This window comes from Budorcas taxicolor, chromosome 12 (genome assembly GCF_023091745.1).
Source record: "Budorcas taxicolor isolate Tak-1 chromosome 12, Takin1.1, whole genome shotgun sequence".
Taxonomy (NCBI): domain Eukaryota; kingdom Metazoa; phylum Chordata; class Mammalia; order Artiodactyla; family Bovidae; genus Budorcas; species Budorcas taxicolor.
In genome coordinates this window covers 20,390,414-20,451,361 of record NC_068921.1, presented here as the reverse complement: position 1 = coordinate 20,451,361, position 60,948 = coordinate 20,390,414, and the positions used below count along the sequence as shown (strand labels likewise).

At 41.4% G+C, this 60,948-nt stretch overlaps 1 protein-coding gene across 1 annotated transcript; it reads left to right on the top strand.

The window, feature by feature from the left end:
- The first annotated feature begins 12,831 nt into the window (after window positions 1-12,831).
- Window positions 12,832-29,646, top strand: DLEU7 (deleted in lymphocytic leukemia 7). The gene is given in 4 exon segments (XM_052650366.1): window positions 12,832-13,026; window positions 13,028-13,155; window positions 13,157-13,235; window positions 29,440-29,646. Coding segments are annotated over 4 exon segments (609 nt in total).
- Window positions 29,647-60,948: the final 31,302 nt, after the last annotated feature.

Below are 60,948 nucleotides of genomic sequence, written 5' to 3'. Positions count from 1 at the left end.
TAAAGGAAATCAATCCTGAGTATTCATTGGAAGGACTGATGATAAAGCTGAAGCTCCAATACTTTGACCACCAATGTGAAGAGCCAACTCGTTGGAAAAGATCCTGATGCTGGAAAACAGTGAGGGCAGGAGGAGAAGGGGACGACAGAGGATGAGATGGTTGGATGGCATCACTGACTCGATGGACATGAGTTTGAGCAAGCTCTGAGAGATGGTGAAGGACAGGGGAGCCTGGTGTGCTGCAGTCCACAGGGTCACAAACAGTTGGACATGACTTAAGGACTGAACTGAATGATTAAAATGAATGGAATCATATAGTGTATTATCTATTTCTGTGTAAAACATTGCCACAAACTTAGCAGCCTAAATGACACATCTTTATTATCTCAAAGTTTCTATAGATCAGAAATCTGGCATGGCATGGCTTAATTCTCTGCCCATGATCTCACAAGGCCAAAATCAAGCGTTGGCTGAGGGGAGGGTCTCACGTGGGGTTCAAGGTCATCTTCTAAGCACTGATTGTTGGCAGAATCCATTTCTTTCTCACACTTTCCACATGGCCTTCTCCATCCTCAAGCTAATGTGAGTTCTTCTCAAGCTTCAGTAACTCTCACTTCCCCTTCAGCCTCTGCTTTCAAGGATTCATGATTAAGTGGAGCCCCCACCCCCTAGAATAATCCTGAATAATCTATTTTAACTGATAAGTAACCTCCATCACATCTTCAAAGTCTCTTTTGCTATGTCATGTAACATATTTACAGGAATAACAGCATGACCAAAGTCGTGAGGCCAAAATTTTGCTACCTGCAGTAAAGATTCTTTTTCTTTTTTAATCCACTTAATGAAATTAAAAGACGCTTACTCCTTGGAAGAAAAGTTATGACCAACCTAGATAGCATATTCAAAAGCAGAGACATTACTTTGCCGACTAAGGTCCGTCTAGTCAAGCCTATGGTTTTTCCAGTGGTCATGTATGGATGTGAGATTTGGACTGTGAAGAAGGCTGAGCGCTGAAGAATTGATGCTTTTGAACTGTGGTGTTGGAGAAGACTCTTGAGAGTCCCTTGGACTGCAAGGAGATCCAACCAGTCCATTCTGAAGGAGATCAGCCCTGGGATTTCTTTGGAAGGAATGATGCTAAAGCTGAAACTCCAATACTTTGGCCACCTTATGAGAAGAGTTGACTCACTGGAAAAGACTCTGATTCTGGGAGGGATTGGGGGCAGGAGGAGAAGGGGATGACCGAGGATGAGATGGCTGGATGGCATCACGGACTCGATGGATGTGAGTCTGAGTGAACTCCGGGAGTTGGTGATGGACAGGGAGGCCTGGTGTGCTGCGACTCATAGGGTCGCAAAGAGTCGAACACGACTGAGCGACTGAACTGAACTGAATGCAATAAATTTAGTATCTGTAAGTTCCAGGCATGTTTTGCTATTATCAATCATTTTAAGTTTTTTTCTTGGAAAATATTCTACTCTGTGAATATATGATCATTTGTTTATCTACTTTCCTATTTGACTGACATGTGTGTTTTTCCAGTTTTTGGCTATTCCGAGTAAGAATCTTATGAATATTGTTTTACAAGTCCTTTAGTTAACATATGTTTGAACGTCTCTTGCTAAGTACCTAGGAATGTAATTGCTGAGTCACAGGGGACATGTGTGTTTAATTTTATAAGAAGCTGCCAAATAGTTCTCCACGTTGTTTGTGCCATGTTTTTACACTCCCACCAGCGATGTATGAGTTTCAATTGCTCCACATCCTCCCTACATTTGTTGTCATCAGTCTTCTTATTTTAAAGCCACTCTATTGACTGAAATTGCAGCACATGGTGGTTTTAATGGGGCTTCCCTGGTGACTGAGAGGATAAAGTGTCTGCCTGCAATGCAGGAGATCTGGGTTCGATCCCTGGGTTGGGAAGATGGCCTGGAGAAGGAAATGGCAACCCACTCCAGTATTTGTCTCTTCAGATAACTAATGATGTGCAGCTACTTTTCCTGTTTGTTGACTATTCATATGCCTTCTTTTGTGAAATGTCTTTACAAATTTTGTGCTCATTAAAAACAAGATTTTTTTTTAAATTGTCAATTTGTGTATATTAAGATATAGTCTTTTGTCAGATGTTAATATTTATTGTAAATATTTTCTCCAGTTTGTGATTTGGCAAATCATTTTCTCAATAAAATTACATTTATTAAAAAGATTTCCATTTCCCCCATTCATTGATTTTTGGCAAAAATTATCTGGATAGATCAGTTCAGTTCAGTTTAGTCACTCAGTCGTGTCCGACTCTTTGCAACCCCATGGACTGCAGCATGCCAGGCCTCCCTGTCCATCACCAACTCCCAGAGTTTACTCAAACTCATGTCCATTGAGTTGGTGATGCCATCCAGCCATCTCATCCTCTGTTGTCCCCTTCTCCTCCTGCCTTCAGTCTTTCCCAGCATCGGGGTCTTTTCAAATGAGTCAGCTCTTCACATCAGGTGGCCAAAGTATTGGAGTTTCAGCTTCAGCATCAGTCCTTCCAATGAATATTTAGGACTGATTTCCTTTAGGATGGACTGATTGGATCTCCTTGCATCCAAGGGACTCTCAAGAGTCTTCTCCAACATCACAGTTCAAAAGCATCAGTTCTTCGGCACTCAGCTTTCTTTATAGTCCAACTCTCACATCCATACATGACCACTGGAAAAACCATAGCCTTGACTAGATGGACCTTATCTGGATAGATAGATAGATAAATAAAGTTCTCTAGCTCCATTCTTCTTTTTCAGAATATTTCTCACTATTCTAAATCTTTTACAAGTATTCTAGCACCATTTGTTGAAATGATTTTCTTTTCCTATTAAATTGCCTTATCAGTTTCATCAAAAATTGATTGACATTTCTGGACTCTATTCTGTTTCATTGATCTATTTGTTTTGCTTATTCCAGCAACAGACTATCTTGATTACTATGGTTTATAATAAGTCTTGAAATCAACTCTGTTCTTCTAAGCTGTTTTGACTATTTTAGGCCTTTGCATTTCCATATGAATTTTATTGTCAGTTTGTCATCTTATACCAAAAAGTCTTCTGAAATTCGGAATGAGATAGTGTTGAATCTGTATATCCATTTAGGAAGAATCGACACCTTAATATTGAATGTGTCTGATCAATGAGCATGGAATATCTCTCTATTTATTTTGATCTTTAATTTCTCTCAGAAATTTCTTATTATTTTCAGCATACAAGTATTGTGCATATTTTGTCATATGTATCCCTGTTTCTTACTTTTTGATGTGTTATAAATGGAACTTCTTTAAAGTTTCAATTTCGAATTTTTTGCTAATACATAGAAATACAATTCATTTTTTAATATTGAGGTCCTGCAAACATGCTATGTTTGTTAGTTCCAGTGATTTTTAAAAATAAATTCTCATTGGATTTTCTACATAAATAACCATGTTGAATGCAGAAAAAAGGTAGTTTTTCTTTTCTTCTTTTCCATCTGGATGCCTAATTTATTTTTCTTTTCTTTTTTCCACTGGCTAGAATTTGTTAGAACACAGTTGAATAAAAATGGTGATGGTGAATATTCTTTCCTTGTCCTAAATCTCAGGAGAAAAGCATTCAATCTTTTACCGTTTGTATGGTATAGCTGTATGTTTTCCAAGGATATGCTTTTCCAGATCGGGGAAGTTTCTTTCCATTTCTAGTTTGCAACAAGTTTTTACGAGGAAGAGATGCTGTATTTTCTCAAACGCCTTTCTGTATCTATAGATATGATGATATAGTTTCTCTTTTTCAATGTGTTTCACTGAATAATTTTCAAATATTAAATCAATCTTGTATTCCTGAACAAATCTTAATTGACCATGATGTATTAGATTTTTATATATTGTTGGATTCAATTTGCTAAAATTTTATCAGCATTTTGGGGGCTTGTGTTTGAAGGACACAGGTCTATCAGTTCAGTTCAGTTCAGTCGCTCAGTCGTGTCCGACTCTTTGCGACCCCATGAATCACAGCAAGCCAGGCCTCCCTGTCCATCACCAACGCTGGATCAAACTATTTTTAGTTTTTTAAGGAAGTCCCATTCTGTTCTTCATAGTCGTTGTACCCTGGATGCTGATTCCATCTGCATTTTCCTGATAACCAATGAGGTTGATTATCTTTTCATATATCCATTGGACCATTGATTTTCTGTATATCCTTTGCCTATATTTAATTAAAATCTCTCTCATAAAAAAGTTTATAATTATTCTTTACATATTCATATATTAATCCTTTGCCTGTATCTTATGTTTCAGAATATTTTTTGCACTTGTTTTTAAATGTTATTTATGATGTCTTTCCTCAAATTTATATTTAATAAATTTAAATATTTAAAATTTTAATATTTCAATATTTTATGTAATAAAATCTATCAGTTTTTCCTTTATGATGTATATGTATCATATTGTGTTTAGAAATGCCTTTCCCACTCAATAATTATAAACATTCAAATAGTATTTTCTAACTAAAGTATTTAGCACTTTACTATTTATGCTTGCATATGAAGTTGCAACAGATCTAACTTTGTTTTTATCCAAATGGATGATAGCCAGATGTCATACCACTACCTTCACTGAGATGCCATAAATGAAATTATACTTATATATAGATTATGCTTCTACTGTGTGTATACACACACACACTGTTTTGACTATTGATCTATATGTCCATTTTCAGTACCATTACCACACTTTTAAAATTAGTATAGCTTATGGCACATTTTGATATGTGGCAGAGAAAGTTCCTCCTAATTGTTGACATTTGAAAAATTTCTTGACTATCTTGATGCTTCCTCTTCTAGATCAACTTGAGAAGATCAATCTGGGAATGAGCTTGCTTAGTTTCATAAAGATTATGTTGAGGTTTTACTGGAATTGCATTGGGTTTCTAGATTAACTTAGAGAAAATTGATAGTTTACAAATATGGACTGTTTAATCAGAAATAGAATATTTTTCTCCATTTATTTACATCATCTTTTATAGTTCGAGGTAATTTTGTTTTACATGGGGTTTTCATCATAAGTCTTAAAAACGTCTGCTGCTTCTGCTAAGTCGCTTCAGTCGTGTCCGATTCTGTGCGACCCCATAGATGGGAGCCCACCAGGCTCCCTCGTCCCTGGGATTCTTCAGGCAAGAACACTGGAGTGGGTTGCCATTTCCTTCGTGAAAGTGAAGTTGCTCGTTTGTGTCTGACTCTTTGCGACCCCATGGACTGCAGCCTACCAGGCTCCTCTGTACATGGGATTTTCCAGGCAAGAGTACTGGAGTGGGGTTGCCATTGCCTTCTGTTTAGTATATTTCCAGCTATTTTATACGCTTGTTGTTATTAAGAATTGGGCCATTTCCCCCCTGACATTTCTAATCGGCCATTGTGGTGCATAGGAAAGTGAATCAGGTTTTATATGTTTACTATATATGTATCTAAAGTCAATTCTTCTTTCTTCGCATAGTTTTTCTGTTAATTTTTAAAAATTCTCTAGGCAGATGTTTTTTACCATCTATTAGAGCCCAATCTGTTAGCTTCCATACTACATTACCTTCCCTTCCCCTGTGAGTGCTAAATTTGGGAATTTAAAATATTAGCATGGACATTTATGGGAGCTAAAAACTTTAAATTTAAAACATAGTGTAAATTTCAGTAAATAAGATATTTTGCCCTGCTGCTGGGAAAGATTGAGGGCAGGAGGAGAATGGAGTCACAGAGTATGAAATGTTTGGGTGGCGTCATCAACTCAATGGACATGAGTTTGAGCAAACTCGGGCAGACAGTGAAGGACAGGGGAGCCTGGCGTGCTGCAGTGCACGGGGCCGCAAAGAGTCAGACACGACTAAGCGACTGAGCAACAAGAACAAAGAGATTTCACGGTATACTTCTTGCCCGTTATATGTATTTTATATTTTACCCTGGCTTTGGAATAACAGTCATTAAACTTAAAAAAAAAAAAATAAGGCATTGTTAAACAGAATTGTGTATTAAAATAATATTCACCTAACATTTTAGATTTTATTCTTAGGTAAAAAGAGTAGGACATTAAGAATTCCTTTAATGCTTCTTTAACAAATTATCTACCATTAACTAAGAGTGAGGCATCAAAGGCTACAATTTAAGCTTCTGAGGAAGCTTAGATATATGAACAGGGCTTTAAGGATCCTATTGAATGTGGTTTCAATTTTTAAATGGGAAGCAAAGACCAAATAAAATTTACATATAGTTTTTTTTGAACAAATACTTGGAAATTTGATCACTTCTATGGAATATTTGAACTTTATGTTCAGATTAGCATCTATAAGAGCCCACTTGCTAATTAACAGGGAACAGTCAGAGAACCATATGATAAGAACTGAAAAATAGTCTTTACACTAAAAGATGTCATTTCATGTTTTTATGTAAACATACATCTTAAAGTATTTTATCTTTTTCCTCCAAGGAATAATATGGGTCATTCCAACCATGGTCAGCAGGTCTTCATTTTTAAGTGATTTTTACCTGATTTCAACTTTTCGGACCACTCTCAATAATACTTTGAAACAAAATGATTTAGATTAAAATAACCAAACAAAGCAAGCAGCTCTGTTGGCCTCTCTCATTTTCCTAGCACAGACAGCCAGTGTGGGAAGGCACTAATCCAGCTCTCTAAACTGGATTTAGTTCTCCCTTGCTGCATCCAGGGTTTAAGAGCTGGAGACTGCAAAAAAAAGAGTTGGAGACCAAACTGAATCTCCCAGTATGAAGTTTTGACTTCATGGAAACTCAGGCATAGTGATCTTGTAGAGAACACTAACAAAAAACCATGGGGCTCTGAATTCCCTCTCTCCATCCCCCTTTTTATTACAATTACTATAGGAAAGGGATCACTGGAAAAATAGAAGAGAGGAGAAAATGAGAGGGTGGAGAAAACCCCCATGTCTGTTCAACCATGAAGCCTGACAGAAAAGACATTGGAGTAGATAATTTCTTAGAGAAAAAATGCATAAGGGTCTGAGGATGAACATAAGGAAAGGGATAGGAAAGATTAATTTTTTAAAAATATATCAATTCAAGTCAAGCATTTTTCCCCGCATTGCATTAAAAGGGTACCTACCAGAGTTTGAAAAGAGGGTGATCACGAAGAATAATGAGGGTGGTGACATTTTTTTTCCATTAAGATTAAAGAATCTGGAATTAAAAAGAGAACCTGGACTTTAGTCTGATTTAAGCACTCCCCATGTTTATCCCTTTTCAGTTGTTATTACCATTTCTCTCCCAGTTTCAGTATTACAAATCATATCTACACATAAAATTGAAATATTGGGTTGGCCAAAAAGTCTGTCTGAGTTTTTCCATTACATCTTACAGAAAAACCCAAACGAAATTTTTGGCCAAGGCAATAGTTCAGGAACTAAAGCATGTTTTAAATTCTTCCCGCAAAGAGAAAGGATATTTTCAGGGGTGACATCTTATAATCAGAAACACAGAGGAAACACAGCAGGGCGGTCTTGTTGGAATCATGTGCAAGCAGCAAGAAAATCCATGGCTGTCCTCTTACCCTTAAGCAGGAAACCATCTACTGAGTGCACAAGAATTAAGAAAAGTTAGATCGACTCTTTTAAAATCCACTTTTGAATTTATTTTTTGCCAACATCAAGAATTCTTCCTGGACATAAACTTATTAAGACAGAACCAAGTAAAACGATGTATGTGTCCAGGAGGAATGGCATTCTGTGTTTTCTATGTTGAGGAGGTGAATTTCGTATCAGATTATGTCAGCACAAGCAGGTGGGGTTCAACATTTTTGACTTCTCTTTTCCCTCCTTTTGCTAGACTTCCCTATTTTTCTACACTTAGTTTTACTACGCTTCACTTAGTTTCACCAGCTTAACAGGGCCTGGGCAGGCAGCACATATAAGACGTCCCGAAAACACACTGCCCTGTGTAAACAATTGTTTTTGGCAACTCAGAGGTTTCGTGGCAGGACTGCATTTTTTTTTTTTTTTAAATCAAATGTTTAGGCCAAAGTTAGAATCGCATGCGCATTTTTATGACTTGGCATATTCAAACATTACAATTGTGTGTTTAAAAAGGGAATTTGATCTTTTTTGCTCTTTCTTCTTTGGGCTCCCATTTTTTTCCTAGTTCCATTGTTTTCTCTTTTATAGTACATTTTCATATCTTGGTATATCGCTAAAGCATCTGTTTCTCCTCAATCATGATTTTCATTCAAGAATAATAACTCTTTGGTCTCTTTTGGACACGTTTTGTTTTGCCCCCACATATGAACTCCACTGAAGTGTGTTGAAGGTTAACGGCCCCATTTCTGGAATTTTCTTGGATCCCTTTTGGAGAAAACTGCCAAAGTATATAAGGAGGGCTCAGATGTATCTGGGCTCTGCCAAGGCCTTTGAGAAAGGCTCCACATAGCAGCACCTTCTTCCAGCTCCCTTCTGTTCTCACTGTGCCTGGCTTCCTCATGGTTCCACATAAGGGATCATATCTGTTGTTCATGTGGAAAAAGAACCTTTGTAATAAAAGAAGCATCAGAATACTCATTTACCTAACAACCCTCAACCTTGTCTATTAATGGGTAGAAAAATGCTTATTACTTCACTGAGTTTTTCTATTCTGTTCCCTTTTCCATCCCACATCATCATGAGTCATGAATGTCTCCACTAGTCATTTTCCAATGCTCTTGTCTGTCTTTAGGAATGACCAGAGTTGTTCAGATTATCTTTCCCCACAACTGTTGAGGTAGTATAGAGATGAGGTAAATGAATCAGCATTGCTGGAAATGGCTGGAGGGACCTTTTAGCAGGGTTTTGCCCAAGAAACACTGGATCCTAGGATCACTCCATTAACTTATCTACCCTATAATATAGTTCAAGCAGTTTGCTTCAGTTGTGACTTTCTGCGGCAAGAGGCAGTAAACTAACCTAAAGCAAATTCAAGCAAAAAGAGATTTCAGTGGTTTGTATAACTGAAAAAAAAGAGCTGGGGCCATATAGCTGCAATCTAATTAAACATTGCTTCTTCCTATCTCCCCCTTGCTGCTAAGTCGTTTCAGTCATGTCGGACTCTGTGCCACCCCATGGACTATAGCCCTCCAGGCTCCTCTGTCCTTGGGATTTTCCAGGCAAGAATACTGGAGTGGGTTGCCATGCCCTTCTCCAGGGGATCTTCCCAACCCAGGGATCGAACCCAAGTCTCTTATGTCTCCTGCATTGGCAGATGGGTTGTTGTTGTTGTTGTTGTTGTTTTTTACCACTAGTGCCACATGGGAAGCCTCCCATGAAATTAAAAGACACTTGCTCCTTGGAAGAAAAGCTATGACAAGTCTAGACAGCACAGATATTAAAAAGCAGAGACCTTACTTTGCTGACAAAGGTCCCTATAGTCAAAGCCAAGGTTTTTCCAGTAACCATATATGGATGTGTGAGTTGGACCATAAAGAAGGCTGAGTGCCGAAGATTAATGCTTTTAAAGTGGCATTGGAGAAGACTCTTGAGAGTTCTTTGGACTGCAAGGAGATCCAACCAGTCCATCCTAAAGGACTGGATATTCACTCAAAGGACTGAGGCTGAAGCTGAAGCTCCAATACTTTGGCCACCTGATGTGGAGAAACAACTCATTAAAAAAGACCTTGATGCTGGGCAAGATTGAAGGCAGGAGGAGAAGGGGATGACAGTGGATGAGATGGTTGGATGGCATCACCAGCTCAATGGACAAGAGTCTGAGAAAGTTCCAGTAGATGTCAAAGGACAGGGAAGTCTGGTGTGTTGCAGTCCATGGGTTTGCAAAGAGTTGGACATGACTGAGCAACGCAACAAATCACTGAAAAGCTCAGAGATGGGGCTCTCTTCTTATGCAGCACAATATGGGGCTCAGATGGTGTTATAAGACCACAAGTCTCTCTCTCCAGATCTCTTGGCTTTGCTGTCTTTAGTGTTGCTCATTCACAGGCAGACTCTGTCCTCAGACTTACAAGACGGCTGCAGAAGCTCCAGAAATTACGTCTTGGCTTCACATCCACAAGGATGTGATGTAGTCAGTCATTTGATATTAGGAGTGCCAGCCTCAGAAAGTTGGAGTTCCAGTATTTCGGGAAAGAGGAGGACCCCTGGATATCTGACACTCCTGAAGACTACTTGATCTGAGACAGTAACTTATTGATTAAACTATTTTATATGGAGCTTTCTTGTTACAGGGGAATTCATCTTTTTTGCGGTTTCATCTTTTGGCCTGGACTTTATTCCAGTTCCATTATTCTCTCTTATATGGTACTTTCAGCTGAAAGCGTTCTAAATGATACTGTCTTTGGCTCCTGTTATGTCATGTGCCCATTCCTGACCATTCAGAGTGGGAACTCGGATTGATGTGTGGTTGGCCTCAGCCTAGATGCTCCAGCCCACTTGTATGGAATGGGTTCATCCCACCTGATGAGATGGACTGAGCCCAGAGGAGAAAGACTAGCTGCTGGGAAATTAGAGTATGGTTTATATAAAATAGTGAAATAGATACTGTGAAGCAAAAACACCAAGTGTCCAGTCCTTCATCCTTTTGGATGTGACTTTTATTGTCCAGTGGCCTTAAATTGTTTTTACAGTGAGTAGGAACTGTGTAATTAGTTACCTGGTCTGGTAGCCCAGCATATATAACTTTGGAAGTGTTTTAGATCAAAAGTAGATCTGCTCTGCTATGGACTCACCTCAATAGTTTATGGATCCTTTTCCTCAGTTGGGGCCTCATATCATCAGCCATTTTAAGGTCATGGCAAAGGAAAAGGTGTCATGGCCAAGACAGACAAAGCTTTGAATTTCTAGATAATCCAGTGCTCTCTAATGGATACCAGAAAACATTGGCAGCTAAGGAAGCCTCATGTATCACCCTATGCCAGGCCCCATGGTTTTCTGGTCCCATCTCTCTTACCTCCGGCGATTCAGTTGGTGTTATGGCTCTCAGAGTCAGCCTGGTATCTTGAACACTGGGGCCTCAGGTCAGTCTGCATTGGGTGATTTCAATTCTGCAGTTGGCTGGAATTCTATCTGTCAAGAAGCTTTCACAGTCAGTCATTTGATAGTGGAACAGTGGGTCCACTAGGATTTCCAGCGTATCTGGAAAGAGGAGCACCCCTGGAGACCTGACATGCTCTGTGAAAATTAGGGGTTAGTTTTTGTTATTCCCAGTTAAGTCTCTGGGAACTAATGTAGTTCAATGTTTGAGGATTAAAAAAAAAAAAAACGTAAAGAAGAATTTCTCTCTTTTTCATTATGAACTTAAGTAACTTCAAGAGAATCTAATCAACTTTAAACTATTTACTTCCCTCCAAAGTAATTTCCTCTCTGTCAATGCACAGACATGCATTTTCACTGAGTTATAATTAGTGTGAACACACTTTTCTTTTTTTGAAAGGTTTTCTTTACCTTGGCATTCAGATTTGTTTTCATAGGCAAAGAAAATACTGAGAATGAGAAGGAACCTTCACTGGAGAGTTGGGAGGATTATATGGGGTCATATTATCCCAGAGTTAAAGAGACCTTCAAGGACCCCCAATCCCTCCCTGTATCTCTGATGACCACACTTCTAGATTAATGGACTCCCTGGAGAAACTTTCCCATGCAAGGGCCTCCCCGGATCTTACTTCACAGCCTCAAAGATGGACTTTTCCTTCTAAAGGAAGAATGAAACCCCATCCTCTGGGTCTGCTAGGGTCTACTTGTCTGCCATGAGCCTGCACCCTTGTCCCATTTTACTTGGTTGTGGGGTCATTTAAAATTTAGATTCTAAACTGTTTCCCATGCAAGAAAAGAGTGGAAACCACTCTGCTCTGAGACAGTCCTCCCTACCAGTTCCCTCAAATGTCTTTTTTTTTTTTAAAGTGTAATCACACACCAATAGTTTCCAATTTATCAAAGCATAAATTTGCCAGTCCTTTTTCCTAAGTTAAGGAAGTAGCTGAAGTTAGGTTTAATTAAAACCAGCAACTATTTGTACAGCTGTCCTGGGTTCATGGCTGGTAAAAGGATTTAGCTTCAAACTCTGCTGCCTAAGTCCTTCGGGAGTTTCACAGAAAAACACTGAGGCTCTTCATCTAGGCAGTGCCAAGCCCTTGCTTCCCCAGTTGCTATGCGAGCAGGCCTGGCTGCGCCCTGAGGCAACTTTGCCCTCGGCAGTCAGGCCCTTCCAGCACAAGGGGCCTGAGAAGATACACAGTCCTTCTTCTGTGTTGGGGGATAGAGGCCTTGAAGGCTACTTCACGAAGTCCCTGAAAATTCCTCTAGGGTTGTGAAAGGGTGGGAGGGGGATCAAGCACCGTCTTGGTTTCATGAGTTTTTCTCTGGTCCTGCACACTTTTCGTTTCCTGGTGGGTCTTTAACTCGTGCACCCCCATCACAGCCCCCAAAGGGTCTCAGGTAGGCCTTCTTCAAAGGAGACGGGGGCAGAGTATCCCTGGATAGATGCCTCCGCACAAAACGGCAGGAGAGGGGGCGAACCAGCGCGCAGCATCTGGCCGGTTTTCAAGCGCACGGGGGGGGGGGGGGGAGCAGGACTTCAGGCAGTCTCGTCGGAACAAGCCCATTCGGACTCGAACCGAATGCTGGGGCCAGCGCGGGTCGCTGACCTCGGGCGCGAGGCGGGGCGGGCCCCACATGCCGAGAGGCCGGGAGGCGGAGGAGCGGCGGGCTGGGAAAATGACCCCAGCGACCCCACGCGCCCCCGCCTCCATCGCTCGCGGCTGCACCTGCCCGGGTGGAGCGCAACGAGCCGGCGGCGGAGGCGAGGGCCAGCCCCGTGCCCTCAGAGGTCTCCACCGGCCCTCAGATGGTGGCTCTGCACACCCTTTAGCTGCTGCAGCAGGAGGGGGGCTCAGGGGACCGTCCGGGCGCCCCAGGGAGCCCGCATGACCTAGACCACGTGCCCACCACCCCGGCGTGTCGCTCAGGCCCAGGGCTGGCAGGGCCCAGGAGAGGGCGGGAAGAGGAGGGCGGGAGCCGGGGGATCAGGAATCTGGGGTCCGAGGGCGCAGGCGAGCTCCGCCGAGGTGGAAGCTGTGCGAGGTGCCAAAGGGGGCGCGGAACTGCTGCCCTTCCCCGGGGGCCGCGGGCCCTGCATCCTGGCTCGGATGGCGACACGCAGCTCGCTGGCCCTCGGAGCTGGTCAGAGTGGAGCAGACAGATGCTCCTGGGCCCCCTCCGCAGGAGCGGTCCTTCCCCATCCGCCTGAAGGTGAGCCTGGCTTGCGGCGGCGCAAGGTGGAGAGGGGATTGGCGGACACGAAGCTGGGCCACAGGATCCAGAGTGGAGCCTCCCCCAGAGTGATCCAGCCTTCGGAGTGGGAAGGAGGAAGGTGGTGCTCGGGGGAGTGGGCAATCGGGGCCCACCTGACTGCAGCACGGAGACACGGAAAGGCTTTGCCAAAACTTTCCTCCGGGACCCCTCCCTCGCTCACATGAATCAGCTTCCAGCTCCAGTGCGAGGCTCTTTTCACACGTGCAGCTTCTGGGCGTGGAGGAAGGCTCTGCCTGCTCTCCTTCCAAATTAATAACCGCTCTCCTACAGCCTCAAATACACGTGTTCCGTTCGCTCTGCCGTTTGTATGACGAAATCACCTACATGTATTTTAAGTTCCTTCACACTTATGAATCGCAGTTATTTTTGCATAAATCCAATTCCCCACGGAGCTCAGGGGGCCTTACAGAGTCAACCTAAATTCTCATAAAGTAGCACCAGAGTGGCGTGGGTGCTGGGTGTTGAAGCGTGAGTACTCAGGCTAAACTCCTGCTAAGTCGTGCTGCTCATATTTGAAGGGCACAGGTTTCCTCTTAAGGTACCAAACTGTTAGCCAACTTAGGCAGAGAGCAGAGCGGCCTGCCTCCCAGGTTGTGTGGCAGCAGGGAAATCTGGGGGTCTGGGATCCAGTCTTGGCCTTGCTATTAACTCTCCTAATTTGTTTAAGGTCACAGATCTCTTTTAGACCCTCTGGCCTTCCAGTTTTGATCCCTAATATTGCTTCATTCATTCTCTGGGGAGTCTAGTGGAGGGACATGGGGGAGGGGTGATGAAGAAAGGGTATTTTTCAAGAGTTGCTGTTCTTGCTCTACAAGCCAACGTTTGGAAAACATTGATATATATTAGAAGATTGATTTAAAATCAAATATAATAAAGCATAGCATATACCCGAATAAATATTGTCACCCTAAACTAGGGTTTCTCAACTTTCACACTGCTGATGTTTTGGGCAGGATGATTCTTTGTGTGTGTGTGTGGGGGGGGGGGGGGTTGGGGGGCAGGGTCTGGGCATCCTCTGCCTCTACCCAGTAGCTGCCAGCAGCATACCCTCCCCACTAGTGGACAGAACCAAATATTGCTGAAGTGTGTGTGCTGGGAGGGAAAACGAGATCACCTCCAGATGCGAATCACTGCTTCATTCTAAAACGTTTTTAAAAACGAAGCTGCATTTTACCAGTGCTCTTGAGGTAAGATGCACTTTTTGGTACCACTGAGAAATAATAATAATAATAATAATCCTACCAATTAAACTGTGACACACTATCAAATATAAGACATAGCCTCACTTCAGAGATTTTTGAAATGTGAAAAAACATGCACCTTAGAATTAACGAAACATGAAGTACTCTGTCATGCCAGGAACCTATACAGGGCACAGGTGGGTTGACAAAAGGAAAAGCTGAGTGATCAGTTTTACATTAGGTGATCTAGAAAGGCTTCTTGGAGGAGGTTTTTTTTTTTTTTTTTTTTTTTTTTTTTTTAAAAAAGAATGTTTACTCTCCAAGCATTAAAGGAAAAAAACAGTTCTGAGGAGCTGTGGGATTTCAGGCCCAGAAGCAATGAAAGCACCTAGGGCTTTGGGGGAACTAAAATTAGTTCAGTATGGCAGAAGGCAAAAAAAAAAAAAAAATGCTGGAGAGTTAGGTGGGGTCAGATGCAAAAAGCCTCTGGGTCATGCTAAGGACCTTGGATTATCTTGCAGGCAAAAAGGCAGCTGTTGAAATGACTGAAGAGAGGACCCTGATAAATCACAGAGGCAAGGTCAGGCCAGAAAACCATTGTCGGAGGACCTGACCCAGCTTAATAGCAAGGCCGCCCTCTGTTCTGGACTACAGCTCATGACATGAGGTTAACACAGCTGTCACTTCTACTTGGTAATCCTTTTAACCCTCTCTACTTGACTTTTTGTCCTAAACATTTTCTACTCTCTGCAAACTTTCTTCATCCAAACCCCAGCCCTCTCACTCCTTTTCTAGAAAATTGAGGCCATCTGACACAAATATCTTTCATTTTACCTAAAAGATTTCATTTCCAATTATCTTCTTTCTTGCCTCTAATAAAGATACACTGTGTGGTTCCCACCCTTGCCCACCCCCCAGATAAATTCTTTCTCTTAAGTGCTGGAGCAAATCTTTCCTCTAGACTTTCCCCTGGACTTTTTTCTTTCAATTCTCTCCTCTCACCTTGTATTTTCCAGTGTGTTCCCTCTGCCAGTTCCCTTAATTCATAAATATGCTCAAATCATCCCTCACTCCCCCAACCCCTGGAGTCCTGGTCCCTTTCTTCTCCATTGCAAGCAAACATGCAGACTTCTGGGTGCATGTTTGCCAGTGTTTTTAGAGGCATCCAGAGTCCTCATTAGGAACAAGGGATCTCAACTTGCTTGCAAACTGGACTCTGCTGTTCACTTTCAGGGGAATAATGAGTTTCAGGGCTCCTGAGAACAGCCAGAGCTTTCAGAAGAGAGAGAAGTGGTTTTTCTGGATGATTTGTCTCCTGGCTAGCATCTTGAAATTTTGCTTGGTTTATTGTCAGGAGAGAAGGCAGTATCTCAGTTTGGATTGTAGGGTAATGATTACAAAGCACTTAGACTCAAGGACATAGCAGTTTGTCTTTGGGGGAGGGGGGTGCTGGTTATACAGACTTGACATCATTATTATTAGTGTTGACTCAAGTGATTTGGATGCGTGTCTTCTATATTTTTAAATTAAGACCATGAAGGTTGATTTTATAGACCAGAATGGCTTCAGGAGGATTTGTGCGAAAGGAAACAACACTTGTGTGTCACTTAAAAGTGTGTGGAAATTTCCCCAACATCAGATCCCTCCCACAGTGTTACTTGCCACAGAAAGGAGGAAGAGGAACAACACAGCGACCTGGTCCCACGGAGCATTTCAAACCTGCTCTGCTGCTTCCTGCTGCAGACTCTTGGCCAAGTCATTTAGCCTTCTTGTGCTTCAGTCTCCTCACCTGTAAAGTGGGAACAGTGGTATTTGACCTATCAAGGTTATTGAGATAATGCATACAAAGTCTTAGCTACTGGCTGTTCATGGTAAACTGCAATACTTTTGAACTTTTATTAGTATTATTATTAAGAGACCGATGCCTCAATCTTCTTCAGGAGTCTTTATTGACTATTTATTATTGTATTTCATTTTTGATATTGATGGATCTGACTCATAAACTCTGTCTTTACTTTTCTGAGGTTGTTGACAAAAACAGAATGACCCAAAGGCATTTCCAGGAAGTGACTTTTCAGAGGTCAGCATTAGTCCATGGCCGATGACTGACTGAGAGATGTGACCACGGGTGACTCGCCTATCAAACCACCACAATTAAGGGACTGAAATTTCTGGGCATGAATGGAGAGAAACCCTCACCACAGTAATAATACATATCCTTATAGTAGTTTACTCTTTTCTTTAAGAAGCCAACACTTCATATTCCTTTTGAGTATGTTGTTGTTATTTAGTCACTAAGTCATGTCCAACTCTTTGCAACCCCAGGGACTGTATAGTCCACCAGGCTCCTTTGTCCATGGGATTCTCCAGGCAAGAATACTGGAGTGGGTTGCTATTTCCTTCTCTGGGGGGATTTTCCCGATTCAGGGAGTGAACCCGCATCTCCTGCATTGGCAGGTGGATTCTTTACTGCTGAGCCACCAGGGAAGAAATCATCAAATTCATGCGAAAAACAAAACAAAACAAAACGTGAAGCGAGTCTTTTCATGGTGGATGAAAAATGCTTAACAAAACTGAGTCTTGTTAAATTTGGTGGAGAAGATGGAGTTAACCAGTTTGATAAAAATTTAGCATGGGAGGAAACTGAGGCTCAGAGGAATTTAGAGCTTTGCTCAAGAAGTAGTAGCCCATTATTCAAACGTGGCTTTGTCTGACTCTTTCCATTGATACCAGTCACAGTGCTGGACTTCCCTGGTGGCTCAGATGATAAAGTGTGTGCCTCCAATGCGAGAGACCCGGGTTCAATCCCTGGGTCAGGAAGATCTCCTGAAGAAGGCAATGGCAACCCACTCCAGCATTCTTGCCTGGAAAATCCCATGGATGGAGGAGCCTGGTAGGCAGTCCATGGGGTTGCAAAGAGTCGGACACAACTGAGCGACTTCACTTTCACTTTCTTTTCACAGTGCTAGCTCATGGGCGTGTGGTGACCATCACACTGAAATCAAATACATAAGCATGCACAGTTGAGAGGGCACGGCCATACCTGCCATGTGTCTGCACACTGCTTGGGTCACAATAGTCAAGCTGTAACCTGAGTATCTTAGCTTGGGTTGCCATAACAAAATGCCACAGACTGGGTGGCTTAAACTATAGCCATTTATTTTCTCACTGTTCTGGAGGTTGGGAAGTCTAAGAGCAAGATTGGTTTCTGGGATGTTTCTCTTCCTGGCTTGTAGACGGCCACCTTCTCACTGTGTCGTCCTGTGGTCTTTCCTCTGTGCATAGAGCAAGATATCTCGTAGGTCTCTTACTACTATTGTAGGGACACTAATCCTACTGGATTAGGGGTGTGGCCTAGTTTAACTTTAATTATCTTCCTAAAGATCTTATCTCTGAATCGAGTCAAATTGCAAGTTAGCTTTTGAACATATGCATTTTGGTGAGAGGCAATTCAGTCCGTAACATGGAATGACTTGTGTCTCCTTAAATCATGGTCACCTTTGCTGTTTTTTACTCACTAAGTCGTGTCTGACTTTTTGCAACCCCATGGACTGTAGCCCACCAGGCTCCTCTGTCTGTAGGATTCTCCAGGTGAGAATACTAGAGTGGGCTGCCGTTTCCTTCTCCAGGGTATCTTCCCAGACCAGGGATCGAACCTGTGTTTCCTGCATTGCCGAAGGATTCTTTACCACGGAGCCACTAAGGAAGTTCTCATGGTTACCTTACATAGTGACAAAAAGCCCAGATAAATGTGGGAAATCATTGTCAAACTAGTAATACTAGCACAGAGGCTTTAATACTGTCCATCCAAAGGGAGCCTAGAAATGTGTGGAGTACCAGAAGGAAGCCAGTCCAGGATTTTTAAAACTGCTAAAAGTGACCAACCCATAGAGACTGTTAACTCAGCCAATCATGAAATCACTCTGATTGAGTTTTGTCTATCTTCCTTTGATAGCTGAAGACATTTATGGTTTCCAAGAGTTCCGTTCTGAAGCAAGTTTCATGGAAACTATGGCTGATGCCAGCTTTTGGAGGCAGAAAAACTTCCCTGCCTGCCTTTGCTCACTTGCCTATGAGCTCAACTTGCCTATGAATTCAACTAACTAATTCTGGTACCAATAATTTCGTCACATTCAGTGGTCTGAGCTGGTTTTCTCATTCCACAGAGCAAGGGTAGTGGTTGTAAAACCGTTGGCTTTGGCTTCACAGTCATTGCTAAGGCTCTTTGCAAATTCCATGTGAATATTGAGTTACCCAGAGGAAGACATTGATGATGAATGCTTTTTTCCCCCATAAATATTGGTTAATAAAGCCAGTTTCTGCAAATTTGAGAATGGCATCTTTACAAATTTCTAATATTCCTATTGAATAATTAAGTTCTCATGGTTATATTATTAGTAGCCATGGCCAGGGGAGTGCTCTTTATTTGGGACAAAATTGCATGTCTATGTCAGGAAAAGGCTCAGTAACAACCCTAGAAGTAGCTTCGTTGTGGCTTTGTCTTTCCTTATAAGGTAAATGATATGAAAACCAGGACGTAAAATCTTTCCGAAATCAACATTTGGGGAAAGATATTGCAAGATGGCCCTAAAACAAAACTAAATACTTAAATGTGTAATGTCTTGTGGAAATGCTGCTGTGCTTTATTTTACAATTTTGGGGTCTGCCTTGTGAATGCACTTGAATCGAGTGCTTGTATGCATCACAAAGTGCTTTTCACTGGACTTTCCTAATGAAAATGGTACCGTACCCAAAGCAAATGCATAAGGCACCATAGTTACTTGTGAGCGTTTACACTGGGTACACCACAAGTAAAAATGTTTAATTTCCTGTGGACGATAGGCTTTTTATGGTGACTGGCAGATACCGTGGTTCTTCATTGGGTGTTTTATTAATACGCAGTTGCATATCTACTTGAGATTGACCTTGAGTTTAGGCAACTGATGACTGTTCTGGGCCCTGTGAATTTGTGGTTTAAAGCCAGATACCAATGAACGAAGAGCAGCTGGGGCAATTTGTAGTATACTGTTCCTGATAGTGTGGTTTTCATAACATCCCTCTAAAATAGAGAAACGACAGTCCCACTTTACGTGCGTATCCAGCATGGAGTACTCTGATGGGTCCAGGGGAGGATCTGTGTTCCCCTGAAGGGCCAGCCCCTGGGCAGCTTTAGTGGAGAGTGGTCTGCTGTCCAGGCCAAAGTTCACTAAGGTCAGGCCTTATCACAGAGAGCTGGGGAAAAGCTCTTTCATTAATACTCTTGGCAGAAGATGCTAGGCATTGGGGAGAGTGGGAGGGAAAATGTGAGAAGAAACAAGCTTGTGGAGACCATTGTAAGAGCAAGTAGCTCAAGACAGGACTGTTTTGAAAAGAACCAACTTATCTTAAAGCCAGAGGTGAAGGGAATATGAATTGATTTATAGTTTGTGAAGATCTAGACATGATTTTGAAGGTGATGTGGTGGAGGGGGGTAAAAAAAAAACCTTCTTTGTGTATTGTTTAAAAGTTATCTGTATTATAGAACCTATAAAGTCATTTTTTATTTTTGACTTTATTATCCATTGGTGTTGGTTTCAGAAAACAAGCTTTGAAACTGACTCCTGTTGCCAGATTCTTTCTGCTTTCAAGCCTTTGGTTTCGATGGGAGTGTTTATTTTCAGTCAAAAGCTAAAAAGGAGCTTAGCTTTTCTTCCCTTTTTGAACTTTGCAGGTGCATTTTCAGTTGTCAAAGGTTCCAGACGTGTGCATTCCTAATAAACACAGTGTATGATGCAGAAAAGCACATGTGGGGTGGATTTTGTAAGAGACCTCCCTGACACTGGGTGGGAGAGAATAGAGTGGAGGAAGGGAGAGCTCTGGCTAGGAGGTCTCTGATTAGCTAGGAGCTGGCTTTACATGGGCCGTGGAAGCTTCCATGCCTTGATTCCTTTCCAGATAACCAAGCCGTCTCAAATATGTTGCAGAGAAGAGGGCAGGACCAATGGGACAGTCTTCAGTTTGGATATGATCACCGCCAGTTTGAGCTTCGTAACGCTTAGTTAACCTTAAGAAAAACAGCATGAATATAGCCGGAAAAGAAACATGTAACAGTTCACAAGGAGACATTTTTGTTCCTCCCTTAAAGCTAGTTGGGTGCTCCTAGCTGGCTTCCATGGTGTCCCTGTTCACCCCAGGGTGGCATCTGCAGCTCTCTCCCTCCTGTTCACTGGTCCATCTCCCGCACTGGATGGTGAGCTCTGCTGTCTGTCACCCTGGCATCTGGCCCAGTCTCTGATGTGGGGTGAGTCTTTGATGAACACTTGAGTTTTGAGAGAGAGGTAGATTTCAGCTCTGCCACTTATTTGCTGTGCTATTTAGGGATGTCATTTAATTTCTCCAAACAGCATTTCTTTTCATCTCTAATTCCTGGATGATTGTGAGGGCTGAGTGAAATATGGTATATAAGGAGCCTCGCTTGGAGCCTGGCACCTAATAGGTGCTCAGGCTCATAGGCTTGACAAGTGTTCTTCAAATGCTGGTGTGCCATGCTCAGAAGTTCCAGGGACTTGACTGGCATTCAAGGCTTTCTGCACCAGCTTATTCTGAATAGGTAACATGATGCTCTGTTGGTTTTTCAGACTGATCTCCCAGTCCCAGGCCCAACTTGGCTCCAGGTTTTTGCTGGTATTGAAATTGAGCAGGACTCTACGGTCCTTGCCTCCACCCCCCCCGCACTGGCCCCCGACCTTTGCTTGCCTTTTGTCTATGGAAAATTTTAGTCAAAGAATAAATTTAATCAGAGAAAAGAGAAACATGGAAACAAATAAAAAACAGTCAAAGGAGACTAAATAATAATAATGTAGTTAGTAACAATATTCAAGGACCTTTAGTTCTTTCTCAAGGGCTATAGATAATATTCTGAGCCATATCCTGTGAGCTGTCTCATAAATACTAAACACGAGGTGGATAAGTTAACTACGTGATGACCAGATTGTACTCAGGACATGAGCTGCCACAGTTCCGAGAACTGACTGCAAAGAAATGGGAACAAGTGGACCCTGGAACTGAAGAATAACTGTACCTAGATAACCAACATAATGCTGGTCAGACCACTGATGACCAATTTGAAGATGACTGTCAGAGCTGATGGTGCTGTTCCTGCATGTAGCCCCCTCCCCACTACTATCTATAAAAGCTCCTGCACACTGGTTGCCAATGCGGAGGGGTGCAGTGGGGGGAGTTGGCCTTTGGACAGATGTCTGCCACCCTCCCCACCCCAGTTGCCGGCGTCTGAAATAAAGCAGACTTTCCTTCCCACCAGTCTGGCCTGTTTATTGGCTTTTGAGCAGTGAGCAGCCAGACCTTTCAGTAACAGTATCATTCATTCTAATTCTGGGCCATCTCTTTCCTCTAAGAGTCAAATATTGCTTCCCCCAACACCATCCCTCTTATAGCAACTGTACAGTCCTTCTCACCTACCATTTCGCTGATGCCTCATCCAAATTTCCACTCCCTTCTACAAAGGCTGGCAGTAACCTGATAGTCTCAACCACTATTTTTTTTTTTAATTGTAGTAGAAAAAAAAAAACCCCAAAGTGAAATTTACTGTTTTAAGGGTAGTGTTAAGTACATTCACATTTTTGTTCAGACTATCTCCACAACTTTCTCATCTTGTGCATCTTGCAACTTTTGGGCAACCACACATCAGTATGCTATTGAAAGCATTCCCCCACAGAATGAACTGTGTACAATGTTTAGATCATGAGTCTATAAATGTCTGTTCTTCTGTAGGACTGGGTTTTTATGTTTTTGGTTTTTTTTTTTTATACCATATCCCTCCCTCATCACATTTCATTGGACATTGGGAGATATGCTGTATGTGTGTGATTCCTTCTACTAAGTTATAAGCTCTTTAGAGGTCAAGTGCCATGTCTTATTGCCTTTTATCCAGTGTAGTAATAAGTCATGTATTAGAGGCTAGGTACACATTTGAAATAAATTTAACAGATTTATTAACAGGCAAACAGACTGAGGCCATTTTCCCAGTAGATTAGTTGAGTCATGAGAGATTATCTCAACTCATTTTAAAATGGAAGTGCTGGCCATCGATTTGGACCACTGTAGCAATCAATACATTTCATATCCAAAATCTGAGATTACACAAGGCTTTAGATGTTCCAAAACCTGCTTTTAGATTGCTCAGCCACCATCGTGTTCTAATTCTGGCAAAGCGCTCAAAGCACCGTGTAGGATATTACATCATTTCTGGAAGCATCTGGAACTTGCTAAATAAAAGCTGCTGGGAGGATGCCTTCTGTCGTTGAGTGGAAAGCACCATAAGTGAAATCATCACCAGTATTGATCATGTGAATTTCTACTGAAAACCCATGTGCCATTTTATATGCTGTTGCTTTAAGGCTGTCACTGGCGGCCCCTACCTTCTGCAGGAGAGGTTGGGTTGGAGGTCACGGTTGTTGGATCCATAGTTGGCCTTCAGACCTTCCAGAAAGGAAGGGAAGCAACCACCTGTTTTATTTTTCCCTTCCTTGGCTTAAGAGTCCCATGGAAAGCCTATTCCTATTAATTTGTTTTCTTTGACTGTTAATATATTTGAAAAAGGATTAAATGGAAATACTGTACTAAAATAGTAAAATAAAGAGACTTTGCAAAGCTCGCCAGAGATCTGAAGTTTACCTAGGGCCTCAGGGACCAGTATAGCTCAGCAGTGGAATTTTATTGTATGTATAATTTTCCCTAAAGATGCCTTCTTTGATTCTTTACAGTAAATGTGAAATTGGCTTCAGATTTTCAGCCTACAAATATGTTTTTAAAGGCATTTTAATCTTCTCTGGGTGATGAATGCCTTTGCAGACTGGCTAATAGGCACACGTCAGCACACATTTTGGTGGTTCCTTCTATTTTAAATTTCTTTTTGCATGTTGTCTTTGATCCTTCCACTTTGTACTCAGAGTTGGATTACTTCTATAAAGCAAGTGGACAATTTGCCTTGATGTGGATCTTGGGAAAGCAGTCCAGAGTCATTTTTTCCCTCTGGTTTCTCATTTCCAAGCAACATGCTCCAGCAATATACGTTACTCCAAAACCTGCGGGACAGGTTATCTACAGGGCCCCTTAATACCTTCGGAGCAGAAATAAATAAGCAACACACAAAGGCAGGGAAACAAGAATGCTTTAAGGAGAAAAGCACTCTAGAAGGGTGGTAACCTGTGAATACTCCCAGAAGGCGACTGTGGTGTGTTAGCTCACATGGAGTCCTGCTGCTGTTGTCTGCTGAATTGAATGAATGGACATTTGTTTTGTTTCTTGGAGAATGTTTTCTAGTAAACACTTTGCCAGAAACCCAGGTTCTTCTCACCCAACCGAGAGAGTTTTTATTAGGGAGAAGAATAGCTTCCCTTTTTACACAGAATTAGAAAAAAAAAAAACTAGCTCCTTGTCAAACTCTGTTCAACTTTTAGGATTTTTTTTAAAATTATTATCTGTTTCTCTTAAGTTATTGCCTTGAATCCATAGCTCATGGATTTTCATTGGTTAAGTGGTTATTCTTTACTTCTGTAAACATTTAAGTCTATGCTTTTATCATCAGAGCTACATCCCACAAATTGTAATATGGTATTTCCATAATTGTTCAGTACGGAAAGGAGTAAATCAAGGCTATATATTATCACCCTGCTTATTTAACTTTTATGCAGAATACATCACGCTAATTGCTGGGCTAGATGACTCACAAGCTGATATCAAGATTGCCAGAAGAAATATCAACAACCTCAGATATGCAGATGATACCACTATAATGGCAGGAAGCAATGAGGAACTAAACTGCCTCTTGAAGGTGAAAGAGCAGAGTGAAAAAGTTGGCTTAAAACTCAGCATTCAAGAAACTAAGATCATGGCATCCAGTCCCATCATCACTTCATGACAAATAGATGGGGAAACAATGGAAACAGTTGACAGACTATTTTCTTTGGCTCCAAAATCACTGCGGATGGTGACTGCAGCCATGAAATTAGAAGACACTTGCTTGGAGGAAAAGCTATGCCCAACCTAGATAGCATATTAAGAAACAGAGAGATCACTTTGCCAACAAAGGCCCATCTAGTCAGAACTATGGTTTTTCCAGTAATCATGTGCAGATGTGAGAGCTGAACTATAAAGGAGGCTGAGCGCCCAAGAATTGATGTTTCGAACTGTGGTGCTGGAGAAGACTCTTGAGAGTCCCTTGGACAGCAAGGACATCAGACCAATCAATCCTAAAGGAAATCAACCCTGAATATTCATTGGAAAGATTGATGCTGAAGCTTCAATATTTTGGCCATCGATGTGAAGAGCCAGTTCAATGGAAAAGACCCTGATGCTGGGAAAGATTCAGGGCAAGAGGAGAAGTGGGCAACAGAGGATGAGATGGTTGGATGGCATCACCAACTCAATGCATGTGAGTTTGTGCAAGACTCTGGAAGACAGTGAAGGACAGGAAAGCCTGGCATGCTGAAGTTCATGGGGTTGCAAAGAGTTGGTCAGGACTTAGCAACTGAAGAACAACAACAAATAGAGCATTTTAAAGTTTCAATTATTTTTTTCACTGACCCATGAGTTATTTAGAAGTGGATTTTTAAGTCATACTTGTTTGGGGAAGATTATCTATATTATTGGTTTCTCATTTTTTCCTTTCTGATTTGAATGATATAACCTTTGATATCGAGATTTGTTTTGTGGCATTACTATAATGTCATAGGGCTTCTCTCATAGCTCAGTTGGTAAAGAATCTGCCTGCAATGCAGGAAACCCTGGTTCAATTCCTGGATTGGGAAGATCCCTTGGAGAAGGGAAAGGCTACCCACTCCAGTATTCTGGCCTGGAGAATTCCATGGACTGTCCATGGGGTGGCAAAGAGTCGGACACAACTGAGCGACTTTCACTTTCATCTTTCATAAGTAATCCATAGATGTTTGAGAATAAAGTATATTTGCTTGTCTCCATTAGACCAAGCTTATGATTAGAAAAGATTTTCAGTCTTTACTCTCTAGGCTGAATGTCCTGTTGTCTGATCAGTTTCTGAGAAAGATGAGTTAAAATTAGTCTTTATGTCTGTGGATTGAGTGTAAGTTGAGGTTATCATATTAGACACACACAAGTAACTGTCTTCTTGGGCAATAGTCCATGTTGCAGTTTATTTTCTCTCTAAAAATGATTTTTCTGGATTTACTTTAACTTTGCTTGATATATATTTAGTATCCATTTACTTTCAGTCTTGGATGTTTTTAGTTTTAAATGTTTTGCTTTTAGCATTCAGATAAAATTTGAATATCCAACCTGGGAATCACTGTATTTCAAAAAGTGACTTATTTGGTACTTTTTCATTTGGAGTATAGCTGATTTGCAATGATGGGCTGCCATCTCTGGGGTTGCACAGAGTCGGACACAACTGAAGCGACTTAGCAGCAGCAGCAGCAGCCAATCTCTGCTGTACAGCAAAATGACTCAATTTTACACATAGATACATTCTTTTCTATATTCTTTTCCATTATGGTTTATCACAGGATATAGGATTCAGTTCCCTGTGCTCTACAGTAGGACCTTGTTGTTTATCCATCCTATATATAATGGTTTGCATCTACCAACTCCAAACTCCCAGACCATCATTCTACCCTGCCTCCCACCACCCTGGCAACCACAAGTCTCTTCCCTATGGCTGAGTCTGTTTCTGTTTTGTAGATAGGTTTATTTGTGCCACATTTTAGATTTCTATTCATCTTGCTTTATGTTTGAATCCTTTATTTCTCCGTTTTTACCTTCTATCAGCAGGATCAATTAAGTTTTGATATATCTTTTTCCTCTGCTGATTCTGAAATATTAGGTACTATTTCTATACCTGAAAAAAATTTGTATACCACAGAAGGTTTCCCATGGACAGAAACTCCAGCACTGTTATCTTCTGGACATGGTCGAAGTCTGCTGCAGCCACAGGAAAGGGGCCTCAAAGCCTGAGGTACTTTACTCGGTCTGGGAAGGGGCAGCTGAACACTTTTGCCATGTCCTGTGTGGCACCACTTTTCTGGCCTCGTATTTCTCTCCTTTTAACAATGATCCTTACATTTTTCACAGGCATACTTAACAAGCCTAAAATTGATCCCCTCTGCCACTTTTGTCTTCAATGATGCAATGCCTTAGAACGCCACTGTATTCTACGTGTGACTGTACCTCAGTGTTTTACAACCATCTTGCTTTTGTGAAACCCAAGTTAGTTGTTAAAATTTTTGTCTTGATTAACCAAATCTTTAGATTTATGCTGTTTTTAAGTTTCTTTGTTCACTGTTGCGTCTTACATCTCTTTGAATTTCCTCGTTCTGAATTATATCTTTAAGAAGATCTGACAGTGAATGTCTACTGTGATAACTCCTTTTGTGCTTTATTTTGCCTTGATATTTAAATGGTAGTTCAGTGGAATTAAAAAAAAATCTTGGTCGACAGTTATTTGAGGATATTATTCTATTCTGTTATCTTCAATTCTTGTGGCTTAGAAGTTGGCTGGAACTTAGCTGTTTGGTTATCCAGACTGAGTGCCATCTTTTTCCTATATGGTTGCTTTTAAGAGCAGTTTTACCTTAATGAGTTTAGATTTGGATCTCATTTAACTTTTTCTACTCAAAGCTTGTTTTGTTTCCTGAATCTTAGGATTCACATTTTGAATCAATTTGGGATAATTTTTATCCATTATTCTCTTTGACCACTACTTCTCTCTTGTTCTTTCTTATCTCGCCTGAAAATGTATTTGTCATACTTTGTCATTCTGTCGTCCATGTCAGTCAACTTCTCATATTTTCCAAGTCTTTATTTTGCATTCTGGATAATTTTCTCAAACTTATCATCCACTTTACTAATCTTCTCCTCAGCTGTGTTTATTAATGTGTTTCCCATTGAGTATTTTAATTTGCTGTGATAATTGTCACACATTTCTAGAAGTGGGATTAGGTTCTTTTTCAAGCTTGTTTTTTCTTGGGAGTTTTTTTCTGACTTTTTTCTTTTATATGTTTAACCATGATACATATATTTTGTAATTTATGCCTGAAATTCTTGGAGTCTAATTCTGCCCTGCATTATATATACTATATCAGGGTGGACTGTACTTTAAATTTCATATTCTAAGTTTGTCTTCAATGGACTTGCTGGCAGTACTATTGTGGGGCATGGGTTGTGAACAGGTTTCTGTGGAATAGGCTTTTGTTTGCTTTTGCCATGTGTCCATGGATATTTCAGACCAGTTCCAATTTTTAAATTAACTTCTTGGCATGAGTGCTCTAAGAACATGTATATGGTATAGAGGGCAACTCCAAACTGGAACTACTGTATCGTACAGGTCTGCCGTCGCACATTCATAAGGACAACTGTACCTTCTACCCCAAACCCAGCTCAAGAGAGACCAGCTTTCTCTTCTTGATAGGTATTGGCACACAGCTAAAGTAATTTGCCTTTCTTTTATACTTGGCCCTTGGAAATTTCCATTACTCCCTTGCAAGCTCAGAAAGGATGTTTGTTCTACTGCTTAGAATTTAGTAGCAAGACCTTATAGGGAAACTGTATGTGCCAAGTGACAGAACCAGAAGTCTGGGGGAAGTCGTTTTCATGTACATTTGAATCTTGAAGGATAGGGTTAGAAGTGCTGGCCCTCCAAGCAGTCAGAAATCTGTGTATGATTTTATAGCTGGCCCTCCAGCTCCAGGGTTCCAAATCCATGGGTTCAACTAACTATGGATAGTGTGAAAGTGTTAGTTGCTCAGCCATGGCAACCCCATGGACTGTGGCCTGCCAGGCTTCTCTGTCCATGGAATTCTCCAGGCAAGAATACTAGAGTCGGTAGCCATTCCCTTCTCCAGAGGCCCTTTCTGACCCAGGGTCGAATCCAGGTCTCCTGCATTGCAGGCAGACTTTTACCATCTGAGCCTCTAGTACTGTAGTTCACATTTATTGGAAAAAATCTGTATATAAATGTACCTGTGCAGTTCAATCTTGTGCTGTTTGAGTCAACTGTATTTAAAATAAAACATATAGCAAACATTATCTCTGATGTGGAATAATTTCAGTGTACCATTTACATGCAATGGATTTTAGAATGTGAAATATTTGAAAATTAAAGATCTATTTAATTAGTTCATTCTTTAAAACTACTTGTGAACTCTTTCTAGATTTGCATCAAATATTTCTTGGGACCATTTTCATTAAATACCAAATCCTGTTTTTGGAATCTTGAAGATAGTAATTGTGGAATAAAAGGAACAGAGTCTATCTGTGTATTCATCAAAGCTCTTTTAAGAACAAATACGAGAAATTCACTCCAGTATTCTTGCCTGGAGAATCCCATGGACAGAGGAGCCTGGCAGGCTATAGTCCAGAGAGTTGCAAAGAGTTGAACATGACTAAAGCAACTTAGCACGCATGAGAAATTCAACTCCAAATGGCTTAAGTAGAAAGAAATATTTATTGATTCAGATAGCTAAAAAATCCTGGGATTTATTGTCCAAGCACAGCTAGACTGACATGCTCAGAAAATGTAATTGAAGTCAGTCTCTTTTAATCTCGTTTCTACTTTTTTTTTTTTTTTTTAATGTGTTGGCTTTACTTTCATTTGAATTCTCTCCTTATGGTGGCAAGATGTTTTCCAACAGCTCCAGTTAAATAGAACTTCTCTTTCCCAGTTGAGCAATCTCCTGGGACTGTGGCTTACTGACCCATCTTAGGTCATCTGCCCATCCCTGGTCAGTTGAAGTGGCTGAGGGATGATGTGCTCTGATTGACCTTGCCCCTGGAGTTGAGGAATAGGGTTAGCGTTGGTCAAACTATGTGGGCTGAGAATGGAGGAGAATGATGCTCTGAGAGGAAAATTGAGATTCTGTCATCAGAGAAGATGGGAGTGAAGACTGTCCTCCATACCCTAATTGCTTGTTTGCATTTGCTCTTCCTTTCAGGACAGTGTTGAGTTTAGAAACATCTGCAGTCATTTGGCTCTACAAACTGAAGGACAGCAGTTTGACAGAGATTTGAATGCTGCCCACCAGTGTTTGAAAACGATAGTCAAGAAGCTGATTCAGTCACTTGCTAATCTTCCTTCTGATGCCCACATGGTAGCCTGTGCTTCCTGGAGACAGATCTTACAGAATCTCCCTGACATATGAGTATTCAAGATGCTGGAATTGAAACAACGGTGAGCACTGCTTAGAGAACTGGAGAATACCTTAGTTCCCGAATAAATCAGCAGACAGTGGATGCTTTTATTCCAGTGAGGAGACACTTGATAGCATACATAGCAGTCTGACCAGTGGCATTTGTGCCCTTTGGAATTACAGCATGTTGGCGAAAATTTTTCAGAGCAGTAGTTCACATTTTTAAGTGTGCTAACATGTTTGCTGACTTTTTGACTGAAATATATTCCACTTTGTGGAGCTAATTAGATTATATATGTATATACATTTATGAATTTATATTAAATATTAATTTTAATTGAATGACACCTTTAGTCCATATTCATATTAATGTTGGCCTATGAGGTTTAATGGGGCTTCCCTGATGGCTCAGTGATAAAGAATTCGCCTGCAGTGCAGGAGGCGCAGGAGACACGGGTTTGATCCCTGGGTCAGGAAGATCCCTGGAGAAGGAAATGGCAACCCACTCCAGCATTCTTGCCTGAAGAATCCCAAGGACAGAGGAGCCTGGCAGGCTATAGTCCATGGGGTCCCAAAGAGTTGGACATGACTGAAGTGACTGAGCACACGTGGGGTTTAATATAGTTATTTGTATGATTAAAGCTCCATGGTTCTTAACATTATTTTGAATAAACAGAATGTTTGATAATTGATATGTCCTACATACTGAACACTTCATTTTATGTTATGAAAATGATCTTTGAAGGTTGAAGGGCTACAAACACATGTGTCAGTAATTGAGTTCCAATCCTGGCATTAATAACTTGCTGTCGGGCAGGGGAGAGCTGCTTCTAAACTTTGTGCTTTCATATACTGGTTTCTAAATTTGAAATGATAATAAGCTATGAAGTACCAAGACTATATAATATGTAAATACAAAGTACAGTATTATTAAAGTCGCATGTGAAAACATCTAGCTCCTCGTGCTCTTTCTAAACATTCCCCTTGAAGTAGGAAATTCTGGTGAAAAAAAGGAGGGAGTGGATATACTAGCAAATTTCCCTAAACATTTAGACCTAGGAAAAGAGAGTGACTTTTTGCAACAACAATAATCTGTACATGCTTTGTTGTTGCTGTTTAAGTCGCTAAGTGGTGTCCAACTCTTTGTGACCCCATGGACTGTAGCCCGCTAGGCTCCTCTGTCTGTGGGATTCCCCAGGCAAGAATACTGGAGTGGGTTGCCATTTCGTTCTCCAGGGATCTTCTCAACCCAGGGATCGAACCAGCATCTCCTGCTTGGCAGGTGGATTCTTTACCATTGAGTCATCTGGGAAGCCCCCTGCATGTGCTTAGGGAAAACTAAGTTTCCTGTTGTTTAATGATGACTGTGTTGAGAACAAAAGTAAATTGAAATTCTGCTTTTCTCTTCAAGTTTTAGCAGAAATGGCTTTAGATTTGTTTTTTTTTTTTTTTAAAGAGTATAATGTATACATGTAACTTATTTTCTGAGGAATTGTAAACTGGGTTTGTATGGTAAGACTATATCTAGCTCCTCTGCCCGTGGCATTTCTCAGGCAAGAATACTGGAGTGGGTTGTCATTTCCTTTTCCAGGGGATCTTCCCAACCCAGGGATCAAACTTGGGTCTCCAGCATTGCTGGCAGATTCTTTACCGTCTGAGCCACTAGGGAAGTCCCGTTTAAAAAATTAGGTGATAATAATAATCAGAGCCTTCACAGGGTGAGCTGCCTGTTGACATCTGGATTTTGGACTCCTCATCCCCAGAACTGTGAGAATAAAGTTTTGCTGTTTTAAAGCACCAGGTTTGTAATAACTTGTTGCTGCAGTGATAAGAAATGAATACACCTGTCTTTCCTCACTGGCATTAATAACTTGCAAATAAGCACTGGCAAATAAGCACCAGGATGTTGTGCACGGCAATATTTCCAGTGCTGCACAAGCCTGGTATAGAGCAGCAGCCCCATACATGTCTGATGAATGAAGACATACAAGTCATGTGGTTAGTCCTTTTAGCTGCTTTGCTTGTTTTTTCATTTGTTTGTTTTTTATGGAGGAATTTGATTTCTCCAGAAATCCCCCAAGTCTTATGTATCTTTTGGTAAATATCTAAATTCAAAGAAAAAAGTTAAAATGAGGTGAAAGTTGCTCAGTCGTGTCCAACTCTTGGTGACCCCATAGACTGTAGCCCGCCACACTCCTCTGTCCATAGAATTCTCCAGGCAAGAATACTGGAGTGGGAAGCCATTCCCTTCTCCAGGGGATTTTCCCGACCCAGGGATTGAACCCAGGCAGACTCCTTACTATCTGAGAAAAAAGTTAAAAGGACAGTATTAAGGGTTAAAACAATCAGCACATTTTGATCAGGTGTTGAGTTTTAAAGTTATGCAGCTATGATTCAATAAATGGTTAATAACTATGATGATCATCATTAATAACTATGGTGGCATCACTGATTCAATGGACATGAACTTGGGCAAACTCTGGGAGACAGTGAAGGACAGGGAAGCCTGGCGTGCTGCAGTCCATGGGGTCGTGAAGAGTCAGACTTGACGTGGTGACTGAACAACAAAAGGACAGCTAGGATGATCGTCTTAATGGTGACTGGGCCAGCCTAGGACACTCAGAAGAGTAGGGTCTTTTTTCTTTTCTCCTTTACCCTAAAGCTGCATAAATGTGCCTTTAAAGGTACATTTTAAAACTTTATTACTGTGGACTATTTTCTTCCGCAGCCATGGCACCATCATCATGCTTAATAGAAGTTTCTACATTTTTGTGGTTCCAGCAAAGTTTGGGGGACATTTGGTCATCTTGGAGCCAGGCTCTGTGTGTGTGTGTGTGTGTGTGTGTGTGTGTGTGTGTGTTTCATTTCATACCATATAGCACCTTGAACAAGGGTAACACTTGCATCAGGATAGTTTGAGGGTATCTTCATAACGCTGAGAAAAATTTGAGTCATCTGATAATTTCTCTGTTAGATTTCCTTAGATACTGAACCCTCCCATTCCCCTGGACTCTTATGTGTGTGTGCTCTATAACAATAGATTTCTGGAAGCATATTTGCCTGTGGAATAAAAATAGGGGCCATGTTGAGGACTTTAAGCAGAGCTGGGCAGACAAGTGACAAGGTCATACCTACAACCCTTTCTCTTGTCCCTAGATACTCTCCTCACTCTTTGCTTTTCTGGAAGCTCCACCAGGTCCCAGCTTGGCCTGATCCTACAGCCTTTGACCGCACGCCTTCTGCTCATACAGAAGCCATCTTCGTGTTCCTCTGGCTGTGTTCCATTTTCTTTGGCCTCCTCAGGATCAGTTCTCTTCTCTCATTTAACTGCTCTTACTCTTCTTACAGCTTCTCCCCAAAGTGGGTTAATTTCCTTGGTTTAAATGAAGGCCACTAAAGGGTAGGAAATCATTCAGTTACTAGTTCTGTGCAGAACGCAAGACTATAAGAATCATATCGTTCACGTCTAAAGAGTCTCTGAAAGAGTTGGCCCCATTCTCCATTGTTCCTTATGCTCTGATTCCAGATACTTATGCAGTAAATCTATCTCAGAGGAGTGTCAGTTCTGTGGATTCACAAGTTCCAAGACATTAAATTCAGCAGAACTTTGAATAAGAGGTATTCTGCATAATCTGGGTATCTGCATCAAGGATCCCAGTGTTCCTTTCTACAGCCAAAAAATTACCACCATCCTGGTTTCACTTAGCTCACATCAGAACCGAAAGCCGAGGCTGTTGTAGTCCTGGTGTATGTTACCAGAGAGCTTGCTTCTATCTGATGCCTTCTGTGCTGCTGCACTCAATGGAAGTGATATTTAAAGCTGAGCCCTGGTTTATAAATTTCTATTCTTATAGACAAGTTGATATTTACTCCACACTTACAGTCATAAGTCAGGAGACACTTTCAAGGTTGACAGGAATCTTTCCCAGGACAGAAGTAACACTAATTTGTTCCTCTTGCCTTGATAAAGACTTTGTTATCATCATGGCTTCATTTTCTTTTTCCTTAAGGAAGCGTTATGAAATATCTGTGGAGTGTAGAGGGTATCTGATGGAAAAATAAATTCACAGGGATCTGAGAAACATGTTGCCAAAGACAGTGTTGGCTTAAGTTGTTACAGAGAGGAGAGATGAGGTTACATAAATGTCCTTCCCTTTCCTGCCTGTGTAATCTAGTTCTAAATGTGATGGAGGCATATAGGGGCACAGCACATGCTTAGAACATGTGTGTGTGTGTCTGTGTGTCTGGGCTAGAGGAAGGGAGGTCAGGGGAGGAAGAATACCTGAGCCTGGTGTTATAAGCCTAAACACAAAGAAAGCAGTGGGATAACTTGGAAGATGAAGAAGTCATCAAATGAATTTGATTGGTTTATTGATTTGATCTAATGAAAAACATAGTGCTCCTCACACTAGAAACCTTTCAAGCCGTTTGATTATCTGCATATAGTTGATGTGACAGCTATTTTATGCACAATCTCACTGTCCTCAAAATCTGTCTCCATCTCCTCTCATCTCTCAGCCTCTCACTCTGTCTTGGGCCATCATGCATAAAGTTATTAACTGCATAATGTTTTGTATCTAAACATCCTCATATATAACTAAAGTTAAGAGCTATTGGTCTTTGATTCTTTTCTCTCGATTTTTCTTGGGTTTCCTTGCCTCTCTTAGAGTCTCAGTTAAATAATTGTTAGACATCTATTTCCTGTGTAACTCAAAATTGAACTAAATGTGTATATAGTAGGAATACTGTTTACACTCACATAGGGTGAAGAGTCATACTTAGGATGTGAATAAAGCTCCTCTATCCACTTTCCTGTCTACTGGCAATTTTGATCAAAAGACAAAAAGAATAAGATAAACCTTGTTGATGCAATTTTCTTCACACTTTTGTTTGTTTGATTAAAATTAGTTGATACAATACCTATACTACCCGATATTATGAAATTCTATGCTTTTTTTTTTTTGGTAGGCACTTCAAGAATATTTCTTGTTTTGAAATTAAATTTTTGAATTTTCCATTAAAAAGGTAGCTTTGCTGCTTTTCAAGTATCAGGAGTGCTTAAGTTAATAGGGCTGGAATTACTGCCATGAGACTGTACTGAATGTTGTTCTGCTCCTGTTCCCAGGTCTTGCTTCTTCTGGAAGAAATACTGCAATGTCAAGTCACAAACGTTCACAAACTTAGGTGCAGCCTTAATGGGTCCATGGGCTTATTTACTTCAAATTTAGCCAAAGGATCAATAAATATACATTCTTATCTAACTTGGGCCTAACTCTAGTGTTAACTTGGGCCTAACTCTAGTGCAAATCACCATCTAGTCTAGATGGAAGAGACAATGGGTCCATTGTTTCCAGGTGTTTTGATGACTGAAACTGCTCAATAGTTGATCTAATTAGGATGGAAATTATAGGAAGAGAGTTGACAACAAATCCAATCAATTTAGCAGGAGTGTGTGTGTGTGTGTGCGCGTGATTTCCTGTATCAAGAAACATATGACTTCCAAGTGTCCCCTCACACTTTCCTTTACTCATTTCAGTAGTTTAATATCAATAGGTTGAAAAGATCTTTGAGTGGAGGTATTTTTCTATTGACAGTGCGTGAGGCTAAGTTGCTTCAGTCGTGTCTGACTCTTTGCAACCGTATGGACTGCAGCGCTCCAGGATCCTTTGTCCCTGGGATTCTTCAGGCAAGAATAGTGGAGTGGGTTACCATACCCTCCTCCAGGAGATCTTCCCGACATAGGGATTGAACCCACATCTCTTGTGGCTCGTGCATTGAAGGTGGATTCTTTACCACTGAGCCACCAGGGAAGCCCTCTATTAATAATGAAAGTGAAAGTGAAGTCACTCAGTCATGTCCGACTCTTTGCGACCCCATGGACTGTAGCCTACCATGTTCCTCTGTCCGTGGGATTTTCCAGGCAAGGGTACTAGAGTGGGTATCCATAAAAACAAGAAATTCCAGGATGACACCCCATTGAAAGTAATGATTACATACCTAACATGTTCCTAAATGGGATTTTTGAGTACTAGTTATCACATCATAATTTTCCAGAGGTCTTTTCATTAAAGGTATTAAAACTGTTCATTGCAAATAAATGAGTTTCTGGGAAAATGAAAGTAGCCCTTGGCAAAGCAGTAAGACTAGTGAAGAATAGAGTTTGCCAAGTAAAATGCTCAGGAGCTTTCATGTGTATCCCGATAACTTGTTACATACGCATCTACTTATTTTTAACCTTTTATTTTAAAATAATTATAAATTAATATATTATTCAAAGACTGTAGATTCATATATAAAGTTGCCATATATATTGTATGGGGTATCATAAACTCTTCACTCAGTTTTCCCCATGATGACATCTTATATGACTATAGAAAAACTATATTATGCTATAATTCCAGATTTTGTGATGCTTACAACGTTTTCCAATTTTTTGCAACATTCTTAACATTCTCTCTTCCTAAATAATATTTACTTTTTGGCTTAAAAAAATAGCAAAACCAGGAAACTGACATTGGTACAATGGTACTAACCAGATTACAAACATTATTCAGTTTTTATCAGTCTCTACATGTATTGTTGTGTAGTTAGTAGTTAGTAGTTCTATGGAATTTGATTCTAAGCAGAGATTTCTGTAATCACTACAGTCAAAACAGAACTGTTCCAAGACCTGTACTCTGAAAACTAAAAGATACTATAAGATGAAAGAAAGCATGACACAAACACATGGGAAGATATATCATGTTCTTAGATTGGAAGAATCAATATTGTCAAAATGATTATACTACCCAAGGCAATCGACAGATTCAATGCAATCCCTATCAAATTACCAATGCCATTTTCTGCAGATCTAGAACAAAAATCTTAAAGTTTGTGTGGAAACATAAAAGATCCCAAATAGCCAACGCTATCTTGAGAAACAAAAATGGAGTTCTAGGAATCGGGCTCCCTGATTCAGGCTCCCTGACTTCATACTATACTATAAGGCAGAATAATGAAAATGATGTTGCACTGGCACAAAGACAGACTTACAATGGAACAGGATAGAAAGCTCAGAAATAAACCCCTGAACCTATGGTCAATTATGGCATCCAGTCCCATCACTTCATGGCAAACAGAAGGGGGAAAAGTGGAAATAGTGACAGAGTTTATTTTCTTGGGCTCCAAAATCACTGTGGGTGGTGACTGCAGCCAAAAAATTAAAAGACACTTGCTCCTTGGAAGAAAAGCTATGCCAAACCTAGACAATGTATTAAAAAGCAGAGACGTTACTGTGCCAACAAAAGTCCGTATAGTCAAAGCTATGGTTTTTCCACTAGTCATGTATGGATGTGAGAGACGGAGCATAAAGAAGGCTGAGCATCGAAGAACTGATGTTTTTGAACTGTGTAGTTGAAGAAGACTCTTGATAGTCCCTTGGACAGCAAGGAGGTCAAAGCAGTCAATCCTAAAGGAAATCAACCCTGAATATTCATTGGAAGGACTGACGCTGAAGCAGAAGCTCCAATATTTTGTCCACCTGATGCAAAGAGCTGACTCTGGAAAAGACCCAGATGCTGGGGAAAATTGAGAGTGACAGGAAAAGGGGGCAACAGATGATGAGATGGTTGGATGGCATCACTGACTCAATGAGTTTGAGCAAACTCATGGAGATAGTGAAGGACACAAAAGCCTCGCATGCTGCAATCCATCAGGTTGCAAAGAGTTGGATGTGATTTAGCAACTGAACAACAATGGTCAACTAATTCATGACAAAGGAGGCAAGAATATACAATGGAGAAAAAAGCAGTCTCTTCAATAAGTCATGCTGGGAAAACTGGACAGCTGCATGTACAAGAAAGAAATGAGAATTCTCTAATACCATGCACAAAAATAAATGCAAAATGGACTAAAGACCTAAATGTAAGACTGGATACTGTAAAACATAAATTGCAGCAATATCTTTTTGGATCTTAGAGTAATAAAAATTAAAAAAAATAAACAAATGGGACCTCGTTAAACTTATAAGCTTTTGCACAGCAAAGGAAACTATAAACAAAATGAAAAGATAACCCACAGAATGGGGAAAATATTTGCAAACAATGCAAGGGATTAATCTCCAAAATGTACAATCAGCTCATGCAGCTCTAAAGCAAAAAACAGCCCAATCAAAAAAGGAACAGAAGATCTAAACAGACATTTCTCCAAAGAAGACATACAGATGGTCAAAAAAACACTGAAAAGATGCTCAGTGTCACTACTGTTAGAGAAATGCAAATCCAGACTACAAGGGGGTATTATTTCACACTGCTCAGAATGGCCATCATCAAAAAGTCTATGAACAATAGATGCTGGAGAGGGTGTGGAGAAAAGGGAACCCTCCTACACTGTTGGTGGGAATGTAAATTGACACAGCCAGTATGGAGAACAGTATGGAGGTTCCTTAAAAACTAAAAACAGATCTACCATGTGATCCAGCAATCCCACTCCTGGGCATGTATCTGGAGAAAATTACCCTCAGAAAATATACATGCACCCCAATGTTTGTTACACCATTATTTACAATAGCCAAGACATGGAAGCAACCTAAATGTCCACTGACAGAGGAACAGATAAAGAAAATGTGATACATATATACAATGGAATAATAGTCATAAAAAGAGTGAATAATACCATTTGTAGCAACATGAGTGGGCCTAGAGGTTTTTATACTAAGCGAAGTTAAGTCAGAGGAAGATAAATATCATATGATATCACTTACATGTGGGATCTAGAGAAATGATACAAATGAACTTATTTACAAAATAGAGTCACAGACTTAAAAAACAAACTATGATTACCAAAAGGGAGTTTGGGATTAATACATATACACTACTATATATAAAATAATCAGCAAGGACATTTAGTACAAGGAAATATACTTAATGCTCTGTAATAACCTATATGGGAAAATGATCTGAAAAAAATAGACTTAAGTCATAAATCACTTTCCTGTACATCTAAAACTAACACAACATTGTAAATCAAATGTACTCCAATAAAAAAAAGACAAACTGTCTTTTTTCCATTACTCCAAGGAACATACCAATAAACATTCACTTATATGAAAAAAAAACACAACATAATTTATATGACTAAATTAAAGTTCAATTTACTTGCAGGAACTACATTAGTTCTCAAAAATGTATATATGGATGGACGGATGGAGGGATAGATGGTCTGGTTGCTCAGCGCTCCAACAGTATTGGTCCGCTCAACCTAAGACTGGATTGGTTTGTAGAGGAGAGCTAAGGACTCATGGATTCAACTTCTGTTTGTTTCTTTTTCTTGTCTTCAAAATTCATTTTCTAAATAAAAGAGTTTTGTAAAACCCATTCAATGTTCATATCTGGACATTCTGCCAAGTTGATCAGCTCTTGGTAACAAAAATGACCACCATGAAAATCTTCATCAAAATCATCAAAGTAAGAGCATTCTCTTACTTTGGGTTGACAGAATGAAATTTCCACGTGAATTCTTTTCTTAAATCCATATGACAAAATCATGAGGTAAATATTTCCAAATGTGCCTCTGTCCCTTTAAATGAATTCATTTATTTTCACTTCACAACAGACCCCTTCAAATATTTAGTGGTGACAATGACCTCACTCAGATAGATACAGAGCCGGTCTTTTCCCCTTCTAATGTGTTTTTCTGTATCTTAAACTAGGCTGTAAAATATTGCTCATTTGATCTCCTATCAGGTGTAGATGTTTGCTAATTTAAAAACTTTCCATGTTGAAGTTTAATTTAAATATATATTGCTTAAAATGTCACTTTTGTGTTCTTTTTGTCATTCTAGACATTAAATATAGAAGTTCAAGGTCTTTAATATAAACTGGTTATTTATTTCAAAGATCAAAATATGACATTTGCTATTTCATTTTAAAATTGATGAGAACACATTTATAGAAAGAAATACCTCCTAGAAATTCTATTTCAATCTAATCAGAGAGAAAAGTGGTATTCTTCATATAAAAAAAGTAAATCATGGAAAATAAATAGAACTTAAACAAAGTAATGCATATCTCCTAAGATGGCTGAGGCATAAAACACAGCACTTCTTTGTTTTACCATGTAATTTCAGGATCTCTTCAATATGTAAATCAAAGACCTCTATCATTTACCCCAAAGTATTTATATATGCTTACGTTGGATAAAAATTATGGAGACTTTTCAGGTTAATGTGGAGAAAGAAATGGCCATCCACTCTAGTATTATTCCCTGGAGAATTCCATGGATAGAGGACCCTGGAGAGCTACAAGTCCATAGGGTTGTAAAGAGTCAGAGACTGTTGACTAACTACCAGTTGTTAAAGGGAATGTATTTAAACTCATAGTTGTCCTTCTTTCCAAGGCTTGCAGCAATTTTGGTCAAACTCAGACATATCAGTATAAGTACATTTCACATGACATAGCTATCATACCACCAACCTGAAGAGTTCTGATAATTGTAGATTACTCTGAGAATAAAAGAATTCATTTAGTTTTTTATCTTTTAGAGAATTTGGCTTGTCACCTGTAATAGGTTGAATCAACCTTTGAACAGAAGTTTCAAGGTATATATAAATATACGTATTTTTTCTCATTCATTCTACAGCTTTCGCTATGTTCCAGATTTTTCTCCATTACTTTAAATATCTACCTATCTATGAACTAGAGTTACACATGTAAAACTACATACAACTATTCACGAATATCAACAAGCCACATACACCCTCAATCCCAACTGGCGCTGATTGAAAAGCATTTGTTTTTAATTCTGCAGACTGAAGTTTATGCCTTTCTGCTGAAAAGGCTGATTGTAGTGTCCTGTAATAGGCCTTAGGTCCTTCATAACTGCTTTTCTTGTGCTCAGAAGTAAACTGTTTATCTCACCATGGCCTTTCTTGTTCTTTACCCTACATCTTTTGGTTTTTGTTGTTTAGTCATTAAGTCATGTCTGACTCTTTTGTGACCCCACAGACTGTAGCCCAACAGGCTCCTCTGTCCATGGGATTCTCCAGGTGAAAATACTGGAGTGGATTGCCATTTCCTTTTCCAGGGGATCTTCCTGACCCAGGGATTGAACCCATGTCTCTTGTGTCTCCTGCATTGGCAGTTGGATTCTTTATCACTCGCCACCTACATCTCCATGTACAGACGAAAACTCATCTTTGAAAACATTACCTATGTGTATATATCAACTTTCAAAGGGCAATTCTATTGAAACTAGGGTTCCACTACTGAAAACAAAAGTGAAAAGTCAACAACACACAAATACCGTAAAGAAATGAATAAAAAGCAAACCAAAAAACAGATAAACACCAATTCTTTTCATCTTACAGGTTTTTTAAACACGAGGCCAGAGAATCTGAGCAACTTTTCTACAGGTACAGAGACCAATCCAGTTCTCCCGACTCTTCATTCAGCCTTCCTGCTGTTAAGCCTCATGGCTAAAGCACAGGCTGTTGGAGCAGCTCGTCTTTCTCTACTTGGCTTGGGGCTACCAGGCCATGTGGCTCAGATGAATGGCTGATGAAAGGTGAGAGGGGCATTAATGCTTAGCTCCCTGGAGGGGGTCTATTTTCTCCATGGGCCTGACCACAGAGTTCCCTGCCAGGAACTTTTCACAGGTGAGCAGATTTCCCTCTCAGAAATGCCAGTTGTTACAATACTTTCTGGGATAGAAGGTTCCAGCCAATGATAAGCATTGCTGTTAAAGAGGAAGGAGTCTACAGAAAAGAGAGAGGTTATGAGGCTCCAGTCAGGACCACCATGTGTCCACAGAGGCCCAAGGACACTCTGTTAGAGGTCTGATATGGCCACTCCCTCCCTCGATGGTCTTCCTCCGGGAACCTCTCTGGTTGCTTCCCTTTCTAAATGCTTTCTCTGGGTCCTTGACATTCAGTTTCTGCCTGCATTCTTCTATTAATAATCTGCTTTTTTTTTTTTTCCTGTTTAGAAGCCCCCTATAAAGCACTGATGGAGAAGGCAATGGCACTCCACTCCAGTACTCTTGCCTGGAAAATCCCATGGACAGAGGAGCCTGGTAGGCTGCAATCCATGAGGTCACTAAGAGTTGGGCATGACTGAGCGATTTCATTTTCACTTTTCACTTTCATGCATTGGAGAAGGAAATGACAACCCATTCCAGTGTTCTTGCCTGGAGAATTCCAGGGATGGGGGAGCCTGGTAGGCTGCTGTCTATGGGGTCGCACAGAGTCGGACACGACAGAAGCGACTTAGCAGCAGCAGCGGCATAAAGCACAGAAATTGCAGAATTTGTTTCTTGAGGGGTCACAGCAAGTTTCTGGGGCCCTGACAAATAAAAGCACGGCTCTTCCTGGAAGGTGTTTCCAGCTCACACACTCCGTCACACACACACACACACACACACACACACACACACACACACACACAGAGACACACAGACACACACACACACGTATACATTTTCCTGCATGAAACCACCAGGAAGTCTATGTGTTTTCATTGGTACCACACGATGTCTTGAAAATTTTAGACCCCTTTCTATAATACAGTAACACTTCTTAAAAAAATTAATTTCTTGGGTCAAGGTCATTAAAAAGAAAACATCATTAAGCTCTTTGAAATTCCACAGGGCTTTAAAGATTTAAGACTCTTGCGGTGTTTAATGTAAGTTTTGCCAAACTTTTCAATAAACTAAAAAATTTCACAACAGTTGATTCCCCCCCTAGGCCTCTTTAGAACACTTACAGATTGCTGAGATATAGGTCGTGATGGATGACTGTGAAGGACTATGCACAGACAGCGTGCAACCAGACACCTCCTCTTTCTACAGTTCTTGGCACCAGAAGTTCTCTGTGGTCTTTTCCCTAATGGAGTGATTTCCAAATGCCAGTTGTGGGCCAGGGCCAGTTGTTGACATAGTCTTCAACTTCAGTAGTGAGACGAGAAGGACCAAGAAAATAGACTGAACCGTCTCTTACAGCTAAATGTATGGCAGGCTCTGTCTTCTATTTTGAGATTTTTATTTTTGCTCTTCTTGCCTCTTTCTTTTGGTATTAAAATGTTCATTGCTTACAAAAAGTGAGGCCCGTGGATGACAGACATATTCTGTTTGGTTTAAAGGACCTTTCTCTTTATAAAATTAAAAGATGGAAACTCTGTATTGGTTTTAAAACCAATTTTACTTCTCCATGAAATTTAAAGTCAGGAAAACATTGCTGTAAGGCTGGGTCAGACCCCAAGACCAGGAGTGAATGCCTGCAACCACTGAAATTCTTGAAATATTGTAAATTTTATTTTATTTTTTGAAGAACTTCTTTCCCAGAAAGTATAGAGAACAAGGATGGTAAGTGGTCCGTCACCTTACTTGCTCTCTTTTCCCAGCACTCATAGTAATTTGGGTGGTCTGAATGCAGGATCATTCTGAAATGTGAGTCAGAAAGGGGGTAACACGGCAAGAAAGCTGCCTCCGTTATTGAACTCTTCCTGTGCCTGCCATCTCAAAGGACCATGCAGGGTGACACTGTGTCACTAACAGGGTCCCCGATGTGCTTACTTTATCCTGACAAAGACGATACATTTTCTTCTTGTAGTGAACAAACATTGTTTATGCAGCTGTGATTCCTTAAATGAAAACTGACTTTCAAGCCTGATGTATCTTCGTTTTGAAGACATTTTTAAAGGAGAGCTCTTTCCTGCATTTGTGGAGGGGGTACTTTTCGAGGCAGACTCTGCGTAGTTAGGAACAATCTCATGCATTAGATCTGAAAGGAAGAAAAAAAAAAAAAGTCTGGCCTTGTTAAGTGTTTCCATCTTGGGTTAGAGGCCTCGTCTAAAGCAGCTTCTTCTCTGGCCTGAATGGCCTTCGCTGTGGAGACTGAAGGTAAGACCAAATGCCTGCCCAAGAGATCTAGAACAAACTCTCAGGAAATCTCAGCCCCTCAGGCAGCTGAATTCCCACTCCTCTGAGACCGGCTGAGATTATTTTCTGACTTCATTTAACTAGCCAGATGATAGCTTGACTGATAGGGTCATTATGTCCAGAGCAAAGTAATTTTAGAATGAAAATTATGCAATAGGTTAGACCACAGCTCAATTTTTATCACCCCAAATGCATACAGTGTCCCCATGTGATTGCCTCTGGGCTAAGGCTGAAAGAACTGTTTAGTCCCAAGGTGGCTATAATTTCTGGAATAGATTGAGTGAAACCTCTCTCTCTGTCTCTGTCTTTTTCCTACTTAAACACATGGAAATGGGTTTCTTAAGTTTTAGTTTTTAAATATCTGGTACAAGGTAAAAACTGCAGTGATTAATATTTCCTATGGGGCCAGTGGTTGGTGAGGAAAAGTCGCCAAGCTTTATCTGACAGTTCATCAAGTTGCTATTATCATTTTCATGGTTGGGTCAGTCACGTAGACAAGCTTCATAAGAGTAAATTGCCTGGGAAACTGGGAATTGATCCAATTTTTAAAAAGTCTTCAACACAAAGATTTTTGCTGAAGTGCCTTCTAATTTAAAATGTACCCCAGGACACCACAGTAGTTCCCTTTATGGCTTCTTTATCCCTCTGGTTATTGCCCTTGACTTTTCTATTTTTATTTGGAAATGAAGAAAGATTTTTAATTCCATGATTTTATAGAAAAAGCACAATTTGCAAGAATATCAACAATTTCTCATTTGAAGACCTAATGCTATTCCTGATTGCTGGAGCTTAACTTTTGATTCCTAAACCCAGTTTTTAAATCAGTCATCTTTTTCACCCTTACCTACACCGAAACTAACTCCTCTTCCTGGAGTTCCTGTCTCACTTTTTGGTTCTCTACCTAGTCAACAGCAAGAGAACAGAAGAAATCTTGCATCAGGGTCTCCTGTCCATCATCACTCTACAGATGAATAGTGGGTGTTTACTATATGCCACACATTGCTTTAGGTGTTGAAGACACAGTCGAGTACAAGACAGATATGGAACTCTTTTCACAGCAATTACATGCAAGGACGTTTCTTCCAAAAGACTCTCTCCTTGTATGAATTTCCCATGAAGTACCATTAATAAATACTTCACTGAAGTTTGCGGAGGGACTTCCCTGGTGGCTCAGTGGTAAGCAATCCTCCTGCCAATGCAGGAGACGTGGGTTCGATCCCTGGGTTGGGAAGATCCCCTGGAGAATGAAACAGGAACCAACTTCAGTATTCTTGCTTGGAAAACTAGGACAGAGGAGCCTGGTGGGCTGAAGTCCATGGGGTCACAAAAGAGTCAGATGTGGCTCAGCGATTAAACAATAGCAACAACAAAGTTTGCAGAAACAGACTACTCTTAAAAATAAAAGGCAGAGAAGCTGACAGAAATAAAATATTGAATAGTATTTTATTTGAAAAAGTTTTTGTCGCTCTGTCCATGGGATTTCCCCAGCCAAAAATACTGGAGTGGGTAGTCTTTCCTTTCTCCAGGGGGTTTTCCCCACCCAGGAAATGAACCCAGGTCTCCTGCATTGCACGCAGATTCTTTACCATCTGAGCCACCAGAGAAGCCTCCTATTGAATTGTATAATTGTAACTAAAATTTCACTTCATTTTAAAAATTAAATTTATAAGTAAAAATGAAATTAAATTTAGGGAAGATATTTGGACACGATGGCTTTGGAAAATATGCAAATATATTAAAGTTCTAAAAAATTGTTATAATTTAAAAATAAGTCCAGTATGTAACTAAATAAGACTTAGATGGCAGTAAAATTTGAGAATGAAGTTGGGAAGTGCTTTAAAGCATATTATTTCCATCTCTTTTAAAAAATATTTATAGCAGGGTTTATTTACAATTACTTCTGAAGTTTAAAATGCTAAATATCACTTTGAACTGTCCCATATGAGTCAGGATTTAGGACAACAGAAAATATAAAATTTCTCTTACTTATTTATATATTTAAAGATTTTAAATATATGTTTATGTTTTCCACTGAGAACTAAATCATACCTAAAGAGAATTATAAAACTCATACAAACAATTAAAAAGAAAATGTCTAGATGTATTCAGGACAAAGACTAGTATGCTAGGATCTCTCTTCAATGACCAAGAGCCAGCCAAAGAGGCAAACGAAAAACAATTTCTTGGAATATCATCTGAGGAATTCTAATTTTAATATGCAGAGCAAATTCAGCATTTCTCATTCACTTCTCAGGAAAACCACCCCAAAACAGAAAGGAAAACAGAGAAAATAGTAACACAAAGCTTATCCTTTGTAAAACTAGGAAATAACAGAGACCCCAAAACGAAAAATGAGAACGTCGTCTTCCAAAATCGGTGAGGGTCAAACAAGGACACAAGAGGCCCCACAAAGAAGATGCCCATGGGTGCTGAGATGAGAAAAAGTTGTAAGAGTCTTCAGAGACACATATTGAAATGTAAACCCAACTTTTTTACAACAGGAGCCAGCAAACTTTTTCTTAAACAGCCAGATTGTAAATATTTTAGGTTTTGTAGACAATACGGTCTCTCTTGAAGCTACTCAACTCAGCCATTATAAAGCAATATGTAAACAAATGAGCATGGCTGTGTTTTAGCAAAACTTTATTTATTAAAACAAGGAACTGTCCTATAGTTTATTGATCCTTATAGTAGGATTTCCTATATAAATCCTATATAGATAGAATTTTCTCCTCTATAGTAATATGGAGAAGGAATTGGCAACCTACTCCAGTATTCTTGCCTGGAGATCCCATGGACAGAGGAGCCTGGTAGGCTACAGTCCATAGGGTTACAAAGAGTTGGACATGATGAAGCAACTTAGTATGCATGAATGCTCAATATATTACCTACTCAAAATTGATATGAAATATTTAAATATATTAAAGGGCATTGAAGCAACAATGATATCCATTGAGGCTATTTCACTCAAATTTTATATCTATTGCAAATGTATCTTTTAAAACTTCTGCTTAAAATTCATCTTGACAGTGGTGTTAAGGCAACATCCTGTTCCAAATGCAGGCACCAACCCAAATAACACAGGTCTGCTCTCCTAAAGTTTTGGTTTTGGCTCTGGTTTTCTTAGCAGTCAGGAACACCTGTTATATTATTTGCTTAGACCTTTCTGACCTCTGTTCAGTGGGACCAAATGGCAGTTATTTCCAGATCAGATTCTCCTCTTCCAATTGCTCCCTTATTGTAAGCTCCTGAGTGAGGAGGCCTCCTTTAGCCTTCCATCAGCATCAGCAAGAGCCTCAGTGTCTGAGGGGCTGCTCTGGATTTAAAGGATGTACTGTAAATATTTCCAGACATATTTCCAGGAAAAATAGTGGGCTTGCACGTTTTCAGGGTCTAGAGATCCCCTTGTTGACTTTGCCTTCCATCTTTCCAGAAAACCATGGCTGGCTGGTTCCAAACCCTGATGACTCCCATGAGGAGAATTACAGCCCAAACTTGGGGGCACTATCTCACTGCCTCCTGGCAGATAATGAAGGCATTGATAACATGGTACCTGGCACACGGTGAGTCTAGGTAAGGTTATTGTACTATTGAAAATGGGGTACCAATGCCAAAGTGAGTTTACAGCATTTAAAAGATAATAATAAATCAGTTGGAAACCCTGTGTGTGAATATGCTTAGCTGTGTTCAACTCTTTGAGACCCCAGGGATTGTAGCCTACCAAGCTCCTCTGTCCATGGGATTTCCCAGGCAAGAATTCTGGAGTGTTGCCATTTCCTTCTCCAGGGGATCTTCCCAACCCAAGGATCGAACCGGCTTCTCTTGGGTCTCCTGCACTGGCAGATGGATTCTTTACCACTGAGCCACCTGGGAAGCCCATACTGGAAACTGAGAAGTTATTAGTATCACCAGGGGAATAGATGGATCTAGATTTCTCGGGTCCCTGTGAATGGAACCTTGACCGTCCAAATCTGGCAAGCAAAATAGTGCAACATCCTGCTTGGTGTGTGGCAGTATGGGGGCCTCGAGGAAATTCAAGGTCTGTGGTCCCAAGGTTCAATGTTGTTGGGCCAGAATTTTTCAGAATTTACACATGTAACCCCATGAGGTAGGCCCATACTCATTGAAAATTTCAATCACCATTGAAACCCTAGCACATGCAAGCAAGGTGCTGGCGGGCCCAACCTGTGAAAATGTGCAAGGCCTGGAGAGAAAGGGATTAGGTATTTCTACGCCAACCAGTGGAGGTCAGTGTTGAGTCACTGATCGCTCGTGCTAACTGCATGCAGAAGTTAGCACAGTAGACAAGCAGAAGTTACCTTGCTCCTAGAAAAAAGAAAAAGGACACTCCAAGAAGAAAACTGTGGGGCTGAGACACACGTCGAAGTGTAAAAAGCAGCTCTGTGCTGCTGAAGGACGACGGCCAGGCGTAGCCTCACGCTTGGGAACTGCCTAGTGACAAGCTGTGTGGAGGGCTGAGCGTGTACCCAGAGCTGGCCCTGTCTTTTAAACTGACTACTTCCTGGAAGCTCTCTCAGCTGAGACATTCTGGGATCCCAAGAGAGCATTCTGATCTCTTCATTATCTCAGTGAGTTTTTAAAAACTAGGAGAGGCTGGAAGTTGCTTCCCAAGGGTAAACTTGCAGGCAATATGTTTCTTAGGGTCACGATCATTATTTCTGTAAAGTTTAAAAAGCCTCCTCAAACATTCCTGCCAAACAGGGAGTCCAGCCCATTGCTGGCTTGCTCGTGGTCACTCTCTGGGTGGGCCACCCTGATTAATCTCTAGACATCGCCCAAGGAGAAATTGAGAGTATGAGGGAGGAGCCTGGGGTGGTGAGCTCCAAAACTAATCCACTAACCTCGGAGGCGAGGGGAGCTGGGGGCAGCAGAAAACTCCAAGAGGCCATTGACGCTCTTGTGTTTCTTCACCTCAGCTCACTTAATGGCCGCAAGTTTTATCCCCATCATTTGAGAATTTGAGGAACTGAGTGGAGTATTTATTAAAATCAAATACTCAAGCCCTTGGAGTTTCATTCAGCACAATCATTTTGGTCGTCATTATTAAAGTGACTTGGCTGGACTGGAGGGCAGGCAAAAGTTTTGGTGTGCAGGAAAGCCCCACTTCATATGGGTTTAACATCCATGTAGGTAGTGGGTATACCTTCAGATGTTTCTTTTTCTTCATCAAAGGGCCGCTAAGGAGGATGGACGGAAGCTCTCTCTGTTTGTTCATGCCTGGGGTGTTGTAGCAATGAGTTAGTCACAGGTACCCTATCTGGGTGCTCTTTATTCCTCGGAGAGGGTGATTCCTGCACAAAGCTCTGACAAGCAAAGGGCAGTTTTTGAAATGGCAGCGGAAGGAGTGCTTTTTCTGAGTTTGGTATCCTTCATTACATGCCTGTATGCTTTATTTTTAAAGACTTTCAGTTTCTTTTTTTACGGCCAACCAGGGCTGGACACTGGTGATAGATATTTCTCTTCTGATGTGGTTTCTGTGCCCTTTAATCAGCAGAAGCTGCCCCTGTTCTTTTCCCACCACTGTCTTCTGAGCACCTATGCCTCTGTTCCTGCCCCTTTCTGTCTGCCGCACTCCTTGGTTTGTATCCTCTACCACTTACTGCCCCCAAGATAGCCAGCCATCTCTCCTGAACGGAGAAATTCCATTCATTCTTCAAACCTCCTTCAAACGTCACCTCTTGCATAAGGCCTTCACTGTCCCTGCCCAGCCTTTTTTTTTTTTTCCTTCCAGGCAAAATTAAATCATTCCCTGCTCAAATTAAATCATTGCCTGCTCAAATTAAATCATTCCCTGCTCATCCTCCCCTTCAAAGAGTGTTAGGGGCATTTTGATAGTGTATACACACATATGTGTGGACAAACAGCTAAACAGAAAAACTTAAGCAATGCAGGAGAGAGATCATCAACCCCCCCTGTTGTTGCCACTGGGAGAATGAAGACAACACAGTACAGGCAGTGATCACAGAGTGAAAGTGAAAGTCGCTCAGTCGTGTCCAACTGTTTGTGATCCCATGGACTACACAGTCCCTGGAATTCTCCCAACCAGAATACTGGAGTGGGTAGCCTCATCTCCAGGGGATCTTCCCAACCCAGGGATCAAACCTAGGTCTCCCACATTGCAGGCAGATTCTTGACCAGCTGAGCTGCAAGGGAAGAGGAAATCACTCCAAAGAAGTGGAGAAATGAGGAGACAGTTTTTCTAGATCATTTGTAAACAGAAGAATTTTCAACTGCTGTCCCCAAACCAGCGGGGCCTATAATACCACTCCCCTCCATAATAGCGCAGAGAAGAGAAGACAGTTTGGAGTAGTCATTTTATGGAGCCCATTTTAGAGGAGGCCAAAATCATCTTAAGTTTCTGCCTTTGCCCAGATGTGTGCAGTTTCAACTGGGAATGGGAATAGCCAGCACTACAGAAATGTAGTTGTTAAAGAATCTCATGTTTGGGATCTAAACTGTCACGTCAGAACAGCTTTTTAAAATTGCAGACAGAGTTCTCTGTAGTTAATAAAATCACTATGGGAGTAACTAATCTGACCAATCTTCCAGGTTAAGCTGGGACACAGACAAAGTGAAACAGAGAAGAGCATCAGCAAACAGCACAGAACCGTGAAACTGAATACAGGAATCCAGACAGGGACAAGGTGTGTTACCCGGCCGTTTGCGGTGCAGATTTTATCAGTGCATTAGAGAAGAGGGGCATTGAGTGAATCCAGGCAGCAGTTATCTTTGTGTAATTTGGAGGCTGGAGGACACGTATGTGTGCGTGCAGAATAGACCAGTATTGTTACATCTTGGCCCATCTGGTTGCCTCACTCCCAACCAGACAAAGCTCATTGTTTGTGGTTTTACTGACTCAGGGAGAGGATGTGTTGACCGAAAGCAGAGAAAGGGAAGCCTCGTTTGGCTTTGGAGTTTCCAAAACCAAAGCCCAGGAAAAAAAAAAGCAGTGAAGGTGAAAAGCAGAGCTTCTGACTTCCTCAGCTTAGGTGAAAGAGACGAGTTGGAGGGGAAATAAAGAGTGCTTCCACAAGGGGTGTGTTTTTCTGCAGGCGTGGGTAAGGTGGGACAGATGCCCACGCAGGTGTGTGGGATCACGAGCGAGAGCCTTCCCAGCATCCTGGCAGGCAGGAAGACTCCAGAGAAGCAACAGTGGGGCTTTGACAGTCCCAGGGAGTCGCTAGTGCTCTAATGGAGGGAATGGCTGGTAACACCGTCCTGTTTACAAGTTCTGTCATGACTTGCAGTAGAGATGGGACCTAGATAGCCTCAGAGTTTTTCATGCCTTGGTGCAGCCTGGGAGCTGCTGAATAATTTCTCAGGGGCTCAAGGATGGCCCACACCTAGCATAAGGAGGCTCCAGGCTGATGAAGCCCTGCACGGATGATTGAGGGGCTGTGGGCTAAGACCCTGATGGATGGTGGCTATCACCGTGGAAGCCAGCATTATCAGGGGATGATGAAGAACCAGATATCCTCTGAGAGTCCTGGCGTTGCCTGGGACCCCTTCGCCCACTCCACCCTGTCCCAAACTTAGGTGGAATCAGGATTTCCCAGGTTTCAGTTTATGCCCAATTTGACCCAAAGGGCACTCAGTTTTATAAAGTAAGGTGAGTAATCCATTTATTTTTGGTGTTTCAGACAATTCCTTCATTCTTCACCCACCCCTCTGTTACACCATGAACTCCATGAACACCATGAAGTCATCATCATTTTCCAAAGCCGAAAGCAGCGTGACCCAGAAGCAGGGCTGGACACGGGAGCCTCTCCTAGGCAGGAATAAACACTCATGAAACATTGACCAAATGAGTTCAAGAATGTTCCCAATGGGAGGGGACCGTGGTTCATTCTTACAACTCTCTTGTGTGCCCCCTTAGATTCTGGCAGATCTAAGGGGGTACAATCAGGGTTCATTCACTGAGGGAATGAAATAGTAATAACAGCAAAACAGTAATAGTAAGAAAGAAAAATGGGCTATCGGAGGGATGTTCAGTGTCCTCGGCATTTTCCAAATGGAAGTGAATTTGCATCTCTGACCGTTTTCCATAGTTATGTGTCTAAAGATCTAAGCAAGACAAACCCCTTTAATCTTTTCATTATCTTTTCCTGCCCTGAGAGTAAATAATTGCTACTGAATCCAAGACCTAAGAAAACACACAAATGCTTTTTAGATACGACTAAGAAGAAAGGAACACCTACTCTTTTTCCATCGCCCATTCCTACTTCAAAATGCTTTCTGATTCTCTTATTAAAATGCAAAAACTTGCAAAGAAAAAACTGTTTCTTTAAGTATCGCTCAGTGAGTAAAGCCTTAAAAGCGTGATACAAAGTCCCTGTGTCTGGAGCCTTTATTATATTAGCATACTTCAGAAAAGGATTAGATGTCTCTCAGTATTGACTTTGGCTGAGTTTCCTCCCTCACGGTCCCCCCCGCTACCATGACGGAGTTTCCTGCCCTGGACTCCTGGTGGGGATTCTAACCACAGAGCCCCAGTTCCTGGGAGGAGGATTTGAATGCCAACTGCTTCTCTTGGGCTGAACCCAGGATCTAAACCTACTCTCTGGACCCACATCACCACCTGCTCCTCCCAGAACAACCAACTCCGTCCAGTGAGCTCCATGTGCAAGTCCTACATCCTCTCAAACCAAGTCTACTTCAAAACCGGTAATGGGTCCCCATTTTCTATTGCAGAACTCTCCTTCTGCTCGTCCGAAGCACATTCTGTCTAGAGTGTTAGTCGGGCTGGGCTAAGTGCTTTAACAACCCATCTCGAATTTGTAGCTGCTTAACAAGCAGGATTCTACTTCTTGCTCACAACACAGTTCAGTGCATGCCAGAAGGGCTGTGGGGGCTCTGCCCCAGGTGGTCTCTCAGGGGACCTGTTTTCCTGCTGTCTGGTGACTGCTCTGCTCTTTATAGACCTCATCATCCCACCAGAGGATGGTGGAAGGGCAAGGACTGGACACAGGGGCTTCTCCTAGGCAGATACTTCTCACTTCTACTCAGTCTACCAACCAGAACTCGGTTATATAACCACCCCCAAATGGAAGGTGTGATTGATTAACTTCCACCACCAAAGATACATAATTCCTAAAGCTTTTAGGTCAAAAGTGTCCATTTATGCATAAGAGAGATTGCTGTTGCTGTTTAGTCTCTAAGTCATGTCCGACTCTTTGTGACCCCGTGGACTGTAGCCTACCAGGCTCCTCTGTCCATGGGGTCGGTTGCCATTTCCTTCTCCAGGAAGGCAAATTATACCATCCTAAGTATATCAGACTTTATTTTGTTGGGCTCCAAAATCACTGCAGATGGTGACTGCAGCCATGAAATTAAAAGATGCTTACTCCTTGGAAGGAAAGTTATGACCAACCTAGACAGCATATTCAAAAGCAGAGACATTACTTTGCCAACAAAGGTCCGTCTAGTCAAGACTATGGATTTTCCTGTGGTCATGTATGGATGTGAGAGCTGGACTGTGAAGAAAGCTGAGCACCGAAGAACTGATGCTTTTGAACTGTGGTGTTGGAGAAGACTCTTGAGAGTCCCTTGGACTGCAAGGAAATCCAACCAGTCCATCCTAAAGGAGATTAGCCCTGGGTCTTCTCTGGAAGGAATGATACTAAAGCTGAAACTCCAGTACTTTGGCCACCTCATGCAAAGAGTTGACTCATTGGAAAAGACTCTGATGCTGGGAGGGATTGGGGGCAGGAGGAGAAGGGGATGACAGAGGATGAGATGGCTGGATGGCATCACTGACTTGATGGACATAAGTTTGAGTGAACTCTGGGAGATGGTACGGACAGGGAGGCCTGGCGTGCTGCAGTTCATGGTGTCACAAAGAGTCCGACATGACTGAGCGACTGAAGTGAAATGAACTGAACTGAACTGAAGTAGATTGGGCAACAGTGATCTAGCCCCACTCTTATTTGCAGTCATAGTCTTTTCTAAATACAAGAACTGAAATATAAGTGAACAGAGATCAATCGATTTCCAGCTTATGTACCTGATCTCAATTCTGTAGGCTGCTTTACAATAATTTCATTTTTTGTGGGGGTTAACATTTTAGATTGCTGACAGAAACTTTTAAACTGCTGAAAGAATATTTAAATAACATTTGCTATCTATTAATCAATTCAATAGGAACCCAAATATGTATAACACACATGTAGTATTGAATGGTTCAGAAAGGAGACTATAAATACTTGAACTTTCATTTGAGTTGAAAAATACTGAACAGGACAAATGCCACGTTCCTTCCCAATCTACCCTGAGTGCACTCCTTCAGCATCATTTTTATCGGTCTCTTCTAAGGAATAGAACTGAGAGCTGGAGCAAGGATACCACGGGTGAGGGGCCACATTCCATCTCCCTTTCCTGTCAAGCTGCATTTGTTAACTGAGAGAGTAGGCAAGTGAATGACCGTGGTGGCATGGCCTGGCTTCAGGGTAAATTTGCTTCTCTGAAGTTACTGTGGGCCCTAGTCTCACAGCCAGGGACTATGGAGAGAAGGACTCTAAAAGCCAGGAGGATCTGTTTGGTTTAAGAAATGTAGAACCCATTGACCCCCAAGCTGATTTGCTTAGGTCAGCCTCCTCTAGGAAAGCATGTGTAGATCTCCTGTAGATGATACAAGCTAGCCCATCTCTAGCTTTTGGTTAGTAATGGTGAGTCACAAAGCAAGCCAAGGACATCACAGCTTGGGACCATTTTGCATGGTCCATTTTTTTTTTTATATAAAGGCATGAAAGATCAGAATTGTTTTCAATAAAAGAAGAATTAAGTTAGGCAGTGATCACACATTCCCAGTGCTCTGGGTTTGACCTGACAGTTATCTATGAAGAGATCAAATTAATGGAACAAAGTATGGCATTGCTGACTCGATGGACGTGAGTCTGAGTGAACTCCAGGAGTTGGTGATGGACAGGGAGGCCTGGCATGCTGCGATTCATGGGGTCGCAAAGAGTCGGACACGACTGAGCGGCTGAACTGAACTGAACTGAAGATCTTCCCAGGTTAGTGAGAAATTCCCAAATAAATTCTGTTCCCTCATATGGGAATCAGTGTGGCAAAAGAACAAGGGTCTTCTTGTCCATTCCAGACAAACTCTGATGCTTTCTATTTTGGGATCTCCTTTGAAACAGGAGGGCCCTTTACCTGGATATAGAAACTTCATTTCCTCATGCTGTGGGAGTGGCTCAGATTCCAACCAAAGTGTATCCTATAACCTGAGATGCATTCCTCTCTGCCAGTGTCTACCTCTCTGCTGTGGGATAAATAAAATTCCTATATAAGGGAAGCCTTGAGAAATTAAGAAATACCAAGATGACATTTCTTCAAGGATTTTTCAAAAAAAAAAAAACAACAGAAAAAAGTCCCGAGATTTAAATGGCTAATTTATTTCCTGAATTCTGTTCTTTAGTGCCTGGCATCTTCATTTAAGGAGGTGACAAAAATCTGATGCAGGTCACTGGCATTATATAAGCAAAAATAACTGGATTTTTTTTCACTTGAAGTGAGCTACAGCACTCGCTCCCCCAAACCTCCTCTGTGGGAAGAGTCTGGAACCCCTTTATATAAATAACAATCAATTTCAGGGCTACCTTTTGTTCTCAGAGCTCCCCATTCTCAAGGCCAGGCTAGGAAACTGTCAATTGCTCCTAAAAGAGCTGACCACGTAATCAGACTGCATCTGGAGAAAATATGAGGGCCAATCTCTTTATGGCTAGATTCACATTTATTTCTGGCTCAGATGTCATTTTCGCCAGGGTTGTCACACATGGCCACGCAGCCTATGGGCCACCCATCTTCAGCCGTGACACTCACTGTCACCTGCTTATGATATCAGGTGGCCAAGGTAAAGCGAATAAAACGACCATTATTTTAGACAGCTGTTTAATTTCTGCACTTGGCAAGGAAACAAACTGACCTTACTTCTCAAAGTTTGAGAAATCAATTTACAAAACAAACAAACAGTCAAAATTACATTGAAAGTGAAAGTAAAGTTGCCCAGTCGTGTCCGACTCTTCGCAACCCCATGGACTGTAGCCCACCAGGCTCCTCCATCCATGGAATTTTCCAGGCAAGAGTACTGGAGTGGGTTGCTATTTCCTTCTCCAGAGGATCTTCCCCACCCAGGGATCGAACCCGGGTCTCACGCATTGCAAGCAGATGCTTTTACCATCTGAGCCAAGAGGGAAGCTCCTCAAAATTACATCATGTGTATGCAATAGCTACCTGTGAGCTTCTAGGAGTGGCCCACAAGGCGGTACTAAGGGAGTGAGTACTGAAATCTAATCCAGTTGTTTTCCCCATGGTACATATTAGGAGTGTAAAAAGATACTGAAGCCCAGACCCTACTTCCTGGGCCAATTAGTCACTAGGGGTGGAGTCTTGGCAACAGAATTTTATAAAGTTACTGAAGTGATTTCAGTACGTAACTAGGGTTAAATAGCACAGGTGTAAGCTGTAGTAGAGGGTCTATGTAGTTGTGCTAAACTTCTAGAATGTTAAAACATGCTAGAAGAGAAAATAATAGGAGGTTTAATACTGAAGCCAGATTGTGGGTGACAGAATACTTAATTGTTAGAGATCATGTCAGCCTAGCTTTCATCAAATAGTTTTACTGTGTTTCATAAGTGTTACTAGAAGAAAAGCGTTGGCGTTAGATTCTGCTTGTTGATAAATTGTCTTCCATTGTTAGAGCCTGGGTGGAACTGCTGTTTAAACAAGATCTACAACTTCTAGGGCCCAGGAAGAAACGTGAGCTTCGTTTCAGGAAGGCTGCCTCCAACCCTCTCTTCCTTCCTCTGGGTTGCCTGTATTGACTAGGTGATGCATTACCCAAGGGTACCTGCTCCATCGCTTATACTAGCTACATGCCAGCCAGGGGAGGGTTCTCCAGGAAGCCAGGGGAGCTTGTGGTTCAGGACTCTCCCATATAAGGGACATCCCACTCCAGTATTCTTGCCTTGAAAATTCCATGGACAGAGGAGGCTGGTAGGTTGCAGTCCATGGGGTTGCAAAGAGTTGAACATGATTCAGCACGAGCTCGAGCACCAAGAGCCTGGGAGGAGGAAATGTGTTCACTTGGTCCATATTTTTCAGTAAAATTTGCAAAAGACGCATATTTCATTGCAATCAGTTAAGACAGCTGTCTATTTCTGATCTCACTTCTCCCTATTGTCCAGTGGTGTCAGAGTGTCTGAGGACATTTTGGGAAATAGTTACAGGGTACCTGCATTGGGGATTTCTTTATTTTGGGTTTAATGAGGTATATACATGACACACAGTCATTTCTTCATATAATTATTGGGCTAATACATTTTGTGTGTAGAGATATCTTCTGGAAACAGAAATACAGGCATATCTCAAAGATAGTTCAGGCTTGGTTCCAGACCACTGCAATGTTTTGATGTGTGTGTGTGTGGTGTGTGTGTGTGTGTGTGTGTGTGTGCACATGCATGCTCAGTTGCTGATGCTATCTAACCATCTCATCCTCTGATGCCCTCTTCTCCTTTGGTGCATATATAAGTCATATTCACACTATACTTTACTCTATTAAATGTCTAACAGCATGTCTAAAAATCACCAGTACAGACTTTAATTAAAAAATACTTTATTGCTAGAAAGTGCTAATTATCATTTGAACCTTCAATGAGCCACAGTAGTAATATCAAAGGTCACTGATCACGTATCACCATAACAAATATAACAATAATGAAAAGGTTTGAAATATTGCCCAAATTATCTACTGTTACACAGAGACACACAGTGAGCAAATGCTGTTGGAAAAAAATGGCGCCAAAAGACTTGCTCAATGCAGGGTTGCCACAAACCTTCAGTCTATAGAAAACACAGTATTTGCAAATTTTAATAAAGTGGTGTTTAATAAAATGAGGTATGCCTGTAATAGGCAGATTCTTGGATTACTTGATAAGTCAATGAAAGAAGAGTAAATCATTCATATGATTTATTGAACACACTGAAAAGTGTTTTCATTTCCTGCTGATCTGACATAAAATATTGACTTCAATGAAGAAAACAGGAAACTCATATTCACCACCACAATAAACAATATATGATTTTCTGGCTAATGGGTGTTATCAATTTAAAGAACATCTAGGATTAGTCATTGTGCTAGAAAAGTCAAAATAACCTTAAATCCTGCAGCTCATATATGAAAGAAACTTGATAGAGATTTCCCCACGTTTGACAACAGTTCTAAAAAAAAACAAGAAGTAAAACATTGCCAGTGAGATATTGTGAAGCTGAAAGTTTTCAGCTAGAAAACAGAGATTGAAATTGAATTTTATGTCCATTCTCTCTGCAGAAAATGGTAATACAATATCATCGTCAGAGGAAAAGTGGGTCAAAGACCAGCCAAGAAACTGTGAAAAACATGTAAAGGTGTCAGGCTGTTAATGAATCAAAACACGTTTCTAGACAATGTTTCTGGCACTCGTCAGATCTTTAAAATTGTCATTTGCTGTAGTTTCTTTTCTCATTCTAAATAAATATTTACTTTCACACAAAATGGTATTCATAATTTTGTAATTATTTTTCACAAAGAGAGCCCTCCAATTGTGTAAATTTTCAGCTCTACAAAATCCACCCCTGTAACTGGCCTGAGGGGAGATGATAGGGAGTGTCAGATGTGCCTGGAGTTGAGTGTTCCTGGAATTCTAAGAACAAGTACACACACTCACTGGCACACACGCATGTATCTTACTTCACCCTGTCCAACCACTCCCCAGGTAGCCCTGGGGTTGCCTCTTCTGCAGATGTAAGGCTCACTGCCCACATCCCCTGACCCCATGTGGTCACCTCCTCTGGGGCTTGGAGTGGCGTAGGAGCCCTGGGCAGGTGCTCACTATGTTGAGTGGGAGACAGTGTAGGTGGTCCCGGGTGTAGGCACTGCCCTGCCTGGCCCTTCAGATGGTTCAGGAAGAGCCCAGCCACGCCCAGGGCTGTATCTAGGCAACAGTGCTTGCGTGCTCAGTCTTAAGTCCTGCTGATTCTTTGCGACCCTGTGGACTGCAGCAGGAAATCTCCACAATCCTGACGGCACGCATGCTGCTGCTGCTGCTGCTAAGTCACTTCAGTCGTGTCCGACTCTGTGCGACCCCATAGACAGCAGCCCACCAGGCTCCCCCGTCCCTGGGATTCTCCAGGCAAGAACACTGGAGTGGGTTGCCATTTCCTTCTCCTGACGGCACTCATAGGCTGATTTAATAAGGAGTGTGATTCATGGAATCCAGGTTGGGTACAGTTATGGTGAATTTTACCCCAAAACCCCAGAATCTCTCAGCGACTCTCCTTTCGTGTCCTTATGTGTCCCTAGGTGTCCCTCCCCTCTCCCACTCCTCTTCCCCTCACAGGCACTGTCCAGAGTCACCAGTTCAGATGGAGGAGGGGGTAGTCCTGGTTGTTCCTTCCAGAATGCCAGGGAACCTAGAGACAAAATGCATGGCTGATCTCTACAGAGAGCCTCTCTAGCTTCTACGGCCTCATCTGTAAAGGGGGTTAATGAAAGTATCCATCTCTCTGGCAGAACACCTGAGGGCAGAGTCCTCTCCATCCCCTAGCTAGCAAGCCTGCGACCCCAGGCCAACCACACCAGCCTAACCATCACGGCCTGGCCATCTACACTCCCTGCCATTCCAAATTTCCCTGAAATGAGCTTCCTCCTTACTCGTATTTGGGAGACCATGAATTTCTCCAAGCTCTCTCTGAACACCAAGATAGTCAGACTTCATGGTAAATACCTCGTAGATAACAAGGAAAAGCAAGTGTCTCCTTAAACAGGAGCCTTATTTTGGTTCACACTAGATCCTTGTGGGTCTAAGGGAATCTCAAAGTCCACGTTGTGTCATGAAAACAATAAGAAAGGATCTGAAAGAAAAAGAAAACTTTCCTCCCTCACAATTCCTACGCTTTCCCCTCTTCAGATCTTGTCTTTTTTTCCCCCAACAAAACAAGGTAGAAGATATTAATGGTAATGAACACACAAATAGTCATGTGAATAGATAACTTTGGGAAACAGAGACTTGTGGAAATACTTGCTATTTTCATTCTGAGATGTCTCAATTTAACTGATCCATACTTCAACATTACAAAAAATTTTACACAGGTGACATATTTTGAAATATCAGAAATGGCCATAATTTATCTCAGCGGGTTTCAGTTTTCTCGGCTATAATATGGAGAGAGAGAACAAAATGATCTCCAAGATCATTTTTTAGGGCTAACATACTATGTGTTAAGGATAGTGTTAGTCGCTCAGTCATGTCCGACTCTTTGACCCCATGGACTGTAGCCTGCCAGGTTCCTATGTCTGTGAAATTCTCCAGGCAAGATCCTGGGGTGGGTAGCCATTCCTTCCTCAGGGGTATGTCTGACCCAGGGTCTGAACTCAGGTCCCCTGCATTGCAGGCAGATTCTTTACCACCTGAGCCACCATGATTTCATACTAATGATGCTAGCAGTATTTTGCTATAGAGTTAACATTTCTTTTGTTTTATATTTGGTAAGTGCTGTGGGCTCAACAGGCATTGATTAAGCAGCAACAGGGCATGTAATTCAGAAAAGCACTCTTCTGTGAGAAACAACTGTTTCTTGAAAGTGTGAATGAAAGTATATTTTTAAATGAATCAACGTCTATTTTACATGTATACCACAGAGTTTTCTGCCTTCAAGAATCTCATGATGAAGCTCTTAGCAGACCTTATTTATCTAGTATGTCAAGTTTAATTTTCTTAAAGAAGGAATAGTCACACTGGGAGTTTGCCCTACACCGAATCTCCCTTTCCAAGGGTTGCATTCAGGCACAAAGAGGTTAAATGGAGTTGCTATGAAGTAAAGGCAGCGGCAGGACCAAGGCGAGAATTCTGAACACCCTGGGTTCACACACCCGACCCCAGCATCACAAGTGTCATTCTCGGGTTAATTCTTCCCAAGAATTAACGGGTTAACGTGCACCCCATGATGGGCAACCACTGATTGCGCTGAGCTCTGAGACACCGAGCACCCTCTGGGCAACATTTCACGGAAAGCAGACAACCTTCTGGATGCTGTTGTCATATTGTGACGAGGCTCTGTCTGTTTGGCAATACATCGACACTCCAGATGTACGTCTCCCCAAATTAAAACCATTTATTTACAGACATACAAAGGAAAAATAAGCCTCACTCTGCTGCAGACTTCTGAGTAGCTAGTTACTCTCTTCTTTGATACACCCCAGGCTCTCCTTCTCTATTTACGGCTGGAAATAAGGCCCGGTTGGTGGAGTGGCTGCCTCCACAAATCCCAGGAGTGTTCAGTGGAGAGTGTCCCCCAGGACACAGGACATCTGCTTCCTCATCTTCTTCCCTGTGCATTGACCTT